Source organism: Thunnus albacares, chromosome 1, assembly GCF_914725855.1.
Source record: "Thunnus albacares chromosome 1, fThuAlb1.1, whole genome shotgun sequence".
In the NCBI taxonomy this organism is placed as follows: Eukaryota; Metazoa; Chordata; class Actinopteri; order Scombriformes; family Scombridae; genus Thunnus; species Thunnus albacares.
In genome coordinates, this window is record NC_058106.1 from 26,961,308 (window position 1) to 27,033,396 (window position 72,089).

Consider the following 72,089-nt stretch of genomic DNA (forward strand, 5'->3'; position numbering starts at 1 on the left):
CAAAATAGGTTATGCATAAAAAAACCCAAAATCTAGGCTGGCATGAAATAGCTGAGCCCTCAAATTACTAAACAAAACAGTTTAAGCCAATGGTTACCACTTAATTCAACAGCATGAACATCCCATCCTTTAGACATCCAGAGACATTATTGATTAAATGAATTTATAACTGATATAGCACATCCAATTTATCATGAGAACGAGAAGATATCTGAGAACTCATAAGAACATTCAAGACGCATGCAAGCAAATTTATATTGTGTTCTGAATGAAATACTTTTATATAAAACACAGTACATGTGCCTTAGATAAATATACAGTCTGTAGGATGACTATAGCCCCACTTGTAATGTAGCTCATTTCTCTCCAAGGCTAATTATGTTAGTTCATATCTTGATCACACCCAGCTTTTAATGAGAGAAAAAAAATACAGTGCTGTCAAAGAAATCTCCATAGCCATAAAACTCTTCTCATTTTTTCTTTAAAAAAAGCTATTGCCCACCCACCATGCCAGGCCATCCACACATTTCCACTTCAGTGGTGCACACCAAACAACTTCTCTCTACGCTGCAGGCAACAGTTGCTGATGTACCTTTATTTCCATCCTGATTCCCATTTGCTTTCAAGTGCCACTACTTCCCATGTCTACGAGTCTGTCCATCTCCCTGGGGGGTACGCACATCTCCTGAGCTTCCCTCTATTCCTCTCCCTGTTTCGTTTCAGACACTTTCATAAAGGTCAGATACCTACAGGGCTGTGAAGATGGGCGGATGTGGAAGAGGGGAATAAAGTTACACCTGCAACTCATAAACAGCCCAATCACAACCTGAAGGACAAATGATGCAACGGTCAAGTCAACTGGTCAAGTGGATTCAGTCATGGCAATCATCAACTAAAATAGATGCATGGTGGCAATATGGGCATGGATGAATGGTTGGCTCAGCTGGTCATGCATATGTGTGATATGATTAGATTGCATATTGAGTGCATTTGAGCTTATAGGTTTGTGTGTGTGTGTGTAGGCATATGTAAGGGGTCTGCAATTGTCTTCTGAGGGCCATTATAGTGGAAACCACAGAAGAAAGTGCAACGAGTGACCAGAAAAATAGAAACACCTGTGCAATGTTAAGTGTTTGTTGACACAACTCCTGTAGTTCTTTGTGTGTTCACTCAGCTCTATGCTAAGATTGGGCTGCATTATATCAAAACTGTCTCTAATATTCTCTCCACCTAGTTTACATATATAGAGGAACAAAATTGTAAATGCAATAAACACATTTTAAATTAACGCATATTAAGACATTAAGTCTTAGAAATCATCATAAAGTTGAATTGAAAGTTCAAGTGACAAGTATGTTAATACTGTATATACCATCAACATTGGATTCATTATACCTGGATTGTATTAAAATGTATCGCAGGCACTATTTTTCATTCCTTGTCACTGAGATAAATGAAATACGTCACCTACTAAAAGTGAATAAAAGTTCTGTGGAGATATCATTCACCATAAAGCGTCTACAGTGTGATCATTTTCCAGCATCTCTTTATTGCTATCTATTCCTTTTACATCCCCTGTTTGACCTTGTATCTTTTGTTTTATCCTTTCAGCTCCCCCTCTTTATACCATAGTTATCCTCTTTATCATTCCATCCAACCTTTTCCTCCCATTGCATCTCAGCATCTACAGCTCTGTTCTATTTACCATTGCTGCCTAGTTTCTATCTTCTCTCTCTCATCCCTTCACGCCCTCCAGCCAATTTCCCCACAGTCCCCTTTCCAACATCTAGTTTTCTCTCTATATCACCGCTGATCTACCTTTCATGCTGGGCTCCTACACGGTCTGATGCCCTCCCTCTGTGTTTATGCTGTATGTGTGTTATTTGTATCCCCCTACCTGCCATAGTAAAACTCATTGCTTTGTGTAAGGCCCCACTGGCCCCACCCAAACCACTCACTATGCTGGCTGTCACAGGGGCCAGGCCACTGAAGATTACACTTCACTGAACAAGAAGCCTCTCTACAGGCCTATTCCCAGCAGATGTGGCTAATGCAGCCTATTATCACTGTGCCCCCATGCTTTCTCTTCATGTCTCTTTTTCCACTCCATTTTATTCTTATATTTAAAGCTACAATCTGTTATGTGAAGATAGGTCATCTCTAGTAAAGGCAAACTGTTTGTTTTTGTCATCTTTTTGTAGTGTTTCTGGAGAGTGTACATTATTAGAGAGTGATATACAACCCTTTTCATCAAATTTGACAGGTTTAACTCTTTGACCCAGCATCGTCCAATAAGATCGCTCCTTTTCCACCGGAAGTCCCACTGTCCTGTTGAACTGTTTGACATAGTGGTCATCCAATCAGATCGTTCCACGTCACCAGCTTCTGAACTCCAGTTCTCCGCCTCCCTGACCAATCAGATCGTTCCATGTCACCAGGTCCCACCTTCCTGTTTCCTGCCCCCTGAGCCATCCAAAATAGGGTGGTCCTAAACACCAGTTTAATGAGTCAGTGCTTGGGGGACATTGTTCGACCACAATTGCTCTTCTTTAGCACGGTTTATACTCATGTTTTATAATTCTTCAGTTCAATTAAAAACTGAAAAGTTGTAGGGTTCAATACTTAAAAAGATCTTGAATATACAGTCTTGACTTTCTCTTTGACTTTTTCATGTGTCTGTGGTATGTGTGAATCATCTTTGAGGTTTTTGGCACCTGGGACCAAAAAGTGTATGGGAAAAATGCAAAGTATATGAGAAAATACGAGGTATGTGGGAAAAATGCCAAGTATATAGGAAAACGCAAGGTATGTTGGAAAAAAAGCGAAATCCATAGACGTGAGGTGGTGGAAGGTGAAGGGTCAACCAAGAGCCCAGACACACTACTTAGACACCCCTCAGTAATTGAATCCCATATTGTGATCTGGAGGGTTTTCATTTTGATGACCCTTTTGTCAGTATGTTTCCTATAAAGGCTCCCTGGTCAAGAGCTGCAACACTTAGGATGCAGAACCACAACTATGGCCCACATTGTAGTCATCTATCTACTGTTAACTGTTTCAAAAAAACTTTGTCTTTTCAAACTTTGGAAGTTTGGTTTAACCAATGCTTGCCATTCTGCAGCAACACAGTAACAGGCTATCGTGGGTGAGTCAGCCGATAGTTTATATATGTATATATATATTTTTTTTTTCATCACGTTCATCATTTGGTTCTAAAGTAATACTTTACAGTTGCAGATTCTCCTCCATGGGAATTTAGTACCATCTCTAGCTTTCATTTGCTTGAAGTGGACTATGGTGAGTACCCTTACTGCCCTTACTTGAACTAAATCCAATATATTTCAACTTTGACTGTTTCATTCATCTCATGTATTGTTTAGCTTTTCCTTCTCTCTGTCTGTCATATCATACTAAAGAGTCACACAGTAATCTAGAGGGCTGTTTTTCCCTGTTAAGTACCCCAGTACCACTGGGGTCAACTGCTGACTCTCGGGGTCTGAATCAACCGTGGTAAGTCAACTGGGTGAAGCTCAAGGGTCACCAAGGGCTCCAGTCAGCTCCAAAGATGGCGGTGAAGCTCAAAGATCACCAGGGGTGTCAGATAGGGCAGAGGCCCTCAGCAGCAGTAGCATCGGCGGCAGACCACCCTCCTCTTCCTCCTCCAGATTAAGCAGTAGAACCTCCAGAAGTAGTACATTTTGTTTCCTTTTTTTTTAATCACCTACTCCACCCTCTCTCTCTCTCTCTCTCGCTCTCTCTCTCTCACACACACACACACAAACACACACACACACAAAGAGTTAACCTCTCTGTTTCTCATTAAACCACTTAGCCCACCCTCACACACACAGACATGCGCAAACATGTGCACGCACGCACGCACGCACGCACACACACACACACACACACACACACACACACACACACAGAAAGGGTTAACTTCTTGGTTTCTGCCTCTCTCTCTATGTCAATGCAGGAAGAAAAAAGTTGAAAAGGTGTAAGGACCGAAAAAGAAAACAGCCGTACAACCTGCAGCAAAGAAGTCTCTTTCTGAGGAGCGAATCATTCTTTCTGCCGAGCGAATCATTGTGGATGATGAGTGAGTTGTCAGCTTCATGTCATAGTCAGTTAAAAAACCTGCTGTAAATCAAGGTGTGACATTTTATGTCATCATGGGTGAAAAGGAGGATAAGGAACGTTTGTTAGAGTTACAGACTTTAATAGATGAGCTAAACCAAAACCCTCAGGCTGTGTTAAACGACAACAACGGTCAAGTGCCTCCTGAGCGTGTTCCCGAGTATGGGTCATTTTTACAATTGCAGGTTTTAGTATAAGAGCTCAACCTCTCTTTAAGACCCTTTAAACGCCATCAACAACACTGTTGAATGCTATGCCGAACTTTGTCACACGCCAACTGCGACATGTACGTAGAGACGCCCTGAGTGTCATAAACGCCTCTGTAGACCAGTTAACATTACCCTCCATGTCCGTCGGTCGGCCAATACAGCAAGGGGAAAATCATCTTTGCTGTCTCAGATAGAGCCCTCCTTTTCCTCAGACACCGCCATTCAGCCTGTACAGGGGGAGGGGGAAATGTGAATCAAAATGCCAATCACGATTCCTCCTAACCGAGGGTGGTGTCATGAAGTATATTTAACAACGTTGAAATAAGATTTTTTTTTAACTTTCCTCCTCCTGAGCGTGTTCCCGAGTATGGGTCATTTTATGGGTATGTGATGGGAAATGTACATGAGCTGTCATAAAAGGCCTTCTCACAGGCAAGGCACCAAGACGTGATACAGCTAGAGCTGAGAGGTGAGAGTGCACATAGTAATGTCTCGGTCATCTTACAGGGTGACACTGACATGGATCGGTCCGGATTCTCCTGGACCATGACGTACAATCCAAAATGTCTGTGGTGACAGACAGTAGTCTAGAATTGATTGTGCAGGTTATCCGTAACCCTTGAGGTGGCGGTAAAAGAATGTTGGGAAAAACGTTAAACAGCAAAAACATTACAAAGATGAAATGCTTATACATCATAGAAAACCCTGACAATCAATTGTGTCCCACTGTCAACGCGGCTCATTTGCAGAGAGATTCAACATAGGGTGGGTTTAGCTGATCAGGTGAACTTTAACGATATCCCAAAATTTGCAGTGCAGCAAGAGGTGGGGAGCTCAGGATGTAGATTGTGTTTATCACATTTCAGGAGCCCAAAGTACAAAAACACAGAGTTTATTGCTCACAATGCTAAAGGTTTAGACAGCTATCTCCTTCTCATTGTCATGGTTTGGCAGGGTTTAAGACCTTCCCTGATCATGCAAATAGCAAAATCATTTGTTTCATGGATCTAGATTATGGCCAAAAATACATAGACTCTTTGTCTTTTCTTTCAATGCATCTAGCCACCATGCCCAAAGCACTAGGCTTTGTCTATAAAATCACAGTTTCTGTTGCAAAGTCCGTTGGAACTATGTAGGTCCCCTACCCGTCACCTCAGTCTTATGCCTTGAATACATGACAGTGGCAGAAAGGAGGGAGTTTCAGGCTTGATATGAGATGGTGTGCGGGGATACTTTTGATTTTCAGATGGAGGCTTGACATTATTGTCAAAATGACGTCAACATATGCAATTCAGGAGAGTGTATATCAAAGAGACAGGCACGGAGCCTTTCAGTTGTGCTACCATTGCTTTGGCATGCATAAAGGTGTTTGTCACCAAGTTCTTACCTACTAAAACCCTGGCGATACCGTTGTCTGACGATTACAGGCGTCAATTCAAAACTTTCTCAAACACCAGCATCCAGTGGCTAGAGTGGGTGTCGTACACCAAAGGCCATTCAACACTTCATTCAACACGCTTTAAAAGTGGGCAAAAAATGGCTGGGACACTACTTTGTAGATGGCTATGCCAAGATCAAAAGTATAAAGTACGCGTGGGTGTTCTAGGTTGTTTTTACCATGTTGTGCATCATGTCTTACAGGGACATCTGTTGATCTGACATCCCGGTATCCCTACCTCAGCTGCACCTTTCCATACCCTCCAGGAGACCCTGAAATAATCTACAAAGATTTCAAAGAGCCTCAGAGATACTTTGGGTTAATCAAAGGTGTTGTTTGTCTGCCCCAGGGGCTATTTTTTCCCTGTTTTACCTTACAGAACAGCTGTTGGCAAGCTTTTGTTTACCCTCTGTCACGTGTGCCGAACTGAATGCTCAAGCGGGTCTTTGCGAGCACAACTAAGAGGCCCGAACACTGATGGGGGTTTGGGTTACACCCAAATTTAACAAGGCCCTGGAGAAGGGATATTGGTTAGCCGAGGTCAAGGAGCGATTCCATATTCGTTGAGTATATGCACACTTTCCTAAAGGGCAAGCAGGAAACTTCAGGGTACCTGCCTGAGGTGACGGATCAGGAAAGCAGGGAAAAGTACATCAGGGAATATCACATCAATCAGGGCATGTTGTTGGACATCAACAAAAGCCCAAAAGACAAGTGTCTAAATCGTGTCTCAACAACTTTTGGGGAAAGTTTGTGCAGAGGAGTAATCTGTCTCAGACCACTCTTGTCAGTCAGCCCGAAGAGTTTTTCAAGAACATGTTTTCAGAAAAATATAAAGTCCACTACTTTTCCTTCCTGAATGACTGAGTGGGTCTGGTTCAGTGGACTTATGGCAAATTAAAATACCTGGAGATTTTAACATCATCAGAGTGCACCGTGTACAGACAAGGCAAAGATCATACCAGACCAATAATTGTTGCCTTTTTTAATTTGAAACAAAGACACAAATACCACATGCGGCATGGTGGAAGAAGAAATTAACCTATAATGTTACACGTATCTTCTTTGATTACGACTTTACCTCCAAAGTGAAACAGAGAGCCTTGTACAGACCTATGACAGAATAATTCAAGGCCAAGAACATAAAATCGCACATCTTGGCCCTGGCCAAATTAAAGGTTTTCAGCAAAGATGGGACCCTACAGATATATGGATATCCACAAGCTGCAGCAAAGGCTCTCGAGGAGCAGGGACTGCTCATTAGTGTCCTGGTACCACGAGAGTCTAAACATCAAGACACACAGATCATGGAATGGGACACCAACCGATGGCAACAATGGGAAGTGGACAAGAAACATTGGATCAGTCGGAATATTATTGAACTGGTGCAAGAGGAGGACATGAATCTGGGACTATGTGAGTGAAAAGCAATTGTGCAAATGTTTAGATGTTTACTTATTGCAATTAAAATTGTATTGGCTCAGGATAAGAGAAAAGAAACACTCTCCTGATTTGCCTGTTTTCTCTCTTTTATTGTTGTTTGTATAGGGTGAATTACATTTGTGAATAGTTTTTCTTGTCCTCCTCTTAATTTTTAGCTTAACTCAGGTCTGCCTGTTCATGCTTCTCTCTTTCTTTTTATTAGAGAGACTTACTTGATTGGCATGGGTTTCTGATTTTTCTTCTTTGCTATTACTACTATTTTCACCACTAGCTATTTAGCTCAAGTAAATGGAAAGGGGATGAGAAAGCATTAATGCTACTGCCTTAATTAATTCAATGGCTAAGCTAATACAGGCATGTTTTACTGTTTTTGTGTTTCATGTGTATTTTAGTAAGTGTTTCATGTCTTTGAAGTTGTTAGTTAGGATCCTTACCAAGTTTGAAAAGTAGGTTAATCCATTCTTAATTTTTCTCTTTTGATGATGTATGACATGTAGTAATATAACAATTGCAACCTACAACTGTAACAGTTTGGTTAATATTTCCAAAAGAAATTAAGTTTTTACATGGCTGCAATATAAAGAAAATGTTAAAATTATTTGTGTGCAAGAAACACACACTAACTCTGAAAATGAGTTAAAATGGAAATCAAAATGGGGTGGAGTGATATCCTTCAGTCATGGCCTTAGTAATGGTGAGGGGGTTATGATTTTGTTTAAGAAAGAACTGCATCACACAGTTCACTCTGTCCAAACAAGGATGGAAGGTGGATGATGTTAGATGTAACAGTAGATAATTTACACGTAATATAATACACAAATATAATCCATATATTTGTTCCAAATTTAGATAATCCAAGCATTTTTGAGGAAATCCATAATCTCATGGTTATCTCATGTCAAAAGAATAACCAAAATATTATAGTAGGAGATTTCAATACCGTTTTAAATATAAGCAAGTAAAGACTGTGCAGGTATTTATTCTTTCAACAACCATCCCCAGGCACTTAAAGAAATTCAAGAATTTAAGGCATCTTTAGATTAAGTGGACATTTGGAGGCTACACAATTCAGACTTGAATAGATATACATGGCTTAGAGGGCAACAAGCTAGTCTTATTGATTATTTTCTTATCCCCTTTTCTCTCGTTCCCAAGGTATAAAATGTATTATTGGTGACTGCCTGAGATCTGATCATGCAATTGTAACAATTTAAATAATTACAGCTGAACATCCTCAGGGGTGTGGCTACTGGAAATTTAACTTTTAACTGATACTATGTGTATTGAAAAAACTAAATAATTTATCAAAGAATTTTTTGAAAATAATGAAAATTCATCTGACTCACACAATGTCTGGTAGTGCTTTAAGTGTGCATTTAGAGGACATGCTATTAAAATGGGGTCATGGAAACAAAACAAAAAAAAAATTGATAAAGGAGAGCAGTTTAATGGATGACATAAATGAACTGAATAAAAGGCTGGATGAAATGCAACTGCCCTCCATAGAAATGGCTTAGTTAATAAAAAATAAACAACTGGAACTGGAGAATTTATACTCTGAGCATGTAAATGGTATCATCAATAGATTTCGTGCCACCTGGATGGAAAAGGGGGAGAAGTGCACTGCTCATTTTTTAAGTTTAAATCTAAGCAATTTTGCCAAGAAAAACATTATGAACTTGTGTACCACAAATTGTGTTATACTTACATCTCCACATGAAATATTGTGTGAGGAGGTGGGTTATTTCAAAGCTTTATTTTTTTTTGAGAAGGAGCCAGAGTCTCTTGCTGGCTCTGGTACTGAACTATTTTTTTAAACTATGATCAGACACTTTCAGTACATCAGCAATTAAGTTGTGAAGGTGAAATTTTGGAAGGAGAGTTACTGGATGCCATTAATTCTTTCTCCTCTGGTAAATCACTTGGGATTGATGGCATTTCTATTGAGGTTTATAAAACTTTTTTCACAGAAATTAAAAAACCTCTGATGGCATCTTTTAACTACACTTTCACTCAGGGAACATGATCATTATCACATTACTCCTAAAGCAAGATCCATAGGGGCATTACAAAGATCCAGTATATATGAAACATTGGAGACCACTGACACTGCTCTGCTGTGATACCTGTATCCTCTCTAAATGTATTGCACTGAGAATAAAAAGAATTATTGGTGATATATTAAAATATGACATGAAAACAGGTTTAAACAAGGGCTTTATTGTTGATAACATATAGCATCTTTTTGATATTATAGACTATTATGAAAATGAATATAGAATCTGGGCTTTTATTTATTGCTGACTTTGAAAAGGCATTTGATAAAATAAGATGGGTTTTCATCCAAAAAGCTTTTTTAATTTTTGGGAAACCCTCATAAAATGGGTGAAGGTCATGTATAATCATGCATAACAGATTTAAAACCAAATGAGACAGAAACAAAAATAACATTATATGCAGATGATATAACTTTTTTTCTGCAGCCCAAGAAATCTTCATAAATGCCCTCATACTTGATTTAAGTCTTTTTTCTAAATTATCTGGATTAAAGACAAACTTTGGTAAATGCACTATTATGAGAATAGGACCATTGAGAGGTACAGATTTTGACCTACTCAGCTCCTGTCAAGTGAAGTATCATCTTGGTAGATGTTTTTGGAATTCATATTCCAGATAATCCAAAAAATCTAGTTAAGATAAATTGAGAACAAAAAATTGAAAAAGTTTTACCACCTTGGAGAGGGGAAATTCTGTTGTTACAAGGAAAGATTGCATTGATTAATACTATTGTAATTCCTCAGTTCATTTATTTCTTAATGGTACTTCCCTCCCCAGAGGCATCTTTCTTTAAATGTTTTGAACAAAAACATTTTAATTTATTTGGAATAACAAGCCTGACAAGATTAAAAGGTAATACATATATAATTCACATGAAATTGGTGGATTAAATCTAAAAAATATTGCAGCAATAAACTTATCCCTAAAAGCATCTTGGATTCATAAAAATTACCATAACAGTCTCTGGAGAACAAGTCAAAACTTTTTTCTATTAAAATCTCACCACTTCAAATCGCTATTTAAAGGAATATTAGTGAATCTCTCACCTTTTTTTTTAAAGATGCATTGAAGGCTTGGTTGAGTTTCCAGTATTACCCTCCAGACACCCCAGAAGATCAAAATCAAGTAAATGGATGAACTCAGAACTGTTAATAGATGGGAAACCCTTTTTTATAGGAAACACTTAAGAGAAATGGAATATTTTTTATAAATTATATACTAGATAGCATGGGTGATTTCCTTTCATACCATCAATTTTGCTGTATATATGGTCAGATATTTTTAATTTCAAGCAGTTGTTTTCAGCTATCTGAAATGGAAACTAAAAAATAGTGGATAGAGACAGCAGGTCTGTGCACAAGGTATCAGAAATGGCTATACAAAACAAAGATAAATAAGATAATTTATAATTTAATTTTACTGAGCAGAGGCCTTACTGCTTTCTTGCATACAGTCTATACCTTTTGGGAAAATGAATTCCTACTCTAGAATCTTTCAACAGAAGATATTCTACAAACTTACTGCTATTAAAAGACAACTTAACATGTTTATTGAACATGTTAAGTTGTGTAAATTGAACAATCATCAGTATGTAGATTCTGTAATGAGGAAGAGGACAACCATATGCATTTATTTTTTTATTGTCCATATGTTGCAAGTTTATGGACCAATATCCAAAACTGGCTAAGGCCATTCAACATTTATTTTAAATTTACACCTTTAAAAATTATTATAAAATTATGTTGGGGGTTCTAGATGAAAACTGTCCCTAGATAATAAATACAATTATTCTGTGAGGTAAAATATTTCTATTAAAAGCTCAATCAAGAACTTAGTGTATTGCGCATTGTATCTTGGTAACAGGTTGCCTCTGTTCTTACTTTAAAATGCAAATTCAAAAGGAACATGTAGGGCTCTGTTTTGGTGTAGGCACATGGCATCAAATGCAGCTCTGCACTAGAAAACATTTTCCAACACGGCATTTTCCTGGGGCACACTCAGGTTATTTCCTTGACTGCGCCAGTTTGATATCTTGATGACTCACCTTGCGCCCCAGTGGCAGAAGAAGCATGGGAAAATGTGTGGCAATGTCAATTCAGCAGTGTACTGCAATTTTGGTACCAAGAGTGAGTACGTTTTGGTTCGCTTGCCACCTGCTCTGGGAAGTTTGAAAGCTCAGCATATTTGTGTTCCATAATATTTTGCTCACCTTATTTGTTGAAGGAACATCCATATAAACCTCTATTCATGTTTTGCTTGTCTCTCTACTTTCACTTTAACCAGCTGAAAAGTAATCACAAAGAAAAAATAAAATGTTATTCAAATTATAGCACTAATGCCTGCGAGACAGAATAAAGATTAATGAGTGATTCTTAACAGCATCTGTCACAACAGCTAGCATCATATACTGTTGGTCTTGCCTGTACTCTAGTGACTCCCTTTACAGCCATCTGAAGATGGCAGATATCTGTTCAATCTGATGTTGCGCTACATCAAGACATCGATCCGCTGCATAAATTTTGTGCAACCAGCACGAGACTGTTTTAAAATAACCACACAAACCTTAATGCTTATGTACACATCCAACTTGATGGTCATGATTAATTATTCTGTACAGTTTATAATGCAAATCAGCATGCCTATTGGATACTGACACATTGAAAACTGTTCTAAAACTTCCATAAAAAAGCAGAGCTAAATAAAAACTTCTCTCTTCGGTATTAACATTCTCAGAACTGCCCATTCAAACAAATCCTCTCCCACTGTCTCTGTCGAAATCACCGAGTAACCGGGGCAATGACTGCACATGTCAAGGTTTTAAGAGTCTGGCCAAAGTGTTGCCTGGAGCTCTGCATTTTTAATTACAATACAGGTAGATGTGTGGCTGTAAGCCTCAACATGATGTGACAGATAGATATCGGGATAAGTATCTGCTGCTGTATTCATTTTTGAATCTCTACAAATCACAGACAACAATAAGTTTCCTCTGAGGACACGGTATTCCTCTGAGGACTCTCCACAGGATTCCCAAACTGTAAGTGTGTCACAACGGGGGAAGCCCTTTGTTTGAGGGGAAATGATCATATACGGAAAACCTAAAAGGCCATACATTCATACATTTTATTTACTCCGTTCTCCTATGATAACAAGTTAATTTAATTTGTTTTCTCGAGATCTCAAGTTATTTATGTCATTATCTCGAAATAACAAATGTTTTTTCCTGAGATAACACAATAATTTTCTTGAGATCCCAAGGTAACGTTATTTTGTTTTCTTGAGATAATGACAGATCTCGAGAAAACAAAATGATAATCTAGTATATTAAATCATTACAGGAAACATCATTCAGTGTAGCAATGAGGGAGTAGCAGGAGAATATTGATCATCGTGTCACATATCTCTTAAATCAAGGCCTGACACAGGCTGAAATAACTTTATGCCTTGCTGTTACAGATATATATGTATTAGTGTGCATCATCTAAGAAGACGGTTAGCAAGACTTCACTTTTATTGGTGGTGCTATCAAAGTGAGCTTGATGTTGTCGTAAACTACATACCTGACCAGCTATGAGGCCCTGGGCGACTCCATAGATACTGGATGATGACTGAGAGATGCAGATCAGCAGGATTGCAGGCCACTAGAAACCTGGTGTATGAAGTGCAGTCCTTTTTGGACCTAAAAGGTATACTACAGAGAAGTGCTAGGAGACTCAGATGAGGGCATTACAGTGCCCCGGGACCAAATTACATAGACTTGTATGATAAGCTCACACCCTTTGGCATATGAGTTAATGGGTGCATTGATAGTTTCTCATACCATATCATCTGGATGCAGGCAAACTTAACAAACAGTAAACCTGAGGTTTACTTACTTATTTGAATTAGTATCTTATTTTACAGGAGGAGTTAGACACTGTGGTGAGAATGTGGAGCACCCATTGGATGGCCAAATGGTAATGGACTTGTATCATGGAAAACCTTTCCTCATGTATCATACACCAGAGCTTTACCAGGCACAAGACCACCTCCATCTAGTGTACTGGCCAGACTGGACATCATTCTAGAGGAGGATGTTGGAAAACTGACATTACCTGACATTACCTCGGATTCAGACCTCTATGAGCTCCATGTTTTGATAATGGAAGAACATAATCCTGAGGCTGGTCATTGAGGCTACCAGACTGTACTGACAACTGAGGCCCTTGATAAGAGCACACCTATCAGAGCCAGATGATTAGTCAGAACCAAGGATGGAAGGGCAGAGAAATTTGTGACAAATGTATAATATCCAGCAATTTCTTGTCACCTCTGAGTAACTGGAATTTAGTTGTGAACTAGATTCAGCAGTAAAATATGGAAATGCGGTAGTGAAGTGTGGGAAGTGTGGTTGGCTAAATTACTTGCATGTATTCAAGAATATAAGGAATAGAATCAGCCATTAACCATCACACTGATGCCAAAAATGAGGGAGTTATGAATGGATTACTTCAGCAGAAGTTTATTCTGACTACTTGCTGCTAAAGTGATTTATCTATTATCTCATACATTTCTGGCGACAATGTGATGGCCAATGGGCTGTTTTATACCATAACCATCCATGTATTCCATACTTTTGAGTAAAGTACAGTTGAATCTAGTCCACAGCTAAATTCCCATTGAGATCCATTGAAATTGCATTTTATAAGATTGAAATTGACGCCTTGTCTTGAATGAAGATTTGGAATAATATATTGAGTTTAGTGATGTTGACAGGTGAGACTTCAGAAAGTCACTTCATACAAAAGAATGCCCTTAAAAGGCAGACTCAGTACAGAAAGGGTTGTTGTTTCAACATAATGAAAGATTTTTCATGTAAATACCCTCAAATCGAAGCTGACTATCTCTACTTTAAACTCAGTAACTGTTTGAAACGTTTAGTGTATTGAGACAAAACAAGAACAAATGCTGTACTGCTAAAACTAAAGGTGTGCACTATAAGTAGCCTCTCTCCACAGTATCTCTGGTCAACTTTGTTTCACATGTCCAGCACTAGAAATCAGTATTCTCTCACTAAATATAATTTGACTGAAATAATAAGATAAAAGGGAGATGGAAAATACACGAGGGCAGTGTGGGTTGTCAGCAGTTAGCAGGATTTAGTTTAGGCTATATGAGAAGAATGGGAAACAAAACAGAAATATGTCTTTTCCTTTCTATAATGACAGCGTCCTTATTGATGTAGGGCATACAATCAGATATTTACATGTTTCCTGTTTTTTCTTCAATTATCTGCAAAACTGTTAAAAACAGGGGTTTTGGCATGAGTTTCAGGACTTGTGGCTGTCTTGTAGATCAACATGGAACACTGACAAAGAAACTAGCTCACTACACTTAACACACAATAAACACAACGAAAGACACAATTTACCAGAACAGCAAATGTTCCTTACAGTCTGTTTCTATTGCTATGTATAAAATATAAATCACTCTGCAAATAGGGGGTATTCTGCCACTGACTTAAGTCAAATTTTCACTTATCTTGGATTGACGTCACTGGAGACTTAAGTGAAAATTTGGCTTCAGTCAATTGCAAAATACCCCCCATAGCCTGTATACAAATGCACCAGATGCGGTAACATAATGGCTATGCAGTAATTGCACACTGGGAATCGTTAAGAGATGAAGTATGTATATTTAAACTATATTTAACTACATTTATAACCTGCCAGCATTTCACTGATTTGCTAGAGCTTGTAGTTGAACAGGTGACTTAAGTATGCCTACATTCCTGCTGGAAGCTTTGGTTGAAATGGTGTCTAAAAGGCTTGTTCAGATGTGATTTACCTTGTCCTGTGACATTTTCTCAACGTTCTTATCAGGTATCCCTCTGTCCCTCAAGGCAACAAGGAACGAATCATCCATTTTCATACAGCTGAATGAATGACAGATGTGTTAGCGCTGGGAGGCCCAGAAAAAAATAGATACTTTTCGTGGTACTTATTTTCTTACCAACATAACATAACCTAACGTTTCATTAACTAAATGAGGGCATATAGCTAGCTAACTAAAGTTACACATTATGTGGGGTGGCTGTGGCTCAGAGGTGGAGCGGGTTGTCCACCAATCAGAAGGTTTGACCCCTGATTCCTCCTGTCTGCATGTCGGAGTGTTCTTGGGCAACATACTGAACCCCAAATTGCAACTGATGGTTGTGCCAGCACCCTGTGTGGTATTTGCTGTCATCAGTGTATGAGTGTGTGTATGAATGGGTGAGTGAGCAGCAGAAACATTGTAAAGTGTCTTGGATAAAAGCGCTATATAAATGCAGCCATTTACCATTTATGTTTACATTAGGTATTGATACTAGCATCCCTTGATAAAGCTAAACTCATCGTGGGTGGACGACGTGGTGGCTATTAGTGTCCAGTTTCTTGACAAATTGAGTGAGCACACTACATGCAAGTTTTATTATGTGTCAATATTATTACTTTTTAAAAACGTGGATTTTTAAAAAAATTGTTAGGTCTGGACCTCACTAGCCATGTTAGCAAGCTATCAAGTGAGCTGTACAGATAGCTGTTGTAACGAGTTGTAACATTCATTCATTCTTTCATTCATTCATCAACAAATGTAGAAATAAGCTTACCCACATTGGTGTTCAGGACATCCATCAGTCAGCATAGCATGGCATGTCACATGTGATGGAGATCTCAAGAAACAATGGGCCTACTGTTTTCTCGAGAATTATCCCGTTATCTTGGGAGAACAACATTTGTTATTTCGAGATAATGACATAAATCCCTAGAGATCTTGAGGAAACAAATTAAATTAACTTGTTATCACGGGAACACAGAGTAAATAAAATCTATGGAAGTATGGCCCCTTAGGGCTTTCGTAGTTACACCCTCAAATATGCCTCACCTAACATATGATAATGTATTCTCTCTGATCCCACCCTGTATCAAAATGCACCACAGGTACACCTGGTTAGCCTTGCTACGAAATAACCAAAAGTGCGTTTGGCACATCCCCGTCACAATGGGCATGGTGCACTTGAATGTGAGTCGCATCATGCTGTGGATTCATGAAAACAAACCCTGTAGAGTCAAAAGTATCACTTCACAAAATCATGGTTATATATTATTATGCACAATGAAGCCCTCAAATGGGACTTTGTAGATCTATACATCAAATTTGCATGTGCATACAGTACCAGTCAAAAGTTTGGACACACTTTCTCATTCAAGTGAATGGGAAGGTGTGTCTAAACTTTTGACTGGTACTGTACTCAGCTAATCAGCATAATCAGAAAATGAAATATATTTTTGCATGACAATTAACAGCAGTGTCAAGTATTTAATGACAGGAATGGTCAGCAAAGTAATTGCATCATCTGCATAAAGTGATTATTTATGCTGTTTTAACTTCTTATTCGTATTAGTACAGTTAATGTTTTGATAATCTCTACACCCTAATGTTAATTTTTCATGGCAAAATGAACACCTTAGGTATGAAAAGAAAATCATATTTTTGCTGCTTTATCCTTGTTTATTGCAGCTACTGTCGAGGAGTAGAATGTCTCTAATGTATCTAAGGTTTGATTAGCATTTCATTCATTTTAATTTTCATTTATTTAATTTGCACTGCTTTTGTTTTTATTGACCATTTCCTAGGCTGTTGTCTGCAATAAGTCACCAGTAATATGGCACTGTAATAGTGTTCAAAGAATCCCTGTAAATTATGCAATGATTAGTAATCAAGGTGCAAATTTTTAGAGACAGAATGCAGAATATTATCTTTGAATATTGCTCATTGTGATTTTTACCTCCATCAGCAATTCCCCCTTATTTATGTATATACAACATGGATTTATTTGTTCTTCATGTGTTATTGTTCATGCTGTATTTGTGATTTTTTTTTTCAGATCCCTCTTGAAAGAGATGTTCATTTCAGACACCACCTGGTTAAAGGTCACATGGAGAAGGTCTGTGGCCTCCATAAGCCAGCACTCAAGCTGTGTTGGCCAGTTGGACAGGGCACCAGGGTTCTGCTGCCTCACATCACCTTGTTACCCCCTCCCTTTTTCTTACAGTTGAAACTTAGAACACTTTAGAGGACACCATGCTCCTCTCCACCCTCACAGATGGCCAGTACTTATCTTCACATTGAACTTCCTCTAACTGAGCTCATGAACCTGAAGTTGCAAATGTCATGCTCCATCAACAGATGCTATGCAATGGAACTGAATCGACATGCCTTCATGCTTTGCCAATGCTTTCGAACTGCACTTCATTGCTATTTGTGTATCATTTAATTGACAAAATCTGCCAATTTGTGGTCTTAATTGTTGGCATGAAATCATTTCCCTTGTTTCAATGCAGAATAAAAACATAATGAAGGCAGTTATTGTTGTGGTTATTTAAACTTATGGGCCTACATTGAATTCAGTTTGTAGCATGGAGTTAATTGTGGTATTCTCAGCTTGCTAACCCCCCTTTCCACCCCTAGAACCCCAACTGTGAAACTTGTTTCAACTTTCCCTAACCCTACCTAACCCTAACTATTCCCCAAAGCCAAAAGGTTGAGGACCCTTTGCACTTCTCTTCATCCAGCACTGGAAGTGATGTGAGTTCAACACTGCTACCATCACCTTTGCTATGGCCTTGACTACCTATGATAAAATGCTTGTTTTCTCCAAGGAGATTCAGGTGCTCTACCACATGGCTGGGCAGTTGAACTCCCTCATCACCTTCTTTGACCTATCACGTCTTGTTCCTAACAACTGTTGCTACAAGGCAGCTGAGGCTAAGCATGACCATCCCAGGGAGACAGGAATGTGAGGTTCTACTTAACATCCACATCCTCCTTACTGGTCCCCTCACTAACAGAGTGGCAGACCACTTTTAGCATACTCAATGAAATGATAAGTAAGGAGCCCAATTTTATCAGCCTCTCTCTCTCACTTAAAAAAGATGATCTTAGATTACCAATCCAAAATCAAGCTGAGATGGACCCAAGCAGCCAGACCACATATTGTTCTACTTTTTTGGATCTCATGATGGCCCAGGCCCAGGAGCTATGTCTCTGGACAGATTTTTGGCATCCCTCCCTCTGATTTTTTCAATTGTAGTCTCCTGTTAAAATTGGAGGCATGACTGGCAGTGCTTCCGCCCCTACAGGGACGTAGCAGGAACCTTTCTCCTTTTCTCACTCAAACAGGGAAGTTAACTAAAATGGCCTTCTGGACAAATGGTTTGCCACCACTGATTGGAAGGATGCCAACTTTTACATCTTTGTGGATAACAGATACAAGTTATGCCACTCATTCTTTCAGTGAGTAGCATGCGAATACAACAGGTTACAACTTCCACTAGTCTCTGGTTAGCAACAATGGGCTGATTTTGATATACAACTGCACTAATGGCTTATATCAACAGACAAGGGATGAAGGGTTGTGGGCTTCAGTGAAATCGTGGTCGCTTTGGGTCATCCATGTGCCAAGAGCTTAAACCAAGATGAGCTGGTTAACAGATTGTCTTTCTGTCCACATGGCTACTGGCCAGTGAAATTCAAGTGCTTTCACAGTGCAAGTAAGATAAGGAGCAAGATACTTGATACAGTAAGCAACCTTACTGCTACTTCTGGGTACTGTATTTCCTGTTATTTATGAGGTATAAAAGGGCTGTAGGCCACTAATGATGGATGTTAATGTTCTGTTTTAATTCTGTGTATAATAAAGGAGTTTAAGGAGCAATTGCATGCAGTAATTCATTGTAAAAAGATAATAGTTCTCTCACAAGATATTTATGCTATGCCAGTTTTAAAACATGGTGCAAATCTCTCCATTTTTTCCTGCAGAACCTTGTGAAATAGTTGTTTAAATGTATTTTTAAGTCAGGAATTGTCTATCTGATGCAGTTTGTATCAGTGCATATGGCAAAGTTAATGAAATAAATGCTTTTAAATTGTAACTAATTAAATTTCTGTTTGTGTGTGTATGTGTGTGTGCTGGGTAGTGGTTAGGCATACTGCGTGGTGAATGCTAAAATGCAACTCTCCTCCGTAAGCCACCTATCGTACTGGTTGGCTGGTTAGAAATGACAGGCCAGCAGACAGCAGATGGATTCAAGTGTTCTCCCTCCTCCTTCTCTTTTTCAGTTTCCATTCTCTCTCTTTATATTTCTGTGTACCTGTCTCTATTTCTGTCTGCTGCCTTCATCAAGACCACACCACATCTTCAAGCTGTGTCTACATCATCCCTCTAATACATGTCCACCCATTTCGTTCCAGCTCATTCTTGCTAACCCACCAATCAAAATTCATTAAATTCATAAATAATTCTTCACCACGTCAGTTGTACTGTCATTTAGAACAAATTGTCATCATACAAAAAAAAAGAAAGTATCATATGACTTTATTAGTTTCAATGCTGCCCATTATTCCTACATTTAATGCACTTTAAGCACCTACCAGAGAGTTCACTGTCTGTCCATGATTATGTTGAGCTAATATAATTAGGATAATAAGATATTCTACAGAAGTTTGAAATTCAGTTGGATCACTGGAGCGTAACATGTATTCACTATAAAGAAGACTGCTATATCTCCTGGTTTGTGGTTTTATTATTTTTTCCATACCTTCCTCATAAATCCCTGTAGTGACATCTGACCACTCGAAATTGTAGAAATCATGGGTTGGAAAATCTAATCAGTGTTATTTTCAGATGAAATCTGGAAAAAACAACCCTTCATCCATAATATTGTACAAGCTGGTTACTCGGGGATATTTACTGTAAAATGTATGCAGTACAATTGAAAATGTATAATCTCCAAATCAGAGTGAAGTGAAGTTTAAGAGATTGTTCCTGCCATTATCCATCAACTAGTTGCAGGTGCAACTCATGGGCACATTGAATTAGACTATGCCTCTAGTTTCTGCAGATTTTGCAAGAGTCTGTGCCATTATGTAGCAGTTGTAATGGCTTTTTGTAACAATGCAACTTCATAGAGACATAACAAGCACTACAGAATCATAACAGTTCTCATACACAATTACCTTCAAAATATATTACATTCTGAAATTAGTATACTCTGTGATATTGCTGCACAATCTATAGTTTTGATTTATCAGACCCCAGATAGTTTTGTACTTTGAAATGTGTACAACATGATGTCTTTGTGTGCATGTTAAGCGGTCAGGAGACCTTGTAATAATGTGCCTTTTGATCAGAATATCAGATGAACATGAGTCAAAGGATTGCCCAACCCATTCTTGTTTTAGCTCATCTGTGTGATTGACAAAATGGCACCACACACCATTCTCTGCTCATCCACACACATCAGTCACATCATTATGTGCTGAAACAGTGTAGAGTGAGTGGTGAGTGTTGTCAGTCATTTCTAGCTGGAAAAAAGATGTAGAAAGACATGTTCAGACAGGCAACAATTGTTGCCACCCAGGTGCTACTGGATTCTCAAAGCTATGGAGTTTTGAGAATCCAGGGGCAGGGACAGAGAGTGGCTGTTTCTTCCCTCTTTTCATCTTTTGACTGCCCTGTCTTGGCTGTCTGACAACAGACATTGCTGCAGATGCAGGCAGGAATCTACAGGTTGTGCCAAATGCCAACTAGAGGCAGCAGCCAGTACTCACAAGAAAAATGACAGTATAGGTCTAAAATTCAGGCTGGCAAATATGACCTTTAGTTACATTTGCGCCATCTAGCGGCTGTAGTAATTGTGACCCAGGGAAATGACACAATTCAGATGATGTCAATATAAGGTGACTTGATAAGATGATTTTTGCCTTGTTTGGAGGAGGTGGGTGGATGGCTTGATAGTTAGATGGCAAAAAGTGGACATTGCTGCAAGAGACCACTGTTCGCTTCCTGTTTCCAACTGTGAGTCAGGACATTTTTTAAAAAACATAATGGTGTGGTGTTTACTGTTGCCATGATGACGAAGGTTGTGCAACTTTAAGGAAGTATGAACCATGTTTCAAGTGATCATTTAACCCAAATCATGATCTTTCCCTAACCCTAACCCCTAACCTAGGTGTTTTTTGTGCCTAAACCTAACCAGACCTTAAGCAAAGCATTGTCACACCATAAAACATAATTATTTTTTAACAGTGATTTGTGATGGTTTTGGAAAGATGGAGTGCATTAGTATAACCGCTAGATGACACAAATGTAATTATAGGTTGTTTTTGCTGTCCTGAATGCAGAGTTGCTAGGCTAAAATCTTCTAGCCCAAGACTGAATGAAATCAGGAAGCTTCAAAACCAGGCCATACAATAGATTAAAATGTATCTATTATCACAGCAAATCTTAGTAAGCAGGTTTTGTGGCAAAATCAGAAAGGCAGGCTTTGATGGGACATGTTCAAATGCACTAATGAAACAAGAGTGCCCTTAAATTCAAACTTGGCTTATGAGGGCAGCATTTCTTTGAGTGGATGACCACCTGGGGTTATGCTGTTCACTAATGTCATAGCTCTGTGTGCACAGGATTGCATTTCTGCACAAATCACCAAGGTTCCTCCTCATGAAATTGAGGGCTGCTCGCTGGCATCACAATTCTGTGTGTGCAGGATGACATTATTGAGCATCCAACAGAAGGATGCTGAGCTGCTTGCTAGCTTTATTGCTCTGTGTGTGGGTCTGCAATCCACTTGTGAACACCGAGATCTCTGCTTGCAATAGATATCACCAAGCAACATCTGCCGATTTAGGCAGTTTCCCATTATTACAATTTCAGTCGTTTTATAAGGAAAAACGTTTTGCTCTGTATTTATTTTATTTGTTGTTAAGTTGTTGTGTGCTTTGACAATATAGTAGGTAGCAGAGCGCACAGCTCCAAATCTTGAACAAAGTATCGGGTGCATGGTTGTGGCAAGGTTAAACAAACAAAACACTGGCACTCAGATCTATTGTCCTCTTATTTATTGTGGACAAAAACTAACATGTTTCAGCTAGCAGCCATCATCAGCGTAATTACAATGTCATGGAAGTTTAAGCTTACTGAGTTGAGTATAATTAATTGAACAGCAAGGGAGATATATCATTAATAATTCCTATCTTGGCATGGATTCACACGGCAGCAGTCTCATTTTCATTCACCTCTGAACTTGCAACAATGGAAACCTGTGGTGAAGGTGATATATAATCTTTAAAAAAACAAATGCAATATGAAAGTTAATGTAACACATGTGAAATGAATAATTGCCTAAAATTTACATTTTTAAAAAAATAACATATAGCATGTGAGACAATAGTAATTGTCTAAAATAACACTAAACTTATAGAATTTTCAAAATTGTTATTGTATAATTAAAATTTCAATAAGGCCAGAATAATACATGTATTTTGGTGAGAATCTTATATAGAAATAGATTTTACAGTTTTCATTCCCACTAAAACATACAGACCACTGCATTGTACTAACTGGTCAAAGTCCACTGCTTGTTACCTGTAAGTTAATTTGTTGGCTTCTTAGCCTAATTTTTAGTAGCCTTGCTAGCTTGTCTACTTACTTTAGAAGGAAAACAGTAAAGAACATACATTTTGTTCTTGAAAAAGAAGTAAAACATTCTACAGCAAAGAGAAAAATGCTGTAAACCTGTTAAACAACCTGCCGTGTTTCTTTATTTCACTTCTATTATGTTATGACAAATCCTGACTTGACAATATTTTAAAATAGAAAAAACATGATTATAAGAGAAACAGATTTGTAGAAATCTAACCTCCCTCCAACATATGACATATCAATTATGAATAATCATGCAAACATAACATAACAACAAAAATAATGTTTAATAATCAATTACTACTGAAATATGTCCATTCTACTGCTTTTCCAAATAAAAAGTCATAAAACAACAGTGTCAAACCCATAGCCAACATGGTCTGTGAGATATTGTAGGTTGCACAGTCAATAGTGGTCAGCCAGAACTACAAGGAGATTAGCTTCCTTGTGGTTGTGCTAGCTTGGCTACCCTGGTCAGTCATGTGACTATTGCCTTGGAGGTCATAGTGGCCTGTCAACAGTCTGTGGTGCTTGCATGATAACAGCAATGGTAATTAGCTACAGGATTTTTAAGCTGCAGTATCTAGCTATAATTAATGTGAGTTGTCATCACTTTAAAATAAAAATACACAAAATTAAGTTTTTTTTCTGTACCATCACAACCACTAGAATAGTGTAGCTTCAGTACTGGAATACATTCTATACATGTATGGAATACTACTGCAGAGATGCAACAACCACAGAGAAAACAGCAGAGGTCACACACGCAGTAACATCAAAGATCATGGCATAGTCATTTAGCATCTTACAAGTATATTTTACAGCAGCAACCAGTGACCTTTGGACACCAACTGTGGTCCATCACTTCATGCAGCATTTAATTACTGCATTAAAAAGAACAGACTGAACAGAAACTGACCTTGCCTTCTACATCATGAGAAGAGCACAAGAAGACTGTTTCGCAGTTACTTTGGTGAAAATAGACATAAATTAACTTTATTTAGGTACAATCTCTGATCACAGTTTCACAGTTTGACTGTGTAGGAAAAGCACAGGACTAATAACATTAATGATGGCTCTGTCTGATGTTGAAGTGTTACACTAAGCAATGCCAGTGAGCACAACAGCAGAGCCAGGGAACTAGAAAAGCTAAATGAAATGAAGTCATTATTAATGTTATCAATTACACCTTTGCTTTTCCTGCCATGGCATGTCAAAATGTCTGCCCTAAATAAGAAATCTTGTTTGCAGTACATGACCAAACTCGTGAAGCCAATACCATGTGCCATTACTTAAGGGGAAGTTCGATTTTACTTTTTCTGCTGGAGGCACTTTAGATAAAATGTTTCATACCTTAACAGAACCATATTCATGACATGTTCACACCCCTCCCCTCAAGACAGAAAGACTTCAGACAGATTTTTGTAAAAGAATGATACACTCATACAGTATATCCTTGATTTAAATCCTTGATAAACTTATTCCTCTTGCCTGAATGAGCACCATGTCCTCTTAACTCTTAATGTCACCCCAGTGAGATATAGTAATTAATAGAAACATTAGTCAAAATGTTTTAAAATGGGAAAGGAGTCACTTCAAGTACATTCTGAAATGTCCTTCTCAAGCAGCCCTGATGATGGATTTGTGCATTTCAGGATCAACACATGGGAGCCCTCTATCGCCTGGGACAGCATTTGGCAGATTAACTAGTTAGGCAGAAACAAGGTTCTGTATGTAAATGAATGTATGAGCATGGATATCAGAGGGTCTCTATTTTCAGTTATATTCCAATTTAACCTTCAGTTCTGCAGGCTTGGGCTACTTGATATGGTCCTTAGTGTCCAGAGTGCTGCTGGTTATATTCTGCCTGGTAGTTAATTGTATTCACTTGCCATCCCAAGTCTATAACTGTGTTCAAATTCCCAGATTTAAAGTAGTAATAAAGACAGTGCACTGTTCTACCAGTTAGTAGACAAGAAATAAATATACAGTGCCTTTTTGTTCTGACGGGAAAAGAAATACAAGAAAAGCACATCAATGTGGACTATTATATGGAATGATTTGATCTGCAGTAAGCATGCTCTTCTTGTTGCCAGAGTTACTTTTCACATTTTGCAGAATTTCTGATTTCCTTGGATTGATAAATCTAGGTGTGCACAAAAATGCACAGGCTACACTTAGCAGATGAGAGGATTAAAGCTTTTTGCATTGGGAGCAGCTGTCATAATATACATTCTGCCAAAACTACATGGTTGCAATCTGAGATTTCCTTGCACACATCTTGTGTACTTGACACATACTTGAAAACTACACTTCAGTCAGATGAAAACAGTGTCCCGTAATAGGACGCATTTAACTGTAAATTGTCAGACTATTGAGATTGTATGTGCAGAGGGTGGTGGTGAAAAAAAAACTGAAAAAGTAAATAACATTGTTAATCAATCTTGAATCTTGGAATGTTTCACCGTCAGAGGGTCTGCATGGTAGCATGACACTATGTTAAAAATATGACCTCTGCCAGCAATTGAGACTCAGCAGCTACAGCTAAAGACAGTAACATAGAGCATTTGCACAGGGTGTTTTCAAATACTTTTTTGCTAACATGCTCAATACTGAGAATATTTAATTTCCCTTGGACTACAGCAAGAGAAGCTGACCCTCGGTGTATCTGAAGATTAATTCAAGCAAGATGCTGGACATTTTACACTACTGCTTAATGGAAAAGACACGTACGGAAAGCTGATCCAGGCAGGGATGAAGCTTAAATCCTAAGAGCTTTAATGACAGAAGTTCAAGGAGACATTTTGATATAACTTAGTTTGGTCTATATTCCCAGACATGATATAGCTGATAGAGAAATGCACAAATATACTGTACTACATCTGCTCTTGTCAAATCCAGAAAAAAAAGAAAAAGGTGGAAGATGAAAAACAAAGGCGGCAACACTGTTTCTTGACATGACACAAATACAGTAGCCTGCACAAAGTATTTTGGCCCAAACAGGTATATGAAACTTAGGTGAATTAGTTAAATTTACTTGTTTCCTTGGTTGAACTTCCAGCTGAAACACTTAGATATCAATTATGTATCTTTTTGTGTTTTTGGACTTGTGTATTCATGTGGTTAAATGATCACCTAAAAGATCACATTAGAATTTTAGTTACTTTTCTGCAGTGACAACACCTCCTATAGTGATTTACACCTGTTGGTGTGAATTTTTAGGGCCTGAGCCCCAAAGGGGTGAAGACCCTCTTGTATCTGTTCTCTTTCTTTCTTTCTTTCTTTCTTTCTTTATTATCTCGCCACTTCAGACCTAAATTTGACCCCCTAAACATGTTCAAAAACTCACCAAATTTGGCACGCACATCAGGTCTGGTGAAAAATTTGATAAAATGTAAAATTATCCCCCAAAGTGCCAAAATGTGCTCTATAGCGCTACCTATGTCACTAAAATGGCCGCCACTGCCCATAGGAATGTCGTAGAGAGATCGAACCAAAACTCAATTATTCGTCTCATCAAGACCAACAAATTGTACAGTGACACCCCTGACCTAAATCCAACAGGAAGTCAGCAATATGCCCATCAAAGTACGACTTTGCGCCAATTTTGGACCCCCAAGAAATGCTATCTCCTCCTAGGGCGTTAATGGTATCGGCTTCAAACTTTAATACATGACTTATGACACTGTGCACAACAAAAGTTATTAAAAACTTTGTAATAACTTGAACGGTTTAGATATTGTAAGCCCTGAAAGTTGTAGTGCCACATCACACCTTATAATCTAAACCAATGGGGAGGCAATCTCTCAGCGTGGACTTTGTGTCAAACAAATGGTTCTGATGTCTAAATTGTAAGTCTGACCACTTTGAAACCTGTATCAATGGGTTCGTGATGAAATTTCCAACAAAAAAATTTGATTTTTAATGTAGGATTTGGCCAAAGTCATGGGATTTATGAGGATATTTCACAAGAGGAGTGACATTCTCCTCTCCAACTGAGAGGGATAGAGAGAGAACAGGAGGGGGGGGATGGGTGTGGGGGTTGAATGGAGCTCATTGAGTGAGAGTGACAGTTTAGTGAAGTGCTGCAGAAAAATAAAATCAAAACTAAAACTCACACTCTCCATTCAAATATATGAGTATTTTTCTGTGTCCAGCTGCAGTTACTTATTGTCTCTACACACCTGACAATACACATTTCAATCAAACTTTGACCAGGTCATGTGCATTAAAAGTCTTTACTTTTCTAAAAATAGACGATGAAAATTAGGAAGTGAATTTCTTTTACGCACAAACTCATCAAAAGTTTTCAATTTATTTATTGAAATTCAAGTGAATGGGCCCAAAACTTGCATAATTTTGATGACACAGGGGTGAGCAAGACAGACATGTCTTACCCTGCAGAAAATTGTCATCCTCACACCGTTGAGATTTGATGTTTCGCCATGACAGAGGAAATTGCTATAACTTTATTGTACATGCTCCAGTTTGCACCAAACTTCACATGTTTGTAAAGTCAGACCTGTCAGCCCAGGTCTGGAGACATCTACATGCCTGTGACAGAAGCCCTTGGACTGCACTGCGCCCCGACGTGCGCAAGGGTGTGAAGGCCCGTTCAACGCTGCTTGCAGCTTTAATTGGTATTGATTTCTGTACTGTAATTTGGTTGGCACAATATCTGTATGTATAATGAGAATGAGCTAGCTTGGCAAGTGGAATAATTTAACAGCATGAGTGGTCCTCCTATATGTTGAATGCTGTAAAGGAAAACATTGCCATTGGTAGGGCTTTGCTTGGGGCTTTTTGAAACAGGGAAAAAAATGTGTTAATGTTCGGTGGCTACAGTATTACATCTTTCACTATGACCTAACCCTAACCCATCACTGAAGTATTGTCTAATTTTTAAATTAACTGAAACCAACGCAGAGCTCAGTGCACTATTGGCGATACAAGAAGAGGCCCGGGCTCAATGACACAGTGAGTGTGTGTGAGCTACACTGCGGGAGATGAGTGAAGAGGCTCCTACATCCTTTCTTGTTGTTTGTAACCAAGTCATGATGCAGTAGTGACCTCTAGATAGAACAACAATTACTGTTTTTTTCAAGTTTCAGTTTCCAGTTTTCCAGTTAACATGCTAATTTGATAACATTAATTAGGGCCTGAGCCCCAAAGGGGTGAAGACCCTATTGTATTTCGTGTGTTTGTTTCTTTCTTCTTCTTATTAGGGCCTGAGCCCCAAAGGGGCGAAGACCCTCTTGTATCTGTTCTGTTTCTTTCTTTCTTTCTCTCTTTCTTTCTTTCTTTCTTTATTATCTCGCCACTTCAGACCTAAATTTGACCCCCTAAACATGTTCAAAAACTCACCAAATTTGGCACGCACATCAGGTCTGGTGAAAAATTTGATAAAATGTAAAATTATCCCCCAAAGTGCCAAAATGTGCTCTATAGCGCTACCTATGTCACTAAAATGGCCGCCACTGCCCGTAGGAATGTCGTAGAGAGATCGAACCAAAACTCAATTATTCGTCTCATCAAGACCAACAAATCAGTGACACCCCTGACCTAAATCCAACAGGAAGTCAGCAATATGCCCATCAAAGTACGACTTTGCGCCAATTTTGGACCCCCAAGAAACGCTATCTCCTCTTAGGGCGTTAATGGTATCGGCTTCAAACTTTAATACATGACTTATCAGACTGTGCTGAACAAAAGTTATTAAAAACTTTGTAATAACTCGAACGGTTTAGATATTGTAAGCCCCGAAAGTTGTAGTGCCACTTTACAATGTAAACCAATGGGGAGGCAAAACTTGATAAGACTCCCGGCCTGAACACGTCTACATGACAATATTCCATCAGTGATGCAAACTGGCTGAATAGCGCCCCCTACAAAATAGCAGCGAAGCAGTCCCAGCAGCAGGCAAAACAGTAGACAAAGGAAGTGATGTTTATCTCCTTCTTGCACTGTCTGAAAACAGTCCGGGTCTGAAGACATCTACATGCCCGTGACAGAGGCCCTTCGACTGCGCTGTGGCTTGACGTGTGCGGAGGTGCAAGGGCCCGTTCAACGCTGCTTGCAGCTTTAATGACAATCATCTTTATGTATAAAAAAAAATCCCTGTGTTACTAGTTGCATATGCTTACAGGATTGCCTGTTTGTTGAGTGCTCACTCCTTTCTGTTCTTTCATCTCTTCTCTTCTTACTTTAGATTTATGATGGCATGTTGTGACTGCAGGCAGAACCAGCACTGTGCTTGCCCTCATGTGCAGGATGGGCTGTTGGTTCTGTCCTTGGGTTTCCAGATATTTAACTCCAGACTCAATTGCACATTCTTAACATGTTTTTTGTGTTGTTTTTCTATATCAGCTCAGCCTTTTTGTGACCACAATATGATGTGAAAGTAGCTCAAAAATCATAACCTTCACCTTTATGACTTTTATCCCTGAGTGAATTTTTACAAAAGCCCAATTTGGCAGAAAAGCTGTAAACCTGGCAATACTAACTAATGTGTGTGTGTGTGTGTGTGTGTGTGTGTGTGTGTGAGAGAGAGAGAGAGAGAGAGAGAGAGAGAGAGTATGTACAGTATGTGTACGCATAGCTGGCTAGCTGGGGGGCATGAAGCTGAGAGTAGGGCATTATTAAAAACCATCTGCTTTCCTGCAGAGTCAGAAGGCCGTCTGGACAGAGTCTCTTAACAGGCCTTGTTTTCCTAGACGCCCTGAGGCAATATGACAATTTGAATGCCGAAACTAGAAAGTAGGGGGTGACTGAAACAATGTTTTTTGCTAATACAAATCTATGTGTGTGTCTTTAAACAGAAGACTTAACACAAACCTTGTCTCACACATCACTTTTCTGGTTACCAAATTGTACCTTTAAATCTTTAGGTGTATTTCAAAGCTTATGTCTCAAATCACTTGATTGTTTTAATATCATAGCAGTTATTCTGTCAAAACACTGGCAAAACACTTTCTAACTGGTCATGAGATAAAAATAAGATTATTTTGCCCAAGAAGATTACATGTTTACTGGTATTTTGCATTTTCTTTCTATATTTACATAAACTGCATTGTTTAAAGAACCATTTCACCGATTTTCAACCTTATCTCTAGCTATCCGAATTAGGGATATGAAAAACACCCGCAGTTGCTGCTGATTTTCTCTGTGTCTCTGGGGCACAGCTGCAAAATCTGTTGTTCTTCTGGCACTAGCACCATCATTTGACATGTACAGTGATGTAGTTGGGGGCAAGGAAGAACTGCAGGCTATTTCAGCTTGGATTTCCAGTCCCTGCATCGTGTCTGGGTAGACAGGGTGCTTGCTCTAGATGCCGCTCAAAAACGAAATATCCTTGTTCTCTTCACTTGTATTTCAAACTGGCTACTTTTCCAACAGCGAAAATGGCATCCCAAAATATGAGTGCATAGGATGTTATGGGCTTTGATACATTTAACAGTGTTTTGGCTGACTCAGATTTTCAATTGTATTCATTTGAGCCAGAGGATACGGCTGAATAAATGCAGAGAGAGGCAGAGGTTGCGGCTGCAGAGGATATGGCTGGGCATTTGGGGGCTGGGCATCAGAAGCTCATGTGCAATGCATCCTGGTACATGTAGGCACTGCCAGCACGGCTCAGTGAGCAGGAAAACTCAGCTTTCTCGGTCAATATAGCATGCACATTGAGGAATTTATTGCTTCAATTTACTACAATTGCCATCAATACTGATAAAACATCTACAAAAAATGTACCGTATTTTCCCTTTAAGCCTGACATGCTCTGAGACTTGGGAGTGCAACATACTGTACAAACACTTCCTCCCAACATGCACACTATATATGTATGAAGTATTTTAGATTTTATTGTATTTTTATAGTACATATACTTTATATAGATATAGATCAATTGATATCATCAACTTACATACTTTTACTATTTATTATAAAAGCAATAATCTACAAAGGCAGTAAAAATACAGGACACTGTATATATATATATATATATATATATATATATATGTGTGTGTGTGTGTATTATATGTACATCAAATGATGTACATATAATCTCCAAAAACCCCCACAGAAAAATGAATTATTAAACAATGTAATGTGTAAATCTAAAATAAAGTCATGTTACCCACCACCACCAAGTTATAACAACCATGAATGAGGATTCCCATTTTATCTTACTCATAAGGACTGTTTCTTTTACTTGGTTTCTATGCCATGAAGTGGCCTGTAAACACTACAGATGCAACAGAGCGAGCTGAGCACATTACTGCCTGACTGCTATTGCCATTACATGCAATCAGTTTCACTTGCAAGTCCACTGCTCTCAAAGACATGGCCATGATTTGACCAGGGTTCTCTTGGTCTTGACAAATGAGAAGAAATAACACTTTTTGACACTAAAAGACCATAAAATGCTCCATAACAAGGCATTAGGTAATGCAGCTCAATACTTCAAGTAGAGGTTGAGTGTGAGTTTCAGTCTCATGCAGGCACATGCACCCAACATGTAGCTAAGACATGATGAAAATGGGGCTCTCTAATAACATCTTTAAAATGACCAAGCCAATGCACACTGAAATTACTCCACCTGATTTGGTTTAGATGATAGCCCTCCTTGCTTAGGATTCCTTTGTTTGCATCACAGCACAATTTCCTTTCTGTTCTGCTCAATGACCCTGTTTTTCCCCTTTTCCCTCTTCTGTTGGCATAAACAGACAGTAATGGCGTCTGCGTTTTCCTTCCCCCTCACTGGTCCTTCACATGGCTCAGCAGCTTAGCTTGACAGCTCAGCTGCATGTGGGTTCAATTGGTGGAGTTGAAAGCCTTTTGCAGCATTGGGGTTTGGACTGATAGAATCCTCCATTTACCTTTTGCCCTAAGGCGATGAGAGAAAGGGAATAAGGTTAAAGCCATACTGGTAGCAGAGACTAAATGGAACATGATCCTAAAAAACACATAGAAAAATGCAAGAAAAAGGGAGGAGTAAGAAGGAACATACAGGGTTTGTAAAGAAAGCTTTCTTCAAGTAGGACATCCTTGTTAGAAGTGAGGTTTTAGTTTCAGGAGATAATTCTGCATCAAAGCCTTTCATCAATCACCTTCGTTGTTTGAAAGACATCAGCTTACTGTGTGCTTGCATGCACAAGTGCACACAGTAAACTCTGTGAAGCTTCACCCCCTATGTCAACGAATTCAGAACCTGACAACACTGTATGTAATTTCTTCATGAAGAGCAGCTCACGTAGCTTAGGCAACTGTTCCTGAAAGGGGAAGCAATCATGCAATAAGATATCAGCAATTAATAAAAGAACCTCAGAGAAATAAGAGTTTTTCTTTTCATTGATAGTGAGTAAGAGCAAAATTCACCACTGATATATTGATCACATTCAGAGGCTACCAGTGTGACTTGTGACATGAAACCTAAGCCCAAAGTGAGCTTTCCAGTCTAGACAAAGAGCTATAGGGTGAGTTGAGTCCCCAGTGAGTGTCTGAATTGGCTTATGTGGAGTAGAAATATGTAGGTGTGAGCTGTAGTGGTGATGGCAAATGTTTGATGAATGACAGCTGGTTGTCAGGAATTACACTGTAATTGTTGACAGGCAGGAGGGGTCACTGTAGTGTTGTTAGTAATGATGGAAAGATCTCACAGAGGGCAGAAACAAACCCCAGAAAGAGCAGTTCACTCTTGTCAAGGCAAAGCTTGAGGTGGTGAGAAAGCATCCATATAGAGATGTCAACATGGCATCTACAAATGAATGCCTCACACTGTGCCCTGCCACAGGGAAAGGAAAGGTTAGGTTGAGTGTCATCAGCATAGGAATGGTAGGTAATATTATAAGAACAAGGACATTTCTAGTGTTAAAAAAACCTTGTCTGTTGTAAACTTTACAAATCAATATGCAATCACAGATATTGTCACCTACAAACCTCCACATGTGAAATATTTGTCACAAACTAATATAACATATTTGTCTCTACAAACTAAGGAATTTATTATACTGGGTGACTTGAATTGTGACTGCAATGATAAATCCTCCTCACCTCTAAAAGCCTGTGCCACAAAACCAGGTATTTATCAATTAATCACAGACCCACCTAGAATAGGAAATACAAGATGCTCAATTTTGAATCTTATATTCCAGAATCAACCTACAAAATATGGATTGTCTGGTGTCATCCATACAGCATTAACTGACCATTCTCTTACATTTGCTATCAGGAAAACAATAAAGACCCAAAAGACACAACTTGCAAGTTCCAAAATCTAAATTGCATGAATTTCATACGCAAATAAGACAAATTGACTGGAACTATGAATTATCACTAGATAACCCAGAGCATATTTTGGGTAATGTCAATCACAAAATTGAGTCAATACGCAACAGCTATATTTAGGAGTACATATTTCAATTTCGTAGACTATGCTGCCATGGATAAACACTTACATCATTAAATTGTTGAAACTGAAAGCACTTTCATTTAAAAAACATCATATCAATATAATCAAGATCCACAGAAAATAGAGAAAACTTTAAGCACATCAGAAATAAATGCGTGGCAGCACTGCAAATGGCCAAAGCATCATATTATCGTAATCAAATACTTCAGTCTACTTCAAACCTAAGAGCTTTATGGCAAGTGTTAAGAACAATTACTGGAGAAAAAAGTGTCAAATATTACTCAGTAAACTGCTAAACTCTTTCTCAATTTCTCTCAATTTTCTTCTTCTGTTTTGAAATTGTTCTCTTCCTATTTATCAGACAGAGCTCAGGTAGTTAAAATTTGTCAAGTAACTTCTTCCTCTTCTATCTGTGACACTGGGTTGCCTCAGGGTAGTATTCTTGGTCCATTATTCTTTGTCCTGAACATTAATGACTTGCCTACTGTCTGTGAACCATCCACTTGCCTTTTATATGCAGATGATACTGTCATTTTCTTTTCTGACCCTAATGCTGATATGATAATCTCTAATCTCTTTAATTCCTTGTATAACTGGTTTCAGGAATACTACTTGACTAATAATGTAAAAAAAATAAATAAAAATGAATGTATGTATTTCCATTCCCCTAGGAAATCTGCCTATGTTTCATCCCATAGTTCTGGCCGACCAGAGTATTACTATAGTGCAGAAATTTAAATATCTTGGTGTCTATCTCGACACTCACCTTACATTTGAAGAGCACATCCAGAGACTAATAAAAGAGCTGAAAAAGAAAATATATGTTTACAGCCAGATCAGGCCATATCTTACACTTTCTGTTTCTAATACATATCTTCATACCGTCATACTACAGACTACAAAAATGTCTTACTGTCTCCCAGTTTGGTCTCTTACTACCTCAGAACTTACTTAATTTTCTCCTTGGACACATCACTGTGTAGTATTTTCACAATCTAATTTGTTAAATTTTTATAATTGAGTAGTACTTAGTGGTACTAATTTATACTATCAACTATACTATCACCTCCTCTCGTCTTTACTTTGTTCTATTTTGCCAAGACATAGCTCCATAAGACTTGGAAAAATAACCAGAGCTATTACAAATGGCCTGAATCCTTTTCCCACTTTTAATAACAATTATGGTTTAAGATCATTTACTGTACATACGCTAAAATTTGGAACAAAATCCCACACCACATGCAAAATTCTACCTCCTTCTTACAATTTAAACATTTACACAAATATTTCCTTCTTCTGAATCAAAATTGTTAACACTAACATCTCATTAGTCGACCTTATAGTTCTCTCTGAATTCTGAATAATATATATATATAAATATGTATATATATAAACCGAGTCAGGCCCATAGCTGGTAATGGTTTTACATTACTCTGCTGTTTTTTCCTGCTAAAATAAACAAATAAATAAATAAATACAATTTAAAAAAAGGAAGGGAGTTGCAACTGTGTTCAGAAGCATCCCACAGGAGAGGATATTTAGTGGCGACATGAACAAAAGACTACATTGATAACCTGGGAGATGGATGACAGCAGTTCAGATTAGAAATCTGTAGATGAACAAGTGAGGCAAGAGCTATCTGATTGTTTCTGGGATTGAATGCAATGAACTGTCATGAGATGATGAGGTCTGAGGACTGAGGACAATTTTAGCAGTGACAAGTGCCTCAGTGACAGCTGGAATACATAAACTCTGAACTTGGATTTTTTAATGTGCTGCGTCACACATTCGGGCCACAAATACGAAATGCCAAAGGAAAGCACTTGAACAAGTATCATTACAACTGACTTTCAGTGGTCAGGAAATAATTTCATATGAGGACTTGAATATGCTTTGAACATAAACAAAAATTGGAGAATATAAATATTTTAAATCAAAGCATTTAAATACATGCTAAGATTACAAAAGATCTGATCATCAGATCCATAGAAGACTTAAAGCACAGAGGGATGAGCAAAGTAATGAATACAAAACAATGCTGAAAGAGTGCCATCATTTACTCTCTGGTGTCTGTTTCCTCTGATTATGTCACTTTCTGTATTTTGTACTGTATGTTCAAAGGTTTGTCCTGAAGGCTGCTCCGCCTATACAGAACAAATTACCTTTTGGGGCCTGTTTGGGGCCACTGTGGGCTGAACTCTGTGGATGAACAAATGAGGCAAGAACCATTTGATTGTTTCCTGAATTGAATGCAATGAACTGTCATGAGATGATGAGGACTGAGGGCAATTGTAGCCGTGACAAGTGCTTCAGTGACAGCTGGAATACATGAACTCTGAATTTGGATTTTCTTAATTTGTGTCACACATTCGGGCCACAAATACAAAATGCCAAAAGAAAGCACTTGAACAGGTATCAATACTGCTGACTTTCACAGTGCTCAGGAAAGTATTTCATATGAGAACTTGAATATGCTTTGAACATAAACAAAAATTGGAGAATATAAATATTTTCAATTAAGGCATTCAAATACATGCTAAGAATACAAAAGGTCCAATCAGATCCGTAGTAGAAATATAGCACAGAGGGATGAGCAAATTAATGAATGCAAAACAGTGCTGAAACAGTGCCATCATTTACTCTCTTGTCACTGTTTCCTTTGATCATTTCACTTTCTGTCTTTTGTACTGTATGTTGAAAGGTTTGTACTAAATGTTGGTCCTCCTATACAGAGCAACGCCTTTTGGGGCCTGTGTGGGGCCACTGTGGGCTGAAATTTGTCCCCCATGGGCAGTCTAAATGTGGCCCATATCCAGTGCAAAATCATGGGCACTAGTGTGTAGATTCTTTGTAACTGAATGGATATGTACAGTATATTGTTTACATGTGTACAAGTGTAGTATTTTGGCAGATTATTGTATTGATTTCTTTGATGCAACCTTACACCAACCTAATTTACCTAAATGGGCAATACTATCTATATTGTGACTATTTTGAGGTAATAGTCAAACCTTGGACAGAGGATACATTTCTTCATACTTCTCATGAACGCAAACAATCTTGCTTTTAATTTGACAAGCTTACATTATTAATTTCTAGTTGACATTGTGGCTGTATTTGATGTGCTATTGTGTGTAGCTTTGTATTTTGTATTATGTTTCTTGTGTGTTTTTTGCTTTGTACTGTTTGTTATTGTGCTGTTATATGTTTTAATTGTGACCTGCCTAAGGGACTGCAGATGAAAATTAGCTATAAGCTAACTGTGGTACAGTACATCAAATGGTAACATTTATGTTTAACACTATACGTGGTTCCAATAAGTACATAAATAAATAAATAAGTGAGACACGTGAAATTTCAAAGGATGGTTCTCATTTGGAGGCCACCTATAGAGTTGAAATGTTTGATCAGTTGTGCGTCAGGATTCCTGCCTGAAATAATAATGAAAGCCTTGGCAATTCACAAATAGCCTATTGAGCATCCAGCTGTAACATCACTCCATTTCTGCTTTTTTCAATTGTCAGTTGGAGCTATAATTCAAGTGCACAAATGTATGTACATACAGAACTCACATAAAATGATACATGCATTTAATACACTGTGTGGGCCAAATGCACAAGAAAAAACAGTGACTAACATGGTGACTCACACAGAATAAGTGATACAAACCTGACATTAGTGTTGGACTAATGTCTAGTGTGTGATTATCTTTGTATAGTGATTTTGTTATTATTTCTGAACAAGTAATAATTCATGTTAGGTGGCAATATTATGCAGTGCTATTGTTTTTACTGTCACTAAGTATCTATAACACAGTTTTTCAGCAACACTTAAAAACTGGCAATGCCTCCCTTAAATAGAGAGCACTTGCTTCCACTAAACCTATTAATTAGTAAAATACATACCTTAACTACAGAATAACTGTTATCATTAACTCTTCAACAGTTTTATATGATGGAGGATTAGAGGAAACAAGTGCCATAAAATCAGTGTGAAGTAAAATGACTGACAAGAGTGTTTTAGTCTGTCAAACTCAGGTACTGATTTATTTAGTGGATAATCCATCTGGTGAAGGTTCTTCAAGCTGATGGCTGGTGTTCCTCTACTTTTGCCCTCTGGTTGGCAGCTTGTTAAGATGTAGGTTAGTATGCTTTACTTGCTGCTCCAAGCTACTTAATGGCTAATGCACTTTTAGAAGTACCATATCTGTGAGAAAGAGGATGATTTTCCTCAAAAAATGCACTGGATCACTTCTTCTACTGTTGGAGTATCTGCTAAATAAAATAGTTGAAATAAATAAAATAGTCGATCCATGTTGGACAGTGTTAATCATGCTGTTTTGTTTTGGGCTATAAAGTTGTGGGCTACAGATAGATGTCTCTTTTTTAGGATAAATTCCAGCACAATAAGAATGTGTTAAAATCCCTGTAGTGTATGGTCTCTCTGTTGCAGATTGTGCATTTGGCTGACATGTTGTCCCCAAACCTATTTATTGCATTTCCTCATATGTATCTTTAAGTGTAGTAAGCAGGTAGTAAGCAGGTATTTTTACTGTACATATGTACAGTACAAATTATTTTCAGGTTGTGCTTGAACAGCCTTTTCCAATTTTTACAATACGAATCAGATACAACGTTTATCTGTGCTTTTCTCTCTCCCGGAGCTAAGCTTTTATTGAGCTTGAAAATAACTGGCACTTTACAACACTGCTTACACCAGAGGCCAAAATCACTGAATGACAAGAGAAATCAGGCAGACAACGCTAAAAACAATCACAAAAACACTGCGCTTCCTGAATAGTGATGCAATTGCTCTAGGCAACATCAAAGTAAATTCCCAGACTTCTTGTGTCAAAGAACCCAATTAGGACCAGGTAGAGATAATATAAAAACAATCAACAATATAGAAAGTGGGACAACCATTGCACACAACTTTGTGGGATATTTCTGCCATATTATTCCTGGTTCCATCCATCCTATCAATCGATTTTCCAGCTTCTTATCCAAGTCAGGGTCATAGAAGGAACAGGACAGCCCACATACCTTCCTCATACAAATCCTCTGAGGCCAACTGGGGGATGTAAATCCTCCAGCGTGTCCTGGGTCTGCACACTGGTCTTCTTCCAGTTGATCATGCCTAGAACATTTCCAGCAAAGTGCCTTGGGGTCTTCAGTAAAAGATGCCTAAATTGGCTCCTCTCAATGTTAAGAAGTAGCTGTTGCTCGATACTGAGGCCATCCCAAATCGCAGAGCCACTTAGAACGAGACCAGCCACTATGTTAAGGAATCTCATTGTGGCTTCGAAAATCCACTGACTCTAAATTGCTGTAGTGGATTTATTACATCATTCTATGTAAAAGCAAGAACGCAACAAATGTTGAGATTACAGAGACAGAGAGAGAGAGACCATAAAAAAAACTAAGGCACCATATGAGCTGTGAAACATCTGTTGCCCCAAGGGGTGGCAGGGAGCGATGGAGCTCCATTACTCCCAGGGATAATACATTATCATGATAGAATAAATAAATAAACCATTAAGTCACTTATAATTATCTCAAGTGCTGAAAAGGTTTCGGAAACTTCATTGTTCATTTGTCTCATTCTGATGCTGTATGCAAGAGAGCGGACTATTCTGTACAGTGTGATTTTAGAACTGGTGGGCTGATCTTACTCTCAGCTTTTGGCTTTTTGCCTTAGTTTACAGAACACTACTGCCAATATTTCTGTTACATGGCATTTCACCCCCTCTTATGTATTGATGCTCAATTGTATGCTTTTTAGCATTAAACGGATAAAAGAAACTGCCCTAGTGAAGAAGAGTAGATGTCAGATACACTAAATAACAAGAATAACAGATGAAAGAACAGCTAATTCTAACCTCTGGGCTTATTGTTCACACTGAAACACATAATCTTTTAAGGACTGAGTAAAGACAGTGACTTTGTCCTGAGGCGAAACAGCTGCAACAAACACTATCTCAGATATTACAGCTATAATAAGAGAAACTATTTATCGAAACTCTTTGTTTAATGTAATACATTCTCCGTTAGCATGTTTGCATTGCTCATACTTTAGCATTATGAGTTTTAGATCTTTCTTTTTGCTAGTGACATTCTTAATTCCTTAAGCAATTTGAATCAACTGAATGTGGAGTTTCCTTTTGGCTCCCTAGATGTTAAAATCAGTTCACAAATACACAACCAATGTTTATGGGAAATGTAGTGACTCATCATTTCCAGCTATTGCTGAAGTAAAAAACAAATATAAAAAAGGAAATGATAATAAACTTGAACAAAACCAATGAGCACGGGTTTAGGAGACTTCAAACATGAGCATGACCAAGTAGATAGTTTAGTTAAACAGTACAATGTGCTACTGCATATATTAAATTTTGACATCTTTCCATGAGCTGGCAGTACACTCCAAATTAAATTGGCAAGCTAGCAGTCAGTATTTGATGAAACAAACTATGCCTGTACATAGAGTTCAAGGCCAATCCTAATGCTCTACTCTCTTTGCAACTGTAAATAACAACTAAATAAACTTTACTTACCTATAGCACATCTCAGACATTAAAAAGCAACACATGAAATAAAATCAATAAAGTAAACTCAACAGACTGCTAGTAAATATAAAGATAAAAATGAAATAAATCTGATAAAATAAGGCTGTAAATATGAGTAGAAGGAGACTGGATGCATCAAAAAGTGTACAGTTATTATATTATTATTATTTGAAGCTGATATCTGCTTGTATAACAGAGCATTAAAATGATTTATCAATAATTGTATGGATTTTAGAAAATTTCTCAAAAACAATGCAATTTGTTGAATTGCTTTTGTCAGAATAATGAGTTCAATTTAAAAACAGCAGTGTATAACATTTGAATACACTAAATGATCTTCTTCGTCCAAGGTAGGGGTGCTATCAGTGAAACAAAGCCTGTGGTAAAAAGACACCAGGAGATAGATAATTCCAAGGACTGTGTTAAAATAACAAATCATTAATTTATTTGTCCAGTATCCTGTCTCACAATTAAACAGTCTGCCAATCCTCACAGGTTTTCATCCATTGTCATTGTGTGGCCAAAATTTGCTTAGTGGACTGGCTGTGCTCAGGTGCCAACTCTCCAGTTGGAGAAGCACTTAAGTGGTATTGGGCGGCTTTACTCCAGATTTGCCCACCCAAACCCTGAAGGGAAAATCCCAATCAAAGGCTTTGTTGGATCAGCTGTTGTCACTGATTGTGTTTGTGCTTGAAAAATATATAAGTAAACGTAGTAACACCAAATGAATGTGTTAGCCAGGGTTTCCCTTGCAATACAAACGTTGTGCCCCAAATAGACTACATGCTAATTGTAACCTGGTTTCGAGTGCATTGTGTTTACCCTGGAAAACTGACAACATTTAGTATACTCAAGTTATGCAGGCAAGTTTAATGCATAATAAATATACTTGGTTTCGAAGTGCACAAAGTAAATAGTTGTTGGACAATATTTCAACAAATTGTGGATGTGGTTTTAAGACAGCTCTGGGATATTCTCTGAAAACAAACATAATGAAAAACTGTAAATCTTTGTAGAAACATTTGGCTTTCTTTTTTTAGTTCCGTTGGGTCATATCAAATCAGACTGATGGCCCCCCTGTTGTTACAGAAAGTACATAATAAGGGCCTTTGGAATGAGGGAAGGGACTGTCCATCTTAGTCTATCTATCCAAGATACTAGTGTACAGTATAATGAGTCTAATCTATAGTTGGTATTATGTGCTCTTCATTCATAAAATATCATTGACCCTAACCCTACTAACATTCCTTATTTTGAATATAATTACTGTCTAACATCCCCATAATTTCCTGTAATTGATCATAACATCATTAGATAATTTTACATCTCATGTTGCACCCCTGTATAGGGATAATTCCCCATAGATACGAATGATTTCTCAGCAATAGGACTTTTTCAAGCAAAATATTTAACTAATCTGCTCAGTTGTCTCCATGTGAATGAAACTGTTGAGCATTTATTTTACTAATCCCCATCTGAAATGCAATTCTCGGTTTGTCCTTTAACGTTGCATATTTCTCATATTTAAATGCATTTATACTCTCCTCTACAATGAAAAGTTATAGATTAATATAGCTGATATAACCAATTATATAATTTTATTGATTCAATTCCATGCAAATGTGAATGGGAGTAGATACCAAACGTTACACATTTTTAGTCCTTTAAAATGTCTGAAGTTAAAATAGAATATTTTATTTGATATAAATGCCCTGTACTGTTGGTTTTTTCTCCTTGTGTATGCGACTTACTGTTTGTGAAATCACACCCTCACATATATTTTACCCTTTTTTCTACTTCCTTCACTATCCACCTGTGTTGAGTTAAATATTTGTTATTATTGTGTTCCACAACATTTTTGTCAATTATGGTTTGCGAAAAATATTGTTCCCAGCTACAAAATGAAGTACATATTTACTGTATGCAGTTTAAATGCCTTTTCAGGGAAATAACAGCAAACACTAACCACCCTATCATGTGTGTGAATGTCGACTACAAAATCATCAAATTTAGAATAGCATATGATAGCGTGAAACCAAGAGAAGGTATACACCAAAGGAGCACATATTGGACAAAACAATAAATGTTGCCCTTCCTTCCTCATCTGTTCAGCTAGTTTTTATTGATGTTAAGTGGGTCTCACTGTTGAAGTATGTGTAATGCACAGCAGACTGTATTCAGAATTTCATTGAGCCTCATCCAAAGCTTACATAGTGGTGAATGAGATGAGACAACAGCAAATACTACAGAACGGATTCACCCAAATGTCCTCAAAAACAGTATTCCTCTCAGCCAACAGCAAGCAATAACTACGTTATAATGAATTACAAAAGCTCTCATTTTCTCTTCGTGTGATCAGCTGAACAGACTGCTATTAGCATTATCACTTTGTAGTCTTAGTTTCCCAGAGGAATTATCATTGGATGAGGTATCAAAATAGCTTCTGTTCCTCCCACCCCCAATGACTTCACATTCATCAATGGAGGAAATGAAATTAAGGCCCTGACAACTTGATAATAAGGATTTGGTTGGAGAATAAAGAACATTTTCGGGTTGTAATGAGCTTCCATTATTTATAAAGCATAATTATAGAAGAAGGTGTGTAAAGAAGGTTTCGAAAGGGAATAAATACTGCCCTCTTCATTGTGATTGTAATGAAAATAGAAATTAGGTTTAAAACTGTGTATTGTTGTTAAAGGAGAAACATCATTGTTCAACAGCCTGTTTGTGAGGTATTTGTTTCCATACATGTGGTTTAGCTTACCTTTTGGAGCATTGTTTGAGTGAAGCAGTCCACATGGTTTAATCAGACATCAGTTCAAAAAATATTGTCCTCATCTTTGGGTCCAACTTATGACAGTAAAACAACATTACTAATTATTGTTGCAAAGTTTCAAAAGATTTCAACATGTATTTATTTGTTTTTTCCACTGAAGAGTTTTTGCTTCATCTTGTCGAAGGCGCTCCATGCATATGTATGGTTTGAAGTTGTTTGGCTTTCTCAATATGTTTATTTTAAAATCTTTTTTTAGCTTTACTCATAATTTTGTGTTATTCCAAAGTAGATTGTCTTGATGTTGGAAATTATAATGAGATTTATGTTTCTAGGACACCATCGGAAATGAGGCTTTAGTCTCAGTAGGATATTTCAAGCGCTCATCTGCTGTTTCCTTTTTTTTTTTTTATTTGAATCGAATAACAAAGCAGAAGATGATAGACAGGAAGAAAAGAAACAAAGGAGATTGGAGGCTTCATCTGAGTACTGAACAACCAAACAATGAATAAAACTAAACAAAACCTTGAGAACGTAGCCTTGCAACATGGAATTAAATGTGAATGGTGCTATCAGTATGTTTCTTAGCAGTTCACTAGAGATGAATAGAAAACTAGAAGCCTATCAATTTAAAAAATAATTCATTAGTAATATGTTGATAAGAAAATGGAATGCACATGAAAATGGGTTGTGTGCAATGTGTCTGCACTGTGCTATTACAGTATAAGGAATGAACCCTTTGTGTTTTCTGTTCTGAAGGACAATTTTCAGCATGTATATGAATAAAATTTCTTAAATCACACTATATCAACTGTTTTTACTTTAATCACGATATCAGTCTGCTTTCAGAAATACCTAGATTGAATTGCTCTGCTAAATAATATTAAATAATGTAGACTTAAAATATCTAAAATGTCTATGGTACAATATCTATAAAGTATTTTCCCAAAATGCAGCTGAGGCAAACTCTGCAAGACACTGTTCTGTCTTTCTGTCAGGATATTGTGAGGGCCTCCTCGATGTTGCTTGGTTGTCTTTCACTATGCCACAGTACATGGGATAAAACAAACATGTGTCACTCCGGACACTCATTTTTGTTCCCAACGCCCCTTTATTTTTGTAGCAGTACTCAGCTTACCAAAAACAGTTTGCGCTTGATAGATCAGTTCCTACCAGCAACAAGTGACACTGCTGGTGACACTGACGGCTAAAGATTTTCTAAAAGAGTAAAAACATTTTGAAAGGCTGTGACATGACTAAGACAGAGGATAAAGTGCAACATATGACTCCAGTTGCGATGCCACCCCAATAATGCATAAGGAGGAGCAGCTGACTCTGTCTGTTATTGCCCCACTCAAGGCTGAACGCCTGAAACATCTTGAGTCTAATGAAGATGACTCTGATGTTGTGAATGAGATACAGCGTGTGATGTTGGAGGAGTTCTCTGACAGATACTCTGATCAAGACACTCTTCACACAGGTAAGCCAGGGTTATACATTTTTTATTGTATATTATAGTTATAAATTGCAGGTATAAATTATTTCTATTATGCTATGCCTATCGCCCTTTGTGTTTGAGAGTGGGTGTGTGCACATATGCTCTAATATCCTTTTCTCTTTTTAATCAGCATCAACATTGGACCCACACATCAAAGGAACTGCCTCTCCTTGAAGTTGAGCATGCTTGAGTGGCTGCTAAGGTGAAGGTGCAGGTAAGCCAACAAAAACAACAGGCGATTGACCACAGTTAAGCTGCTTTTGAAATGGCTCGTTAAACACTGTTTGGAGGAGCATGACAGTATATTTAGACTTGATTTTATAAACCTGAAGTTTGCATGTGTAACAGATTGTTTGGTATTATTTTATTGATCCCAGGCATTCCCACATTAAGTCTGTTGTCTGAAAGAGTGGTTGGTGATGCAGTGGACTAGCATGTTCTCAAAGGAGCCTCCTTCACTCAAAAACATGCTGATTATTTTATATACTTGTGGGAAATTTTTTAACTTTCTTACATATTTCACCCATCTCTCCACTCAGCCACTCACATTAACTCACTGTTCTCATAGCTCTCACACACACTCCCTCCCCTGCCAGTATGATTTGAATTGGTACTTTGATTACTACTGCTGCTGACATTACTGATATTACTACTGCTGAGGCTGAAATGTAAAATCAAGATGTGTTCAGGCTGACATCCTTCAACACTTACTAAAAAAAAGAAAGATATCCATTAAAAAATATGATTTAGATTTAAAATTAGTCATCACGATTTCATGGAAACAGTCTAACATCTGTAGTGTTTGGTATGGTGTACTTGTACATAAGTATATATATGACACATTTATTGAAACATGACTTCTTGTTTCTTAGAACATATTTGCACATATTTACTGGTATGAATCGTAAGTTACAAAGAAAAATAAATCACTCCCTTGAATTGCCAAAGACTGTGTTTCCATACCTTGAAAATCAGCAAACAAAAGGTGCAGAGCATTCCAGAAAGTTGGCATACCTCTATTTGTCTGACCTGTAGTTTAAAAAAAATAATTTAAAAATGGAATAAGTACATCAAAAAACCACTGCATTTACTTACTAATGCATCGAAACGTGCCAATAAATCAACAGCCTCCAGGTGTGAATGTGATTGGTGCATTCCTGAAAAGAGAGGCTTCATCTGAGTTTCCCTGAATAAATAAAGGTTAAAAAAATATAGCATATTTCAGCAACAAGGCAATTCAAGTTGCTTTACATAAAACATTAAAACCATTGAGACAAAGTGCAAAAGAAACACACAATAAAAGAACATTCAAATACAATAAAAACAGTCATCAAAAAGCTGAGAATAAAAAACAAAAACAAGCTAAAGCAGAATAAGACATGTATAAAATACAAGAATAAAAGTTACAGTGCATTGTAAGACATTAATAATTATTTGATTTAATAAAAGGCAGCAGCAAACAGAAAAGTCTTCAGCCTTGATTTAAAAGAACGGAGAGTTGCAGCAGACCTACAATTTTCTGAGAGTTTGTTCCAGATATGTGGAGCATAAAAACTGAATGCTGCTTCTCCATGTTTAGTTTTGACTCTGGGGACAGATAGCAGACATGTCCCAGACGATCTGAGAGGTCTGGATGGTTCATAACATAGCAGCAGATCAGAAATGTATTTTGGCCTTAGACCATTCAGTGCTTTACACACCAACAGTAGTATTTTGAAATCAATTCTTTGACAGACAGGAAGCCAGTGTAAATATCTGAGAACTGGAGTGATATGATTCACTTCTTGGTAAGGACTTGAGCAGCAGCGCTCTGAAATATCTGCAGTTGTTTGATCGATTTTTTAGAGAGACCTGTAAAGACACTGTTACAGTAATCGAGTTTACTGAAGATAAACGCATTGACAAGTTTTTCAAAATCCTGCTAAGACATAAATCCTTGAATCCTTGATATATTTTTAAGGTTACTGTAGGTTGACTTTCTTTGTTTGTTTGTTTGTTTTGTTTTTTTTTCTTTTTTTTGGCTTTTTACTATTTGTTGTTGTGCTGTTGTATATTTTTTGTCAGGGACTACAGATGCAAAATAGCTTCAAGCTAACTCTGGTGCAGTGCATCTTTAATGTTTCAAACTGCACACTGTCCCATTCAATAAATAAATCAAACAGTCTTGTCTCTGTTTAATTGAAGAAAATTCTGGCACATCCAATCATTGATTTGTTCAATGCACTTACTCAGTGCTTTCAGTATTGGACCATAGTCCCCTGTTGATATGGTTATGTAAATTTGTGTGTCATCTGCATAATTCTTGTAACATATTTTGTTGTTTTCCATAATCTGAGCCAGTGGGAGCATGTAGATGTTGAACAGAAGAGGCCCCAGAATGGAGCCTTGGGGAACTCCACATGTCATTTTTGTCAGCTCAGATGTGTAATCACCTACAGACACAAAGTAGTCTCTGTCCTTTAAGTAGGTTTCAAACCAATTTAGTACTGCACCAGAAAGTCCCACCCAGTTTTCCAGTCTGTCTAGTAATATGTTGTGGTTGACTGAGTCAATACGGTCTCATGGCGTCTATTTCAGACGTTGTGGGAGTTCTATAGTAGTCTATCGGACTATGCTGCACGTTGAAAAATGACAGTAAAGGGGTACCCAGTGCGTTAAAAAGTGACACCAAGGGGTCCTGACCAAGCTTTGGTATGTGATGAGTTGGGAGTGAGAACAGGCTGACCATATAGCAGATATTAAAGAAACATATATCTAACACTGAATTATTAAAATGAAAAGGCAAGGAACATATGAAATCACTGAACTGAATGCAAAGCGCTTGCAGATTAACATCTTGCTGAGACCTTGAAATATTTCACCTGTAGGAAAGAGTAAATCTGAACATATCGATCTACTGGGCCTCTTCTCTAAAAGAAAAATTTCCTCAGTTTGAAATGAGCTTTCACTGAGGCACTTAAAGATGGACATGGTTTTGTTTGAAACTAACTTACAGAAGCATCATTTTTAAAATTTCCTTTATATGGCTGCCTGTCTTGTTCAAGCATTACAAAAAGACAGCATATTTCCTCAGCAGGATTAAACTATGGCCGAGCAGAAAAGTCATCTGCACCGAGCTTCGCCTGGAGTCAAAGATCTTGAGTAGCAAATGGGTAAGGTGCTCCTCTTGTGGTCCTTGTGGAGTTTCAGCGGGAGGCTGTGTCCCATCTACCCTCCTTTTACAATAACTCTGTTCCATTTAGCTCCATGAGTGATCACAGCCTTAATGGACTGATAAGTGTTGGAGTCATGTCATAGAGAAACTCTGGACATAAATTTACCCTCTCGCCCTGCAAATCATTTAGTGCATTTCTGCTATGAGGTAATCAATCAGTGTCTCCATACTTTTACACTTACACAGCTGAAAATATCAAATAATTATATGCATTCAAAGCCTTTTAGTACAGTGGGCTAACAGTTATGTTTGCATAATGAAGCATAGCATTAAGAAGTCTTTTTGCTGTTATTGTTATTAGGACAAATACTCTTTCTATTGTAAAGGAAGGGTTATTGCTAGAGATACATTCCAGGCTCCTTGCCTCTTCTATTTAATGTCTTGGTCTGGTTAACTCCTCCATATTTATGAGAAACATGACTTAAAAAATGATCAGCTCACAATGTACGGTAAGAAATGTTGTACTTGCTGCTTCTAATTCTAAAGCCAGTCAATAAAAAGTGCCCTTTGATGCTTCTGAATGTATTTTGGAAGATGAAAACGCCAATAAAAAAGCAAGCTTTGATTCAAAAGTTCCTGAAGAAACCCATTCTGTCAATTCACTGCCCCTAAAAGCAAATGTTACTGCTCTGTCTGACGAATTATTAATCGCTCCTGGCTCAAATATTTTCTCATTGTCTTGCCTGCATGGGCCAGTGTTTCATTTCTATGGCAAGCACGAGCTGCCATTTGCAGACTATGAGAGCAAATGTTAATTTGCCCCATGTGCATTTCTGTGCCAGAGGAGCCATAGGGCTGGGAGCTAACATAGTGATAAAGAGAGGAGGGGCTGACTTGGGTATTTACATAAGGAAATGTGATTGAGTTGTTCCCATAGATTTATCCTTTCCCCCCAAAACCCTTGGGTGAAGTGAGGAAGAAGAGGTGTGTGTGTGTCTGTGTGTGTGTGTGTGTGTGTGTGTGTGTGTGTGTGTGTGTGTGTGTGTGTGTGTGTGTGTGTGTGTGTGTGTGTGTATGTGTGTGTATGTGAAGCAGACCTGTGAGAGACAGTTCTGTCCAGTTGTCAAAACTGTTGCCTCACATCCTTCAATGGATCCAGCTGCAAAAAGGAGACAGTGCCCACATCCTGTAGACATCATCTACTACAGATCATGTGATAGTCTGTCAGGATCATTGTCTTTCAGTGTGCTGATGGTGTATGTGCACTTACAGAGAGCTTTTAACATTTCTAAAGCAGGTGTTGGTGTATTATCTTGTCATCTATTTAATTTCTATTTCTGCACAGTCCTCTGAGACAAGCTTGTGATTAAGGTCTACAGAAATGAGCCTAACATAATGTTTGTTTATCAGTTTGCACCTAATTCTCTCACTCAAAGGAGGTTAATCATTGCACTTAAATATAGTAAAATACATAATTATCTATTGTTTCAGGTTTCATTGTGATTGTGCTTCCACCACATTACCTATAGGTTGGTTGCTATGGCACAGAAATGCTTTGGCTACTACAGAGTGTGCAAAAAACAAACTTAAAATATGAAAGTTTATGGCTAACAAATATGTAGAGATGGGCATGAGAGAATTTTGTTTTACAGACAAAGCGAGAAGCAACATAGTAGCACATTAGAAATGGACAGTTCCAAAGGTCGATGTGATTGATTGTAAATTTGGGCAGCAATCTTTTTTCCACACACTGAATGGTTGTCTCATCCAAAGCTAAATGGTTTTACACAGCAGAGAAGCAAAAGGGAAGGAGGGAGGAAAAGCAGGTCAGTTGTTGACATGGACGAATGGGGATACGGCAGAACAGCATACAGTGTCGTGACCCAGATAGGACCCAGTCCAGAGCTGGAACATGCATAAATATTATATTATATTATATTATATTATATTATATTATATTATATTATATTATATTATATTATATTATATTATATTATATTATATTATATTATATTATATTATATTATTATGCAAGTGACTGTTACAATAAGTAACAGACAAATATGCATACAACTAAAAGAGCATCTGTGTTTGTGTGTGTGTGTATGTGTGTGGGCACTCTTGGGCATCCTTATGGATATATATTTGTGTGTGTGTATATGTGTGTGTGTGTGTTCCGTGTGTGTTGTCGTGCAGCTGCTTACAACTACATATGTATGTATATTAAAATAACTCATCAGAGAAACAGAGAGAATGACAAATGGTTCACGAGTGAAAATGCATGTCCTGAATGATTTTCTGAGTGTTTAAGGAGATAAAGACGACCCTACACTGTGAAGTATTACCCTGATCTATCAGCCACATGGTGGTGCTGGTGGACTGCTGACCGTGGGCCATCAACAGTTTATCTGTCGCACATGCAGCCTCCTTTCAATCCCACACCATCTCATTCTCACTCCCCCCTGCTTTGACTTATCACATCCTTTGCTCTCTCGCTCGTGCTCTCCTTCCTTAACATAATGTGAGATGAGGTGAAGTGTTATGGCAAATTAAGTAAAATTAAGACAAGACAACAGCTCTACTCACCTACGTCGTGCGTGATTTTTATTGCACAGCTAACAGAACCCTGCCTGTGCTGTCCTTGGAGATGGGTGTTGATGACAGACTGCAGACCATGAAAGGAGTGGGAGTGTTGCATCCATTGGAGGTGGAGGTGCCTGCACAACACATTATCATTCACCCTCTATGGTTTGTTTTGTTCTCTTTTCCTTTTCACACTTTTCTATTTTTTCCTCTCTCCTTTTTTTCATATCCTTTCTTTGGCTGTGTGCCCCCCCACCCCTCCCTCTGTTCTCTGCCTTTGTCCTTCCAGTTCCCCGTCTCTCTCCAGTCTTATGTGTAGGTCTTGTCATTTGCTGAAATCTTGAAGTCTTTTCCATCTCTCCCTCTTCCACATTTCTGCTGTTATCTGTCCTACCACCTTTTTACCAACATCTACCTTTTCCTGATTCTGCCAACCTCTCCCCATGGCACCTGTCTAATTCTCCTTGTACCCACTCTGTGGTGCCACTCATAGTTTGCTCCTTCACCCGCCCCTTCTTCCTTTCCTGGCTCTCTCTGCCCTGGCAGTCTGACAATTGTTGGAGCATACACTGCTAAGCAGTTATCACCAGCTCACAGAGGTGTGTGTCAGTGTGTGAGTGTGTATGTGTGTCTGTGTGCGTATGTATGTTTGGTAATAATAGAAAGAGAATGCGTATACATGAGCATGTGTGTCACTATGTGCATTTTTCTATTTATATTGAGGTGTACAGCTCTTGTGTTCAGTAAAACAATACAAACAATGTGTCAGACAGATTTCTATTATATTGGAGCTTTGTATGGCTCTTCTACTATAGTGTAATTTCTTTTTGTAACAATGAGGGGTAAAATGATACTGAAAGGCTGCAACTCCTCTCCTACCCCTGCCAAACATCCCCGGTGTCTAGCTGCTCTGGATCCATATAAAAGGCACTAATTTCTTTGTCTTCAAGGATTTTTTCTAGTTTTGGTCCCATCTGTCACTGGGAGGAGGTTGAAAGAAAGAAGGAATAAGCCCAGCTGGAATCCTTTGTCTATTGAACGTACATCACATTGTAGTAAGACCAGGACAATGCTTCTCTGGCCTTATGGGCAGTGAGAGAAGAGGGACACAGGCCAGGCCTTAGACCCCAGGAGCAAGGCATGCCAAACAATCATCCTGGAGGAAACTGATTCAAGAGGATTTGATTTGTTCTCCTTGATACAATAAAATCATATTTTGAAGCTGTGGAATTGTAGCACATTGTGTTGTCTCTTCAGTTATAAGTTACGCACATTTATAATGTGGTCTACATTTTCAGTTTCATGCTGGTAATTTCTTTGCAAAGTCAGTTCTTATAAAAGTGGTTATGGGAAAGATAAATTAGACTTTGTAAAAACCATCCTCCTTGTTACATAATGAAGGTAGTTTGAGTGCATTAAATATAAGAAGGAAACATTGGAGAGAAAGTTGTGAATATCTTTTTTTCACCTAGTATGCCATGAATGGGCAAATGAATTAATAGATTTGAGATTAAACTGTTACCTAGGTTATGACTGATAATTGACTGTATTAAATATGTATGATATGCTCATATTTGTTGCAGCCAGAAAGGATCAGGGAAAATTATGGTGAAAAGGTGTCTTTGTTCACTCTATGAGAAATGTCTCATGTGGAGTCATTGTTTTCTCCCTACAGGTGGGCATGTGTAAAAAACTGTAACTGTTGCTCATATGCTGACTGGTTCCCTGAAGTGATTGTGTGAATTCGACATGATAAGTTAAACCTTTAAATCGCTGGGATCAGGACCCAAATCACAATTATTTGTGTCAGTTACTGGAGCAGTTCCAGGTTTTGGTTAGACATCCTCAGCGGGGACCTGAAGTTATTTGGATGTGTCCTTTCAGAGTATTATTTGAAAACTGTGTGAGTAATATTGGTAACATGCAATATAAAACTCATTAAAAATTCATTTCTTTGGGTGAATTGAAGATTCTGTAGCTGTGACAATTTATCCTCCAACTTTAAAAGGAAATAATTCTAAAGCTATGGCTATTTAGATTTATTTGACTGCAAGTGTAGGTGTGGATATAGTGCAGAGACAAGACTTAGAGCAGAACAAAATAAACTACAGTACAGTATAATTTCATTGACAGAAGAAACCTGGACTCGACAGATCCTCCTAAAGTTCTGTTGCTGCTGGTTATAATTGACAGTCCACATAAACAGGAATGAATCATTCAAAGAAACCCGGACTTGACTGATCCTCTTGAAGTTTGGTTATGATTTATAGTCAGCATGAACAGGACTGAATCATTGACAGAAGTAACCTGGATTCAACTGATCCTCTTGAATTTCTGTTGCTGTAGCCTATCAATGAAACACCAAGGAAAGAGGGTACCCACCCTGCTGAAGCGTTTACCCCCTACCCCCACTCAAGGAGTGATTGCTGATTACAATATGGGATTATAAAACCGAGTCCTATGGACTCAACTGATCTGCTGGATAAAACCAGTGACTACTGTTAAAGTGCAGCTGACAACTAGGGAAATACCATGTGACAGCTTGGAAAGACAGCGGACAGGGGGAAAAGACCCCAACGAGGCTGTCATGGGCTAGCTACCCATGACAGCGGACCCCGTCACCTGCTAATGAATAGAAAAAAAAAAGTCCCCGAGTCAGCAAGGAGAGGGCAGAAGATGGCTCATTGGCTGACATAATGGTAAAAGACACAGGAATGGAAATGACAAAAAATCACGTAATTGCCACAGAAACAATAGCTGCTTCAGACGAGTTCTGAACATGTAGCTGTGGCTGGTCCAAGGTAACATCTCTCCAAGGCCTAAAAATACACTAAGGCTGGATGAAATGTCTGGAGCAGGTGATACTGGGACCCTGCATTGAACACTATCTCCTGAGAGAAGGGTCAAGTCAGTTGAGTGAAGCTCAGCAGCAGCACACAACCCACAGTTCACCGAGCATCAATATCCTGGTTTTAGAGGAAGGTAAGTCATCACCGACATCTTAGAATCTGGAACCAATCCAGACACAACATGTGATGGAAAAGAAAATCCAAGGATACAGGACACAAGTGAAGTGGCCAAAGTCCTGCAGCAAAAAAGAGTGGGAAACGGTCAATGCAGATCTGGCCAAGATCTTGGAAGGTGTTAATCAAGGAGGAGGGGTTAGTCAAGGAGGGAGGAGACTTGAGGAAGCAATGAAGAAAAGGTTCAATAGAGGAGAGGGAGGGAATCAACCTACTGTAAACAGACATAAAAGAACACCTGGCAAGACTACGGAGGGCAGAAAACCTCAGAATTTGACTTAAGAAGAAGGAGAGGGCAAGGATCAGTTCAGATTTGTGAAAGGGCTTTTCACAAAGGAAAAGAGTAGAGCACTCCAAGTGTCAAAGAGGGAACTTGAAGATCATTTGAAAACAGTATACACAGACAACCAGATACATGAACAGAGGAACATACCTCCTGACATGCCATCCATTCCTCAACCAGAACACCAGTGTGATGACAGCCCTCCTAAACGGAATGAAGTTGAGAAAGCTATGAGGAGGGCAAGGACAGTGGTATTCCCTATTGGCTGTATAAGGACGTCCCAAATGTCCTGAGGTTTCTGTGGAGGCTAATGAAGGTGGTGTGGAAGAAGAAAAACATCCCAAAAGCATGGTGAAAAGCAGAGTATTAATCCACAAAGAGAAGAATGCCTATTAATCAATTCTGGCAAATAAACCTTCTGAACATTGAAGGGAAAATTTTCTTCAGCATTGTTACACAAAACATGGCAACCTAACTGAAAGACAACAACTTGATTGACACCTCGGTACAGAAAGACAGTATAATCAGGTTTCTCGGGATGCTTAGAACATTCAACCATGATATGGCATCAGATTCAGGCTGCAAAAAAGGAAGGAAGAGATCTTCATGTTGCATTCCTGGACATGGCCAATGCTTTTGGATCTATCCTGCATACTATCCTCTGGACAGCCTTCGAGTTCTTCTGTGTTCCAGTGATCTGCAAGATCTGCATTTTTGCCTCACAACATCAGAGTACACCATATCTTGGCAATCCCTGGAAATAGGAATAATGGCAGGATGCACCATCTCCCCACTAGTCTTTACTTTGGCCATGGAACTGATCATCAGAAGATCCAAATGGGTGGTAGGAGGAGAATGCTTACAGTCCGGACAACGACTACCTCACATCTGCGTCTATATGGATGACCCTGACCTCAACCACTGCATGTAAAAAGCAACTTCTGGAAAAAGTTAATTCCAGCATAAAATCGGCATGGATGAAGTTTAAGCCCAGCAAGTCTGGGACCATCTCCATTGTCAAAGGAAAGCTCAAAGACCTGAGATTTCTCATTGACAGAAAACCCATACCAACAGTATCGGAGATGCCAATCAAGAGCTTAGGGTGGAGGTACAATGCAAGCCTTAAGGACTCAGACCAGAGTAAGCAACTGAAGGAAGAACCCAGCAAAGGCCCTGCTAACAAAGAAAAGGCCCTACTTCCTGGTAAGTTGAAACTTTGGTGCTTGCAGTTTGGATTGCTCCCCTATCTGATGTGACCTCTGACGATCTATGAGGTTCCCATCACCAAAGATGAGAAGTTGGTTAGTTACATCAGGAAACGGCTTGGATACCCACAGTGCCTCAGCAATATCGGCTTGTAGGGGAACAGGGTTCTGGAACTGCCTATCACTAGCCTTACTGAAGAGGTAAGGCTAGACATGACCCTGACAGAAACTCATAATGCCACAATATAGGCAGCAGTGCCCAGAGTAGAAGCAGGCGGAAAATGGAACCCATCTGAGGTGGTGTAGCAGGTGAAATCCGCTCTCAGGCATGGAGATATTGTGGGCCAGGTGCAGCATGGAATAGGTGGCTCTGGGCTAGGCGCAAGTAGACCCACATGATACAGAGCAACACCTGGCAGTTTCACAGGCAAAACTTGTCCAATGGCCCTGCCATTGGAAAAGATGGGAAATCCTTGAACAACAGAAGCTTGCTTGGAAGGATCCTTGGGAAATGGAAGGAAGCAGACTTAGCTTCATCAGCAGAGCCATCTACAATGTTCTTCCCAGTCCCAAGAACTTGAACCAGTGGCTTCGGGAAGACCCATCACGTCCCCTTTGCCAAACACCAGCAATCCTATGGCACATACTCACTGGCTGCAAGACCAGCCTCACCCAAGGACTCTACAGTTTGAGGCACAATAGGGTCCTTCGGCAACTGGCATCGAGCTGGAAGAAAGGGGGACTAACAACAATGCCCTCTCTCCCCCAACCCTTGGCTTCTCAAACACCATGACCTTTGTACCAGCAGGAAAGGTAACAAAGAGGCAAGCTGCAGGAAAAGAGCTTACAGCCCAGGATTGGAAGATGAAGGTACATTTAGACCAGAATGTCACCTTCTCACTGGAGATAATTACAGCCAGTCTCAGGCTGGATCTGATCCTGTGGTCAGCCTCACAAAAGGTCCTGTTCATCATAGAACTGACTGTGCCATGGGAGGATACAGTTGGTGAAGTGTACAAATGCAAAAAGCTGATGTACTCTCATCTAACAACTGAAGCAGACAAAAGGGCTGGAGTACACAGGTGCTCCCTATGAAGGTTGGCTGCAGGGGCTTGTGGCCATGTCTACCACCAGGCAGCTGAGAGGGATGGGAGTCTGAGGACAGTCCCTCCAACAGGCTATCAAGTCACTGACAGAGGCTGCTGAGTGAAGCAGTAACTGGCTCTAGTTGAAAAGAAAGAACAATAACTGGGTGGCAAAATGAGCATCAGCCAGCAGGACGGGTAGAAGCTAAGGGAAGTGCACCTGGGATGACAGGTGTCAGTGTTGAGCCCTCTGGAGGTGTTGTGGGCCTATCAAAGAAACACCAAGGAAGGAGGGTGCCCACCTGATAACCCCAGTGAAGCTTCTACCCCTACCCCTACTGCTTTTTATGATTTACAGTCTGCATAAACAGGACTGAATCACTGACAGAAGAAATCTGGACTTGACTGATCCTCTTGAAGTGCTGTTGCTGCGTGGGCCTATCAGTGAAACACCAAAGAAAGAGGGTGCCCACCTGATGACCTCAGTGAAGCGTTTACCCCCTACCCCCACCCAAGGAATGACTACTAATTACGATACGGGATTGTGAAACAAAGTCCTATGAGCCCAACTAGTTGGATATGGAAAAACCTCTGAAAAGTAAGGTTCAGGAAAATAAGATCAACCAGCAGCAAGATAATTACAAGTGAATAAAAAGTCTAGAAGAGCTTAAGCCTCTGATGCACAACATATTCAAAACCTTTTAATGCACATCACAGGTCAAAAAGCATCAGCATTAATTTTAAATATTATTTGACACATAGCTAAATGTTTCATTGTAATATGTTTGAAGCAAAATTATGTTATTGCCCAGGATTATAAGAAATAATTTATTAATTATTTTCTTCTTATTATAAGTCATTATATTGATGTTTCTTTCTTGCTATGTAGAGAAAAAACATTGTTCACACATCAAACTGAAATTTGCAGACATGGGTCAAAAATGACCCACTAGGATGAAAATCAACAGTATGACTTTTTTTCAAAAAAGAGACAAAATATAATCATACTTGTTTCAAATGTATTTATTTATACTTGACATGTATTCATTTGTGACTTTCCCTTCATAATATACACAGCGCTACTGTAAATCACATCACATAACTGTTTATAGTGTTGTTGATCTGGATAGCAATTTTAAGACTTTAGTGAACAATACTGACAAAAAAACTCTTGTACTTAACTTAATGTGTCAAAATCCACTTGTATTTGTTTGTTATTGTCTCATCATGGACAATCATATCAAATAACCACGGTGTGTTTTTCACTATGATCCTTGCACATGGGTCTGTTGCACTGAGAGCACCCACTGCTGACTTTTCAAACATTGTGGCTACTGTGGCGATAGTCATCATGTGAAGCTAATCCCTCAGGCACACTCACTACATTTGGATCCTGTGGGGCATAGTCAGGATTATCATCTTCAGAGGGCCCTATTTTCGTGAACCCAGCGGCGCAGATTGCAGACAAGTGTGCCCTGCGCAGCGCCAGGGGTGTGCCCAGCACGCTTTTGGTGTTTTCGTAGCCTTGGGTATGGGGTGGGATCAGAAAGAATACATTATCATACATTATAGGTGGGCGTGTTGGAGGCTGTGACAGTCATGGCTAGTCATATTCACTTATTTCATTCCCTTTAAACGCTTTCCCCGTCATGACACACTGACAGTTTGGGAATCCTGTGGAGAGTTTTCCTCAGAGGAAACCCATTATTGGCTGGGATGTAAAAAATTTAAAATATGAATACAGCAGCTCAAATATGCTGCCAAGAGCAGATGATGTCTTTTTTAAGTTGAATTCACTTTTCAGGAGGCGTACTCATTCTTGGCACCAAGACTGCAGTTTCAAGTGGACCCAGTCATATTTTCAAACAACTGTTTTCTATTTTGGTTATATTTTTACCTTATATTTACTTGGTAGAATACAACAGGTCAACACAGTTGTGATAAGGCAATCTTATAAATACGCGAAACTGTGACCTTGAGGGGAGTGGTACACAATAAAATATGTTCCTAATTACAAACATGTAAACAAATCCATTCCATTGATAATACATATGGGTCATTTTTGATCCATGTTGTGCATTTATGGAGTAGTGACACAAAAATGGTTTTCAAGCAAAAGTAGAATAAAAAAACATTAAAATAAGTGTTTGTGCTGCTTAAAAACAACCTAGTTGAGGAATTCATTAAATATTAAGTAATAAAATACATGACATGAAAAGATATAAAACAAAATCATTAACTCGGGTCACTTTTGAGGGCTAATGAACAAATAATTATGAAAAAAAGTCTAATAATACTTTATTTGTAGTTGTAGTTGATCTCTTGTTTATAGTGTCAACTAATGCTAGGGCACTATCTGCTCAATTGTGCTTACATTAATTTCTTGGATGGTTTAATGAACAATTAACACTAGTCTTAGTGAGTCCTAGAAAGTAGAGTTATCTTTATTTTTATGTGTGTAATGATTGTAATACATCAATAAAACTTGTTTGGTATTTTGTGTAGCAAGAGAGTATTTAATATTTAGTCATGCTGTCTCACGTCCTCTGTAAGTTCTTCTAAACAACTTAGAATTGCCTAGAGGGGATGGCTGGCTATTTAAAAGCAGGAACAGATTCCTTATCAATTAGGTTACTGTCCTCACAGCTAAAGAATGACTGCATATGGCTATGGCAGAGGGTAAGCGTCTTTCATTGGGAAAACAAAATGAGCACTAAAATATCTTGGGGATAAATGGAAAAAGGAACAGCATTAGGGAGGTGTGTCTTATTCCCCCCTCTATGCATAACTTACAAATTATCAATGTTTTTATTTTCTTCTTGCCACATATTGGTTGGAGGGCCCAAGAGACCTATTAAGGAACCAAGGGAAGAAAAACACCAGATTTCATCTGATTCCCTTGAGATAGGACTCTTACAATGTTAAGAACACTTACTGGAAAGAGTACACTCAAACACAAAAGTTTGAGTGTATGTTTTTTTTTTCTACGATATTGATCCACTTAGGGTTTACTCTCCCTTGTGTCTACAGCAATAGTGCAAATTAGACAACCCAAGGCAGCACGTGCACCACTGTGATTCAAAGTGCAACAAAAAACAAAGAGATGCTACTCTAGCTCAAACTATACATGTATTGATTAAACACTCTTAAAATCATTAACATTTTGGAGCAGGAAGCAGGAAGGCCTTCATCAAAATATGAAAGACTGCAAATTAGCCAAGAATAAATTAGTCACCCATATATCACACAAAGCTATTGTCATGGTGTTGCAGCTGTGCTGAAATGAAATGATGAACCACGGATCGATTCAATCAATCAAATCCCCTTGGAACTCAAGAGTACACCAAACATTACTACTTTTTGAATTTTTAAAGGCCCTTCACAGCCATGGTATACCTGTGCAGGTGTCACTTATTTTTCATCACTGGACCTCTTCTCCACTCCTCTGGACATGTACAGACTCTGCTTGATTTAAGTTCCCCTCATGTCCTGTTTAAGAATGCACACCATTTATCATTTCTTATAGTGAAGGTAAAAAAAAACAACTTTTTATATGTGTGCCTTTTTACTTACCATGCAATGCATTTAAGTTATCTACCTACTTAAAGAACCCTTAGGGGATAAGAAACAGCCTTTTAACAGAATGCAACTCAGGTAATTATGATGTTTGCAACAAAATTATTTCCTTTTTTTTCCTCTTTTGCTTCATGTTATTTTAAACCTTGTAGGTAGACATATGGGGTCCTATTTTAATGATCTAAAGTGCATGGTCTGACGCGCATGGTGCAAGTGCATTTAGGGTGTGTCCAAATCCACTTTTGCTATTTTATGGCGGAAAAATGGTCGATGCGCCAGGTGCATGGTTCAAAGGGGTTATCCATAGTCTTCTAATTAATCATGGGTGTCTTTTCAGTGTAATATGCAATAAACCAATCAGAATGTCATCTCCCATTCCCTTTAAGAGCCAGGTGTGCTTGCACCTTGGCGGATTGCTATTATGATGGCGCATTTGCCAAGTAGTAAGAAGGGACACTTTTCTGCAGAGGAAATGGATCTACTCATGTGCAAAGTGAAAGCGCACGATGTGGCCAGCCCCAGACCACCAGTTTAAGATCCTGTTCATTAATTTGTTGCAAATGTATTTCCATTCGGTTTTTGAAAAGGTTTATTTTTTAATTACAATTAAAACCAATTAGTTTTTGAATTTGGTTTCTTTAAAATCGTTTTGTTCAGTAATGGAGTAACAGGTCAAATCAACAGGGTTTTAATTGTTCAAAGTATGGAATCCTGAACACTGTACTCTCAAAAATGTTAAAGAATATTTATTAAGTATTGTTCAAAAATTAAATCATTAATTTTAATCATGTAAAGAATCATCAACACAGTTCTCAGGACTTGATCAGCTCTCCAAGGTGCTGATCTTGCTGCTGGCAGCAGCTAGAAGCTGTGCAGATTTATTTCCTTCTTTAGTTTAATCATTGTTTTCACCTAATTTACTTCCTCATGTGTTCCTCATGTCATCATGTATTGATGCAGCAGGAAAGTCGATCTATGTCTGATCTGTTGTTGTCCGTCTGTTTAAATACCTACGTGTATTGCCACGATTTGATCAAATAATTAGACAATTTTATCCATCATTACTGCAATTAGTTAATTCTGATAAATATTGGGACTAACCATTATGACATATATTTTTTAAAATATGTTTATGTATACAATAATATTCTTTCACATATCTAAATATCTTTCACATTTTATTTGTGATCTTTTGCATGTTTGTGCGCTGCTGCGTGTCCTGTGTGTGTAACAAGCAGAGTGTATGTTGTGCACCCGCCTACGTAGGCGCATATTGCTGTCTTGATAATGTGCCCTTAAAATAACAGTGAAACACTGCACTATTGACTTCAGACCAGGTTTTTGTTGGTCAATAGTGCAATTGCTCTCTGCTGCCTCAAGATAGTAATGCGCCAACAATGCACCTGACCACACCTCATTTTAAGACCAACACACCCATGGGCATTCTGATGGGTGCAAGTGCATTTGCTGTTTAAACAACGTGGCGGCTGGACGGGAAAATGACAACTGCGTCGGTCTTAAACTAACAAAGACAGTTGCAACGCTCTGTGCGTTTGTGCCTTTGTGCTGTGCGTAAGATAGGGCCCACGATGTTAATGTCAATGTTTTGAATGTATGTTACCAGAAGTTGCCTGGTATTTTTGACCTACAAGAGGAATTTATAATCCCATTTTTGATGGGTCACATGTTTGGCATGACACAAAAATAAAAATGTACTTATTATGCATTATGTTTGGTGACCTCACATAATGCAAATTACCAGTCCTTCAAACTGGCACCACTCAAATTCAACCTGAGTAGAGGTGCAGTCAATCAGAATAACTTAAAACAACTGTGTGACTTATGACCCATTTACTCCATAAAAAGGAATGGTAGTAACACTGCACTGAGTGACCTGAAGTTACTATTTGCATTAATAAGCCTGGATTAGGATCCTAGTTTCCCTAAATATGACATTAATTCTTGAGATGGTGCAACCAGCATAGTCTGGTAAAAAAATAGCACTTCCTAGCTAACCAACAAAGCCCCTCTGCTTGTGTACGCTTACAACTATCGGTGACTGATACAATATTGTGTAACATGTTGTACTTTTACTTTGGAATTGCTTTGGTGAATGATTTTGCATCGTCTTGTGTGAATTAGGAGTAATTGTCATTAGAGTGGGTTCTTAGAAAAAAAGACTTGATGCTTTTGATAAAAACAAATTTCTGTGACATACTGTTTGTAAAAAAAATGGTATCCAGAAGTTCAGGTTAGAACTGAATATCCAAGATGTTACATTACAAGGATACAGATGTTGAAACACAACACAATAGGGATGTGATGTTTGAAAATGTGTATTTTTCTGTCAGTGTCAGAGGTTGAAAGCAGATGACTGAATCCTTTGCAAGAGAGCATTTTGCCCATAGGATTAAGATTGGATGGCTGGGTTTAAACCTGTCAAAAGAGCAGACTCAAATCCCTCACTCACAAACACTTTATGGTTCTCACTTGAGGTGCTTGTGAGCAGTGGTGGAAGGAGATATTTCTCTTTCATGCCACTTACTTCAGAAGCCATTCAGCACATCAACTGGATTGTGGAGGATTTATAAGGCACTGAGTAAAGAAGTGAGATTGGGGAAATTAGTTATCATATTTTTTCACATTTGTGACAGGCCTGTATCAAAATTAGGTCCTTTGCATCCTGAACATTTAAAAGAAATTAAAAATAAGTAATGGTAAACATCTTTATGCAATATTGCATTCATCTATAATGAGGGTAAAATGCATTTTATCTTCATTATGATCCTCTGGGCTGTTGTTAATTGATTTTGTTGATAATTCTCTTCAGTTTTGTACAAGTGTCTCAAAACATTAGCTGTATACATATATTTCATGTGATGTCACAATGTATTCAAGCAAATGCAAACTTATTTCATTATTAAAATGTGTATCCTTTATTATAACCTTTAGTTTCCTCATAGGATCGTTGAGCTCGCAAATAGTACCTAAAGCCAAATATAGAAAATAATTAATTTGGGCATAAGACTATTTGTGTGTGGCAGTGCTTTTTGGATGTCTCTTTAGTGTGATGGTGAGCAACCAAGGGAGAAATTGGGGAGGGCAAACAACAAAAACAAGAAATCATTTTCTGAGGAGAAGTTATTTGAGTGGAATTACAATGTCTTGTTATTTTGCAAAATTATACTGTGTTTGCATAAAGAGCACAGCACTTGGGAATTGCCTTGTGTATCATGCAAATGTTACCCAGTATACTCTATTCACCAGTTGCTGGATATGATTTGGAATATCTTCAATGCAATACATACTGATTTATCAGTGATAGTAAATGTGTACATCTTGCAGTTTAGTACAACCTGCCCGATTTGCCATAAAGAAGGAAGACCACACACCAATATGGTCACTGACTTGTTTTTTATGAACTCATACAGACTAATAAAAAACACAAAAAACATTATATGCAAGTCTGAGGCAGTTGTGAGGTGCATTTCTGGATGAGCAAACATGAAATCTAGCTTGTTGTGAAGCTATACACTAACCAAATATCTCATTAGGAGGAGAGAGAGGAATCAAAAATCTATCAACTCACACAGGGTCATACTATTACCAAAACAAGACCCACATAAGGGGGTTGGAACATCATAACTCCCTTTGATGCATTTTTTTAAACCACAATGCAATACTGAGTTTGCTTTTGCTGCATCTTTGCTTTTATGATTTCTTACAATAATACAGAACTCCCTTCAGGTAAATTGCAGTATGGAAGAGTCCAATTTTCAAATAAAAAAGAGCCACAGTTTAATATGTTATAATACTGTTAACAATGTGATAATGAGGTAAAAGAAGCATTGATCTCAAAAGCTGTAATGTCAACTGTCATTATAGCTATTATAGACTATTACGACAGCTCAAGCTAATAAAATTGTTTTGTAGGCAGAACAAAACACCATTATTGTGCTCCTTACTTGTAAACTTACATCACTGTAATGTAAGGAAAGCGTTTTTTACTAAGAAAATATTCAGGAGTTTCTGCAGCTATTTGGTCAAAATATAGTCATCAATTGTCATTAAAATTAAGGTCATAATTTACTAAATTTAAACTTTTCCATGTAATGTAGTTTAGTTTTAACAGCTAAAACTAGATGTATTTTATGGGCTGTGCTATAGACTACTAACAGCAAGCTTCCAAGTTGCTTCATGAAATCAATTTTACCTCAATAATTAAAGATAGAAGTATGAAAGAGGGCAGGTGCTGGGCTGAAAGTGAGCGAATGTAGAAATAAACAAATAAACAGCTCACACACTGCAGGGCTCCAATGTCCACTCACTGATTATTGCACCAAGGTAATGTTTCAAGCACCACTGCTCTTCGTCAGACTTAAGTCACAATGCACAATGCCATCTAAAATACACACATGACACTAGTCATATGATACATTCACGTGACCTGAGTTTCTAATGTGACATAGAAATGGCATAAACAAAACTATATACATCCATAAATTCATACACACATGCACAAACACACATGTGCATGCATGTATGTAAACATACACACAACCATGATAGTGTACATAGTTCCGCACATAAAATTCAGAATAGATGGTGTAAGGTAACCATTGGGCTTGTAGGTTGCCATCAAGTATGGGAAAATACTATAGAGGCACCCCTATTTGTCCTATAGCGAGTGCAATATTTACAGCCAGAGACCAACAGCATAAAGAGCAAAAAGAAGATAACGAGAAAGAAGAATAGAACACAGATAACAAGAGGATATAACTAACAAATAGTGGGTTACAGGAGTCACAAAAAGGTCTATGCTATGTCACATTAGAGACTCAGGTCATGTGACTGTATCATGTGACTAGTCTCATGTACATATTTCAGATGGCGTTGTGCATTGTCGCTTGAGTCTGATGAAGAGCAATGGTGCTCGAAACGTCACCTTGGTGCAATAAATAATGAGTGGACATCAGAGCCCTGCAGTGTACAAGCTGTTTGTTTGTTTAGTTCTACATTCATAATTAAATCCTCATATTTGATCACATTCTGAGTGACTTAAAAGACTGACATAAGACAAAAGACCAACTAGGGAACACTATTGCAATACAATGCTTATAATGCAATACAATACAATGCAAGAAGTCATGACATTCAATGATATATCAGAAGCAATTAATAGCAATTAATTCCTGCTGGTTTTAAGGCGGCTCCACACAGCGTAGACCATTAATGTTATTTTTTACCAAAGGTTGTATCATGACTCAGTTCAGAACAGCGCTTTGAGACTGAGTAACTTCCACATTCACGCAGACTACCTTCATCTGTCGGGAGGGGGGGGGGACCGCTGACCGTGATTAACCCAAACATCAGTGCTTCCACTGTCAGTGTAAATGCATTCTGTTCCACTCTGTCCCAGCAGTAATAGCAGCGGCGCTTGAGAGCGCAACACATAAATCAGCTGGCGGATTTGTCTATTGACCTTTCTCACAGCACACATTTTGACTTGTCATAATAGAAAAAGCACAGTTGTTACTAATAGCATTAATGATGGCTACATTCTATTCAAGTGTTCCAGTTAGTCATGGCGGTGTGACAGTGAGCCACTGAAACTGAAGCAGCCAATGTATGTACTGTTACTGCGCAGCCAAAGATGGTTTCCTTAGTAAAGAATCCTCACAGTGTATCATTTTGGGGTTTTAAACTATAGAAAGTTGGTTCTGGAGACTTTGTGAGTGGTGCGTTTTTGTCTAGATAAACAATCTTGTTAATTGCATCATGTTATGGTCAGACTAGAGGCTAACTTGTTAGTAGCTCAGTTTAAATAGCCAACAGCGGGCAGATAATGCAGTCTGAATCTTCCAGGTAACTTTTAAGCACATTATATCATCGTTTTAAGCTCATTACCTTAAAAGTTGTGAATCAGAACCCCTAGGAATTGGGGCTGCTCAGCAGTTTGATATGTTAGTCTGTGAAGCTAATGTGAGTAGAGCTATCAACAGTAGGCTTGTCATAGGGCTTGTCATTCAGATATCAAAGGTTTAGTTACATTGTCAGATGTGACTTCATTAGCAGTTTGCCAATATTGTCATGACAGAACCTTGATGTTCTGATATCTAAGTTGTAACACTGGAAATCATACAATGTATAAAGCATAGGTTTGGGTTTAGGTGTTAATTCAGAAACAGACAGGGATCTGAATCCTCCACAAAATGCTGCAATGTACAAATTAATGATAAAATGTTCTTTACAATAGAATGTTGTGTTTCAGTTGATATAAATTAAGCTAATGAGATAAAAACTTGGGTGCTCAAAACAAGCACAACTGTCCTCAAGTAGCTCAGGTCCAGCTCCAGTGTCTCTGGTACCCTGAAGAATCTTAAATGGTTCATCAATCCAGGGAGCTGCAATGGGCATTTACTATACAGTACATGTCTATTTATAATTTTAAAGTCCTGCTTACTGCTTCAGTAAAATCTTATGATATAACTTCACATATTTTAAGCCATTTAATTGAAGAGAACTTTTAAAGATCTTTAGTGCATCGGGATAGGAAAAGTAATGGCAGCTCTCAGGGGAGATAACTTTGAGAAGAAAGTACTAGAGATAGGGGGCCTAGATCATTAGGGGGCCTCAATGGGGAATTAAATGTTACTCCTTTGTTGTTTACCCGAGGTTATGTATTTTGTTGAGCATTTTATAAAACTTGCCAATTTGTGAGCAACTCTTAGATGTTTTTTAGTAGCTACTAAAGATATTCCTATGATGAAAATCCAGATTCTTTCTGATATGAAGGCAAAGCTAAGGTCTCTCTATTGGCCTTTTCATTGCAGCCATTTTGACTCGTCATGGCAGGAAAAGAGGAACTGTAACTGAAATCATTATAATGTGAAGTATCCCAGTAAGCCATGCCAGTGAGCCAGCATACACAAACAAGGCTCTTGGATCTTGCACACCTGAATGGAATTCAGCCACTGTTAATTACACTCTCACTTGAACTGCTACGACATGTCAAGAATGTTGTGAAAAAAGCCAATTGGCTCATCTTTTCTTTGGAAATATGCTACATCTGCCTTATTGATATGACAGTTTTAATTAATAATTTCAACTTGATCCTACCTACCTATTTCATCAAGGTTGGATATTGGAAATCCTGTACAATGATGGTGGCAATGGTTTTAGTGCCTAAAACATTTGTGCTTGTTACTTTTCTGCATTCTAAATGAATTAATAAGATGAGATATCTAAATGATCTGAAAATGTATTTATTATGTGACTGAACCTGTTTGCTTTTGTTTGGGCATGAAACAAATTAAAACACTCTGCAGTCGTATTTGGAGAATTTCTTTATGTAGTGTCTGGCCATATTTATAATTAATTTTATGTTTTTTTGTACAAATTAGATTATTCCAGCCCCAAATGGCCCACTTTGTTTTTATAAAACACAGTCGGTAATTCAGATAGACATGTCACTTTTGTCATTGACTGTTAAAACACTAGTTTAGTTATTTTGATTTGTTTGAAACTCAAAGCATATACAGTTTATTATACAGATCAGTGTCAGATAGGTCGGTATTGGCTTTGGTCAGAGTGGTGGGTAAGGCAAATACTGATACTACTACTATTACCACAATTGCTACATGACGCTAATATTAATATTGTGGATAATCATTCTACTGATGTGCTACTGTGAAGTGCCATTCTTCCATATCATGTTAAAATATGCATTCAAAGGATATGGCTTCTGTGGGGGTTTGCAGTTTGTTCAGGTCTTACCCTTCCAAAAGTCTGTGCACAACCCTGGTTGTTATATTCATAGCGATTGTTTAAGCGATGGTAACAAAGATGATGAAACTCTGAGAAACTTTTGTATAAGACTGCTGTAGAAGATCAGCAACAGGACTCTGCTTAAAGATGAGCAGAGAGTTGACAGATTAGTCCCAGAAAAAGTCAAGTTGTCGATGCATGCATGCACATACATACACACACACACACACACATACACACACGCACACTCTGTGCACATCACTTTGTGATTAACGTCAATGTGACCATTCAGCACTGACACTACAGCTTTAGGGACAGCCAGTGTTGTGCTATGTTTGAATTATCTTGGCATTTCTGCTGTTGACATAGATGATGCACCTCCCTTGGCAATAAAAATACAATAAAGGGGCTGTTACCTTAACTCAGTTAATTGGCATAACCAGACTCACCTCCTCATGAACTTGGCCTGATCGATTTTAGCTATTGTTATGATCATGTTCAGATGGGCATTGTCATAACAAAGAGGTCAGATGTATATATTGTGGCTTTCCATTTATTATGAATTGTTGCTCTGGAGCCCTGCTGTCGAAATAGCTATTGATTAGAAGGGGCTGATGGTAGCTTGGTTTGATTATTCATGTGAGGACTTACCTGGGCAGGATCGATATGGCCCCAAGGATGGGAATTGCACACATGCTCATATGTGTCGATGGAGGCATACAAACACAGGCAGAAAAACAGACAAAGTGCAGGACCACAATAATGGAACATATTTTGCAACAACACATGAATTGCCTTATTTAAATTTATATATATATATTTTCTGTTTATATTTCATGATCTTACAAATATGTGGTTCATAAAAGAGAATGTAAATATGTAGATCTATTATAAAGATTTTGCATTGTTTTTAAAGTTGCTAATGAATTAAATAGAGTTTATTGCATCAATTTGTTTTCTAATTCAACAGTATGCAATCTCGCTCTCAGTAGAAGGAAAATGTGTCAAAACAGCAGCGGGAAGCTTGCAAGCAAGCTGGTAATTAATAACTGAGTAGCACCATCACATTTCTTTAGATAGAACTAAAGCTTGGCTCATATTCTTTTTGTCACTGACAAAAATAACAAACCTGACAAGTTAAGTAAACAACAACACAATAGAAACACAAGCAAGAGCCTATTACCTGTGGAAGATATTGTGCTTGCACTTGTTTCTCTGGTGCTGGTGGAATAGTAATGGATGGACAATGATGGCAATGGAAGCAATCTCCTCGGCGTAAATGAATGTACATCTGCTGGATTGTTTCCCCCAAAGAAATCAAGAGGAAAAACCCCATCAATTAGCAGGCATACACAGAGGCACGGTGTGATGTGAATGACAATAATCAAGGCCTCCTCCTCCTCCACCTCCTCCACAGTAGCCCATGTCAAGCATCCAGCTGGTAAAACAGTCTGAAAATGAGGGCCCATCAACCATGCATTTCCTCTCGCACAGAAAGAAATGCTTATGAATAAGTGTGGTAATACATTTGGGCTTTGTTCACCCTTGTGAATATAAGTGTGTGTGTTAATTTGTGACAGTGAATACAGAATATTTGTTGCAATGCTTGATTGTATAGGACTCAAAAAAACGCAGTTTGATGCTTATACTGGAAAAATCTTTGAACTGTAACACTTGAATTTGGTGGGGTGCCTGGATGTCGGTGTCGTATGGAAATATGGAACATCGCTGTGCGTGTGTTTTTGTGTGTGCATGTATGTATGAGTGTGTGTGCGTATTCAAATGATGAAATGGGCACACAGAGCAGCAGGTGAGCCTACTCCCACCTGAGGACCCTGTGGTGAGGTTCCAGATTTGGCTAAGGAAGAGCAGGAGGCCTTATCAAAAGCCCAGGGAACAACAAAAACCTCAGCTGCACAAAGGACTCCTCAGAGAGAGAAGAATCTGTCATTTAAAAGGAAGGCTGCTGCATCTGTTTTCTCTGTTTGTTCTAATTCCACACAACTGAGGCTTGAACTGTATTTTTTTTGGTGTGAGAAATTGGAAATAGAAACGGAAAAATATACAGATCTTCCCTAATGCCACATTAGTCTTTCTAGTGTTGTCATGACATGACAAACACATTATACAGTGTGTGTGAGGTACAACAAAGATCAAATGCAAATAAATATGTATAGACATTGCATTTATGCTAATCGGTTGTATTACTTAAAGATGATGGATCTGACATGGCTGGTAAATTCTTTGTACACCTAAATCCTCATTTTCACATGTATCAAAATGTTTTGCCTCATGCCCAGATGCTTTCAAAAAAATATTTTCGTAATGCGATGCAAAGCTCAATTTAGTCATATTTACACTGAAGCTTTTTCAAAAATAGCTTTGACAAAATAAAAAGAAAAAGGAAGAGGCAAAAGCTACGTCAAAAGTTCAGGGCATCTTTTGTTGCTTTCGAATTCACTCTATTATTCCACCATGAGCTCGGGAAAATGTTTAATCCGATACACAGGTTTATGAAATGTATTTTTATACAGCAAGTATGATGAGAGAGTATTGCATTCCGTACTGCTTCTCTGTTAATCCTTGCACTATTATTCACCCTATGCTGAAAGTAGAGGCTAAAGCATATTGAACAGACTAGAAGTGGAATAAAAAATAAAAAGTAAAGTCAGAGTCATAGAAGGTTGTGTTGTGCAACCTTTGAATAGTTTTTATTTAGACAAGGGACTGTGATAATGGGTTTTTGATTAGCTGAGGAACAAAAGAATTCTTCCACAACAGTGCTTTTGTGTGCTGGTGGCAAAGTACAGGCAATATAACAACAATAATCAAGATGGCGAACTGAACTGAAATCTTTTTACCCTTGACTCTTGTCAGTGAGTAGTCATCTCTAACTTCATACTTTCAAACAAATGGTCATCCTCTCCTTTGAAGTGCTGCATATTTTGTCCTTTTCCTCATTGGAACGTACACTCAGTGTCTTCTTGGCAACTCTTGACGCACAACACCCAAGGTCAGTTTGGTCTCCCTGGCAACAGTGCAATACATTTGGCGCATTGTCAGGCTATTTAATCAAGACTGGCTCTCTGTGTGTCATATGAACATGGACATTCCTTTTATCTCTAAAACTGCTGAGTGAGGCGGACACTCCTCCCCGAAAAGTGCAAGGGATAGAGGAGGGGATGAGATGTGTCTTGAGAGAAGGAGAAAGTGAGTGAGACTGAGACAGAATCTTGTAGAGCATCACTATAGTGTTGCTGTTAGAAGTCCTTGATGATGCCTTTGTATTGATCAGACTTTACCATGGTCACCCACAGTAAATCTATTCACAGATGACCGCTACTGCAGAAATGCTTTTGGAAATAGGACAGCGAGAAGAATAAACAGAAACATTCCGCCAACTGATTTTCAATCCACTTAACCTCTCCACTCCTCATTTGAACAATAACAGGGCAGGACAAAGGGACAGAGAAACAATGGATGGGAAGGGGGAGAGAGGGGAGGGGGGTAATTTTGCATCTCATCTGTTGACAGTCAGGCATGTTGTTATCATTGTGTGCTGCCCTCTAGTTTATCTCCCTCTAGAAGATAGTGGCCCGCTCCTCGTGACTATAGGGCCAGACAACCAATTATCTATGTGCCCTCTATCAGATGTGATTTATATCACTAGGCTGTCCCTACTCTCCTGTCCCTTCTCCGCCTGTGATCAATCATTCCCTGCACAAACACAAAACAGGCCTTTAACAAAACAAACAGTTAATGTTCTGGATTGCTTGCTAAGGAGACTGAAGATAATCGGCTTGGACCTTTACAGAAATAAGGCAACACTGACATTGAGGTGGAGGCGGAGTGGGGCTGATACTCCAAATGTTGCTTGCTATGTCAAAAATCTAATGGTGAATTTCATTAAAAGAAATTCACTATTGGATTCACCATTGGAGATCGTGTCATGTAAATCTGATGATATTAATACAACCCATTTAAGTTATAGTCCTTAAGATTTCAGTCTTGTTGATCTGATAACAGATGTGGTAGTAATGGTTATGGCAAATGTATTTTACTACTACTAGGTCCCAGGGTTCTGTTGGAAATTGCAGGTGTGTTGAGCACTCAGGCTACAAACACACTTTGAGTAGCTACTCTTTCAGAAATGCAACAGAAGAGCAACTTATGTATCTGTTTACAAGCTGTGGGCTGAGAAGGTTCATCATTTCACACTGGTTTAATGAAGAATATAGTTGACTAGAAAAGATAAAATTTCAGAAAATATAAAAATGGCGAAAAAAGACAGAAATGGATGTGGCCTACACCAATCCATAAAGCCTTTCTCTTTATCTTGATCCAAGGAATCCATAGAGCTTTTTCTTCTTCTATGCCTTATGGTTTATGAGTAACAAAACTCATAAACTGCTTAAGTCTGAGGAAGTGCTGTACTAAAATCTACACCATCCAGACTATCTGATGAATGTGAATCACTCTAGGTCTCTGCCTCTGGATACTTTGAGAGCCCACTAGACTCCATAAAGCCTTTCTCTTCATCTTGATCCAAGGAATCCACAAAGCTTTTCTTCTTCTATGCCTTATGGTTTATGTGTAACAAAACATGCTCTCTTCCATGTGGTGGTACATTTGTTCCCATTTTTTTATTAGGCTGCGAGCAAAATTATACGGACCCAGGTGAGTGAGTCAAATAATTGACATTTTCTATCATGCCATTAGCAACCACAATCTGATCTCATGCTGTGGAAATGGCTTGAGTAGTTTTTCAAACAGTAATATGGCACAGAACGGTGTTGTTTACCTTGATGACGTGTTGGAGGTGTGCTGGTTCTCACACACCACAGTATGAGCCTGTCACCTGCTGTTTTTTTGTCTCACAGCTCCCTGTGGCTCTTTCTTCTTGATCTGTTCCTCTAAACATGATCCACTGACAAAAATCACAGAAAATGACTCACCATGTCTCATTTGACAAATGCATGAGCAATGCGCTAACCTAAGTGACCAACTGCATTACCTGTGATGGCTTCACAATAAAAGTCCCCCCGTGTTTTGTAGATTGACCACTTGGATGTGAAGCAGCAGTTGTAGGAAATATCTGGATTGCATTGGCAGAAACTTAAAAGAATTGTTTGATATTTTGGGAAAATGCTTTTTTGCTTTCTTAGAGAGAGTTAGACGAAAAGATACCGCTTTCCTCTATCTGTCCAAAGGTTAAAAAACATACTTTCTGTAGTCTTGTTGTTACTGTGAAAACTCCAGACAACCAGTGGTGACTCCAGGAAGTCACTGGCTCGGCCAAGAAATAATTTAAGACATAGTTCCCTATAAAACCACAGTGTTATTTTTACATTTCTGTTTGTTTACAGATTCATGACATATAAGG